This window comes from Mastomys coucha, unplaced genomic scaffold, assembly GCF_008632895.1.
Source record: "Mastomys coucha isolate ucsf_1 unplaced genomic scaffold, UCSF_Mcou_1 pScaffold8, whole genome shotgun sequence".
Lineage (NCBI taxonomy): Eukaryota > Metazoa > Chordata > Mammalia > Rodentia > Muridae > Mastomys > Mastomys coucha.
In genome coordinates, this window is record NW_022196914.1 from 34,905,517 (window position 1) to 34,966,166 (window position 60,650).

At 45.2% G+C, this 60,650-nt stretch overlaps 1 protein-coding gene, 1 long non-coding RNA gene and 1 pseudogene across 2 annotated transcripts in view; 1 reads left to right on the forward strand and 2 right to left on the reverse strand.

Annotated features, from left to right (window-relative positions):
- Positions 1 to 1,369, reverse strand: part of LOC116083123 — a 15,204-nt gene extending 13,835 nt beyond the window's left edge. The window contains exon 1 of the long non-coding RNA XR_004115597.1: positions 1,197 to 1,369. This is a non-coding gene — a long non-coding RNA (uncharacterized LOC116083123). The remainder of the gene's footprint in view (positions 1 to 1,196) is intronic.
- A 7,117-nt stretch (positions 1,370 to 8,486) lies between these two features.
- Slc6a3 (solute carrier family 6 member 3) lies at positions 8,487 to 51,914 on the forward strand. Its single transcript, XM_031359958.1, has 15 exons — positions 8,487 to 8,600; positions 10,092 to 10,420; positions 12,484 to 12,615; positions 16,355 to 16,586; positions 30,358 to 30,496; positions 31,420 to 31,554; positions 34,159 to 34,262; positions 35,560 to 35,684; positions 39,994 to 40,106; positions 41,151 to 41,279; positions 41,828 to 41,927; positions 43,477 to 43,577; positions 44,921 to 45,088; positions 46,115 to 46,186; positions 50,482 to 51,914. Exons 2-15 carry the CDS (start codon positions 10,135 to 10,137, stop codon positions 50,503 to 50,505), a joined length of 1,860 nt encoding a protein of 619 aa, XP_031215818.1. The 5' UTR covers positions 8,487 to 8,600; positions 10,092 to 10,134; the 3' UTR covers positions 50,506 to 51,914.
- On the reverse strand, positions 18,738 to 19,146 carry LOC116083179 (annotated as a pseudogene).
- Positions 51,915 to 60,650: the final 8,736 nt, after the last annotated feature.

Consider the following 60,650-nt stretch of genomic DNA (forward strand, 5'->3'; position numbering starts at 1 on the left):
GAGAGAGAGAGAGAGAGAGAGGGAAAGAGAGAGAGAGGGTGGGGGAGAGAGAGCCTGGCATGGACTCTTGATGACTAATATATGAGCCTATATATAGTGTCTTATTTAAGGTTTCTATCACTGTGAAGAGACACCATGATGATTCCAATGCTTACAAAGGACAACATTTAATTGGGGCTGGCTTACACATCCAGAGGTTCAGTCCAGTCGTTATCATGGTAGGAAGCATGGTAAGCACATAGGCAGACATGGTGACAGAGGAGCCAAAAGTTCTACATCTATCTGGACCAGCAGACAGCAGGAAGAGACAGACACTGGGTCTGGCTTGAGCATTTAAAAACCCAAAGCCGCAGGGCACTAGTGGCACATGTCTTTAATTCCAGCACTTGAGCGGCAGAGGCAGGTGGATTTCTGAGTTCTATGCCAGAGTGAGTTCCAGGACAGCCAGGGCTATACAGAGAAACTCTGTCTAGAAAAACCGAAAAAAAGAGTTTAGAACAAAACAAAACAAAAACCCCCAAAGCCAACCCCCAATGACACACCTCCTCTGAAAGATCACACCCATGCCTAGAAGACCACACTTACAAATCACTGTCAAGTAGCACTACTCTCTGTACCCTGTGAGCCAACTTTCTTTTTTTTTTTAACATTTATTTATTTTATGTATGTGAGTACACTGTAGTTGTCTTTAGACACACCAGAAGAGGGAGTCAGATCAGATTGCAGATGGTTGTGAGCCACCATGTGGTTGCTGGGAATTGAACTCAGCACCTTTGGAAGAGTAGTCAGTGCTCTTAACCACTAAGCTATCCCTCCAGCCCCAAGCCATTTTTCTTCAAACCACCACATAAGCACCACCTGTTTTATCTTTTCCTTTTTCTTCCTTTCTTCTTCCCTGCCTTCCTTCCTTCCTTTTCTTTCCCAACATTGTTCCATTAGAGAAAGTTGATTTTTCCTCCTCCATGGATATAAATGACAGTTCTGTTGTTAATATTTACCCTAGTAGCTAGGTTTACAGTCATTCATTCATTTTTAAAACAAAACAAAACATAAAACAAAATATTAAATCCAAGTCAAACAAAACATACAAACAGAAAGAAAAGAGCCCAAGAGAGGGCATATAAACCCTCTCATTTGTATGCTCAGCAATCCCATAAAAACACTAAACTGGAAACTATGATATATATGGTGCAAACCTGGTGCAATCCTGTGTATGCTGCTTCAATCTCTGTAAGTTCATGGGAGTTTTGTTCATGTTGATTTAGAGAGCCTTGTTTTCTTGGTGTCTACCTTCCCCTTTGGCTCTTAGATTCTTTCCACCTCCTCTTCTGTGGGGTTTCCTGAGCTCTGAAAGAAAGGATTTGTCTTCCTTAGGGTTTCTATTGCTACACTGAAACACCATGAGCAAAAGCAAGTTGGGGAGGAAACTTGCTTACACTTCCACACTGCTGTTCATCACTGAAGGGAGTCAGGACAGGAACTCAAACGTGACAGGAACCTGGAGGCAGGAGCTGATGCAGAGATCATGGAAGGATGCTTCTTTTTTTTTTTTTTTTTTTTTTATTTTAGATATTTTCTTTATTTACATGCGAATTTCTCCTTTCCCAGTTTCCCCTCCAAAAAACAAAAAAACAAACAAAAACAAACCCCTGTTGCCTCCCCCCTCCCCATGCCTGCCACCCCGCCCTCTCCCACTTTCTGGCCCTGGCATTCCCCTACACTGGGGCATAGAACCTTCACAGGGCCAAGGTGGAAGGATGCTTCTTACTGGAGTGCTCCATGGCTTTGCTCAGCTTGCTTTCTTATAGAGCCCAGGACTACCAGCCAAGAGATGGCACCACCCACAATGGGCTGGGCACCCCTACATTGATCACTAAAATGCCTTACAGCTGGATTTCATGGTATTTTCTCAACTGAGGCCCCTCTCTGATGATTCTAGTGTGTGTCAAGTTGACACAAAACCAACCAGTACAACTGGCCCTTTGTCAACTTGACACACAAACACATCCCTATTAAGCCACAAACCTTCCTTTCTTATGCATCCCCAAGATCTCACCTTAAAAACAAAAATAACATAAAAGTCCCACAGTCTTAACAAATTCAAACACATTAAAATTTCAGTCCCTTTATAATAACCAATCTCTTTTAAAATCTAAAGTTGTTTAAAATTCAAAGTCTCTCAATTGTGGGCTCCAGTAAAATACTTTCTTGCTTTAAGATGGAAAAATCAGGGCATAATCACAATCAAATAAAATCAAAACCAAATTTGAGCTATCCAATTTCTGAGATCCACTAGTTATCTTCTGAACCCCTCCAAAAAACTTGGGTCACTTCTCCAGCTCTGCCTTCTGTATCACACATAGCCTTTCTTCTAGGCTCCAACTGGCTCCACTCCGCAGCTGCTTCTGTTCATCCCATAGTACTGGTATTTCCAAAACTGCTTGGTCCCTTGCTGTGACTGGGCTGCATTTTCACCAACAGCCTCTCAAAGCTCTCTTCCTGGTGCCAAGCCTCAGCTGCTCTCTATGCCTCCTTCATGATTTCAAAACCAGTAGCACCTGGGTGAGTTTCATATTACCAAGTCCAGCTGCCAGCATATGGTACAGCCTTGGCTATCTCTGGATCACAGCTTCTCTGTGCTCTCAGAAAACACTTCCCCAGGCGGTGGTGGCACACGCCATTAATCCCAGCACTTGGGAAGCAGAGGCAGGCGGATTTCTGAGTTCGAGGCCAGCCTGATCTACAGAGTGAGTACCAGGACAGCCAGAGCTACACAGAAAAACCCTGTCTCGAAAAACCAAAAAAAAAAAAAAAAAAAAAAAAAAAGAAACAGATGTCACCTCAGTGGAGGTGGTCTCATCTTAATCACACTAAGTTCTTAGCTCCAGCTAACCAGCATCAATTTACTGTCTCTGTAATGCAAAGGTTTCACTTCAGTGGTGCTGGTCTCTTATTAATTGTGGTTGACTCTTCAGCCCCAGCTGACAAGAATGGTAGAATTTTAATTCAAAATGGCAAATGGCCCTAATAGAGTCTAAATTTTCCTTTGAAACTTCACAAGCCAAGCCTCCATCTTCTGTTCTGCTCTCAACATTCTTATCTTCCAAACTCAAAAAGCCAAACAAACAAACAACAACAAAACAGTCCAATGAAGTCCAAAAACTCAATGGCTTTTCTAGCCAAAAGTTCCAAAGTCCTTCCACAACCCTCCCCAAAACATGGTCAAATCTGTCTGTCACAGCACTCCACTCCTGGTTCCAACTTGTCTTGGAAACCCTTGTTAGGGTTTCTATTGGAAAAACAAAAAACAAAACAAAACCATGACCAAGAAGCAAGTTGGGGAGGAAAGGGTTTATTCACCTTACACTTTCACATCAGTTCATCACTGAAGGAAGTCAGGACAGGAACCTGGAGGCAGGAGCTGATGCAGAGGCCACGGAGGGGTGCTGCTTACTGGCTTGCTTCTCCTGGCTTGTGCAGCCTGCTTTCTTAAAGAACCCAGGACTACCAGCTCAGGGATAGAACCACCCACAATGGGATAAGCCCTCCCCCATTAATCACTAATTAAGAAAATATCTTTTTTTTTTTAAGCAATGCATTGCATTTAATAAAAGCTTTCCAGAATCTCTAGTTCAAAACCTATTTATCGGCCCCGCGGTAGTGGTGCACGCCTTTAATCCCAGCACTTGGGAGGCAGAGGCAGGCAGATTTCTGAGTTCGAGGCCAGCCTGGTCTACAGAGTGAGTTCCAGGACAGCCAGGGCTATACTGAGAAACCCTGTCTCAAAAAAACAAAACAAAAAAACCCAAAAAACTATTTATCTGTACATTAGACATGTTACATACCCACTTTCTGAGAAACATTTGATGTGCAGCACATAACTCTTCTTTCTCTACAGAATGGAAAATGTTTAATATTTACTTATATTTGAAGTAGAAAGATAAGATTGTTGAGAAAAGTAGAAGTACTCTCTCCACCCAAACAAGTTATGCACTGTATATATCAAGGTCATGTGTTTTATTGAGTAGTTTCAAAAACCTAAATGTAAAATAATAACAATGTACTCTCATTTATACTGGGTCCATATTAGTCGTATAGTTTTCAAACAAACAAGGTATGTTTATTGATGAATTTACTTTCTTCAATGTTTAATCAGAATGCTAACGATGAATTTACTATAGTCCTTGTTTAAAAGAGTCAGGCTGATGGTAATATGCAAAATCTCTCTAAAGTTCTTGTTATCATGATTCCCTAAAGATAAGCAGGAATAATATGTTATCTACAAATTACTGATATGATTCTTACATTCAGTGATTGCATTGTTTTTTCTACTGATGTAATGTGTTGGCTAGGTCTTTTACCTTAATTGGCTGATATTTACTGAATGTGGCCTATGTAAAAAGCAAAATTTACCTGCACTATTTTGCTAATGTTCTTCCAATATATCAAATACAGTTATGATTATGCTAAATTTTAGAGTTTATCTTTTATTTTTGCTTAATTAGCAACTGATTGTTTTGTATATAGCAGAAATCTATACCCACCCCCACTCTTGTGTATGTATGTATGTGTGTGTATGAAAATATCTTACAGCTGGATTTTTTTTTTTGAAGGCATTTTCTCAGTTAAGAGTTCCTCCTTTCAGATAACTCTAGTGTGTGTCAAGTTGGCATAAGACTAGCCAGCATAGTTGGTTATTCTTACAAGCTTGGTGCTACCATTGCCTTATCATTTCTTGCAGATGGTACACCATGGTAGATAAAGGGTTTGAGGCTGGCCTGGTGTTTACATTTTTCTTTTGCTAGCATGCAGAGTACCTTCCTGTAACAAAGGTCCTGGAACATATGTGGGCACCAGCTTGGTATCTTTATGTTCAATGAGTTGTGTATTATTATGTGTTTTCTTCAAACTGGGGACTTACTCTTACCAGTTTGTGGAAAGCGGCCAAATAGTCTTAGCAACATCCTGGGTTGTTTTTGAATTCCAGTGGAACACCTTTGGCTAACAGTTTAGTCTGATGTAACCTGAACTCAGTACTGGAAGCTTCATTTGATGATAAAAAATCGCCACTTGGGTCTGTCTCCCATTGTTTGTCGATTATACACACACACACACACACACACGTTTTCTTTTATGAGGTTTCTACTATATTATGTTTTCACACTACCCCTCAAATGCTTCTTATTTTTAGCTGTCTCTCCCCTTATTCTCTTTCACTACCTCCCTTTCCATCCCCACTTGATTCTCATATTCCAGAAACCCACCTCCTGTTTTCACCCAATGTTCTGAGTTGACAGCCTCATCAACTATAAGGAACTAAGCTCTACACTTAGCAAAAGTTCTAGTATGCAAAGATCAGCTGTTCAACTAGGGTTGATTAACTCAGAGCCAACCACACTGGATCTACCTGCACAAGCCCAGAAAGTGAGGTAGAGATACACACACTCTTAGCTCTCTGCCATTTGTGGTAAGGCTGAAGGCTTAGTAGCCCTCTCAACTCTTTTCTCTGAGAACACACAAAGTCCCACTGTCCTAGCTGCATGGTTAGGAATCAGGTGTGACAGGAGTCCTGGATATGGAAAGGGCTCCTGGATATGGGACACTGACTAATACAGGCAGCACATGGTCTCTCCCTGTCACTGAGCTTCACAGTCCTGAGCTGGTGTGTTTTGTTTGTATGCCACCTCACTTTATTGCACTTTATTCCTCTCATCATAGGTAATCTAAAGGTCCCATTGTGCAATGGCATTTCTTTCCATTCAATCTGGGTAGTGCAGATCATTCTTTTGTATCCTTGGGGCTCTTCTTGGCTTTTGTCTCTGTTTTATGAGTTGTATGAACCTAAGATCTGCCCCGTGTCTCTGTTCTTAAATGATCCTTTAGCTATTTCCATAGTTTCTTCCTTACTCAGCCATATGGTTTATTTGATGACATCAGCTGTTTTCAGGTGGCTTCAGGAGGCCTACATTGGGCTCACTACTGAACACCATGTTGGTAAAATGCACTAAAAATTACTCCAGAGTCATCAGAATGCTTTGGTGTTGGAAAATTCAGCTCTTCTCCCTGGATTAGCTTGACTGACTAGTGAGCCTAAATCTATGTCTTCCACTTCCCTGAGTCTACCCTGTATCTTCTGTCTGTCCTCAACAAGAGGCTCTGCTCTGTATGTATTGAACAGAACAGAAAGCATGGTATGGGGGATGAGAAATTCTTTACAGAAATCTTCAACAGAGTTTTACATGGTATTGTCACTGATTCTAATTGACCTAGAAATACTCAGTACTAACAATAAAATTTTATCAAGCTATATCCACAGGTTGATTCCAATAACTGTGGTGGATATTTGTTGTTTAAGGTTGCTTCCAGGCCATTACTAATTCAGCAAATGATTACCACACACACACACACACACACACACACACACACACACACACACATGCACAACTCTGGATCAGGGCCATGGGAGAGTCTATAACTTAAGATTAAAGTTATGTATTAGTGTAGGTTGTGAGATGGCACACACTACTTGGGAAACTGAGGCTTGCTTGTTACATTGTTCTCTTAAAGGCAAGTTAAACTTCAAAAGGCTGGTTACACAGTAGGATGGAAGGTTATGTCTTCAATGATCCCAGAGTCTATTAGCCCAGTTGTGAGGTCCAGGAAAGGCCACCCTCTTTGAATGTAAGAGATATTTGCATAGCACTGTTTTGCTACAGAACAGAGGAAAAGAGGTGGCCCTTGGTGTGTTAGGGGCTAGAGGTGGTACCATCATCTCCTCAAGTCCCTGTCATCAGCTGGAATGTCGAGGACATTACTCCCCTACCCTCATCTACATCTGGAAATCATACCCTCTCGTGTCAGAAGCTATTCAGAATCAGGTCTTGGGTTTCACTTGCTCCACTTCAGAAACATTATTTGTGTCTTGTTAAAATGGCCCTGGGGAGCTCTGCTCACCTCTGCCCTAGAGAGAACCTAGAGAACTTCCCATTTGCCATCTGGGAGCAGCCCTCCCTGAATCTTCCCTAGGGGTCTGAGAATTTTAAGCCTTTACAGAAATACATGTTTGCTGACTGACTCCAAGGTTGTAGTGTTTTCCCACAGCAGCTCCAGCTAACCACTGACAGCCGTAGCATTCTGCCCTCCCCATTCTAACCCTACTTGGAAAAACAGCTCTAGGGGCTTCCTGCCAGGCATCAGCCTCATATTTGGAGTCTGACGGGAAACCATAAGGCCATGGGACATTGGCACAGAGAAGTAACCAGGAAGATGAGGACCCAGCCATTTTGGGATCCCAGCTAGAATGAGACACTGCTAGGAACTTGGTTCAGTGGAACCTGCAGGTGAGATACCTCCTCTAGTGTCCCCTCGCTCTGGGCAAACCTCTCAGCTATTCTCAGGGAAAGCAGAAATGGAAAGAAAGGGTGTGAGGAGGTAAGAGTGTGAGGAATGGGGAGGGCATGCAGAAAGAAAACGGGTTCTGAAAAGGGCTTACCCTAGGACCTGCTCACATCTGGGTGTCCTGGACTTCCCTAGGTGGCCGAATGTCACACACATCTGGGCAGGAGGATTCCAGTTCCTAGTCCTTTAGCCCTTGAAACAGGAACACTGGCCACACAGGTTTTATAGGTCCCTCCAGGGAAATCAGTTTCTGAAGCAGGCTGACTGGAAGGAGTCTCCGAGTTTGGATCAGATGGTCTGGATCCGTGTAAGGTCTGGATCCGTGTAAAAAAGAATATGCTCAGAAGAGCACAGAGGCACACACTACAAACATGCACTTGTAACCATGGGATCTGAGAAAGGTGGCAGAGAATCAGGACCCATCAAAGGGGTATTGGAACTTTAGTCCCTAAGGCGCTCACAGAGTGAGGAGTCCCTGAGCAAACAGGCCAGGGCAAGGGCAAGACTTGCTGTGTCCTGCTGGCTAAGAACGCAGGTGGGCAAACCTCCACAGCACCGGGAGATGCGTGCCCCTTGCTTTATCTCCGCGGAACGGGAGTTAGAGAATCTTTCCCGCAGGTTGGTTGTTCAGGACCATGGGAGCAGGGTCGGGACTCAGTCCTACAACATCGAAGGGAGAGCTGGGGAGACCAGGGTAAGCCTTGGGAGCTCTGCACAGATCCACATGCGCTCGCCACTTCACTCTATTCCCAGGATCTGCTTCTGACAACCTTGCTGGAACCAGTTGTTGGGAGACCTGTGCAGGCGCTGGCCGAGGAATGTGAACTGGGACGGAGTAAACTAACTGTCCCTCTGGTCCGCAACGCGTCCAACCTGGAGATACCCTGATCCCACGTGGCCAAGACTCTATAACCTTGAAAAGACACCTGCCAAACTCCTCGCCTGCCCAGGCTCAGTGGCCTCTGGCTCCCTGCAGCTATCCTAGTCCCCAAGTGATGCAGGGGCGCTGCCCAGCCTGTCCTCCGCCCACCCGGGGCGGGACGGAGGCGGAGCCAGTGCCAGTGGGCGCCCCCGACGGCGGGCGGGGCTAGGCGGACCGACCCCGAGGCCGGATAAGAGCTCGAGGCTGAGACCTGCCAGGGCTGTGAAAGTGGGACTGGAGCTCTCAGGACCTCAGATCTGAAGCCTGACGCAGGAGGCAGGTAAGGACCAGGATCGCTTCTTAAGCATCCTGGGCAGTGGCATCTTCCCTGATCTACTGACCATGGACGGCCATCCGGCGGAGAGAGGGGCAGAAACCACAGCCAACAGGGTCCAAGTTGCCAGCAGCCAGGGTTTTGGAGAGCAGTTCCTTCCACACAGAACTAGGAGGTTGTTGCTTCCCAGGGGACATGGCAGTCTGTGGCTGATGCTGAGCATCGCGGACCCTCGGTGACAGACTGACGCCCTTGGGGTTATTTGCTCAACGTGCCAAAAAGCTCCATCTCCGTTCTCCGTTTTGTTTATTTGTTGTGTTGTTTTGTTTTTTGCCTTTTCTGTAAGCTGGGGCTGAACTCAGGTTGTGGACAAAGACAGAGCATCTTGGTTTATGAGCCACCTGTTTCCTGATCCAGCCGGTGAAGAAAGATATTTTCTTAGGGGCCATTTTGCTATCTGTGCCTAAATCTCCCCTCTGAGCAGTAAGTTAAGGAGTAGGGTGGGGCAGACAGGTACCTCTGTACCTGTGTCTTCGAGGGAGCCGGAATGCAGCCTGGGACCAGGTCCTTTGCTCAGCTCCTTGCCTGCTCCCTAGCAGCTGCAACCCTTTAGCCCATTTTTGACACATGTGAGGAATTTGCATTTGGGTTTGTCACCAGGGTAAAGAGGCCACAGAGAAGTGGTGCATAAAATAACTTCTGTCAGGACTTTTTGTTTAGGGATGCAGAGGAAAGTCACCCCATTAGAGCAGCCACCCAGATGTCAGGCTTCCATCAGTGTGCTTGTCTGAGTTCAGTGGAAACAGGCTGTCACTGGGTGAGAGTGCTGCTGCCTCTCTCATGCCCCATGGCCCTGGCTCCGCAGAAGCATAAGGCAGGGTTTCTCTAGGAGTGATGCTAGTGTAGCAGTGGCCTGATCCTTCCCCTGGTGGCATTCTGGTAACTCTCTGTCAGTTCAAAGGCCTGTGAAGCCATGGTCATGGGCAGGGTGGTTTGTACACGCTCTCCTTGGAGAAACCTGTGTCCATTTGTTTTAAACTTTTGGTTACTCTAGCTGATTTTGGTTATATTCATTTTGCTTTTTATTGTACTGCTAAGTATAAAGAAAGCTACACATCCTCACAAAGACTGAAGTGAGTGGCATGCTGTTGGCAGGGTGTAAAGTTGCCCCCTGGGAATGTGGGTGAACAATGCAGGCAGCATCTGAGATTGTTATTAGGAAGCAAATTAGAAGTCACACAAGCCGGCACTAAGGTGGATGAGGGCTTTGGCGGGAAAGAGGCTGTGTCTATTTCTGGTCTCCATAGCCAAACTCTCTCATCTCTGTGAATACCCCCCCCAACCCCCGAACATCCCCTAGCTATCCTTTATCCTGGCCATGGAATTTCAGGTGCTTGGACTACCTCAGGTCTCTGTTCAACCCAAGTATCCTCTAGACATGGCTGCTGAATCTGTGCATTGCTTTATGGTTTTCTGTTTTATTTATGTGGGCTGAAGTGAAAGAAGAAAAAAACAGAGTTCCTCAGGCTCCAGCCTACCCATGAGTAAGAACAAATGCTCCGTGGGACCAATGTCTTCTGTGGTGGCCCCAGCTAAAGAGCCCAATGCTGTGGGTCCCAGAGAGGTGGAGCTCATCCTGGTCAAGGAGCAGAACGGAGTGCAGCTGACCAACTCCACCCTAATCAACCCACCACAGACACCAGTGGAGGCTCAAGAGCGGGAGACCTGGAGCAAGAAAATCGATTTCCTGCTATCAGTCATCGGCTTTGCTGTGGACCTGGCCAATGTCTGGAGGTTTCCCTACCTGTGCTACAAAAATGGTGGAGGTGAGTGTGGCCTGGACTCCTGGGCCTTCTGAGGGTAGGGCCATAGCAGGGGATTCTGGGGTGCAGTGGAGGCCATGGAAGTCATGGTACAGTGGGGGCTATGATCTCAAGAAATGCTCACAGTGAAGGCAGGGGAGACGACTCAGTCAGTAAAGCACTTCTTGCATAAGCACAAAACCTTAGTTTGATCTCCAGAACATATGTACAAAAAGCAGGGCATGGGGCACACACTTGTAATGCTAGTTAGTGCTAGGGAGGAGGGAACAACCCTAGGGATTGGTAGTCAACCAGAGTCAGTCTAGCCTATCCAGGGAGTACCAGGCCAATGACAGACACTATCTCAAAATCAAGGTGTCTGAGGAATGACACCTGAGAATGATGCCTGGCCTCCCAGAGATAGACAAGCATGCTCACAATTGCTCACAATGGGAAATGCTTTCAGTGAGCCAATCCTGACTTCCTATAGGATGGTGGGGCTGCTTCACCAGCAGCATTGGTTTTCAGCCTTTCCAAGCTGTAGAGCTCAGAGAAAATCTGACAGCCAAGGAATATGAAACCCAGAAAGCAGAAAGGAGAAGGGAGTAGGCAGAAGCATTAGGCCCTGACTTCTATTTCCACTAGTATTTTTAATTTGGAAGGAAAATTCTCAAAGGTCAAAATGTGTTTTCAGTCAACTTCAGCAGTGTCTATAAAGTTGTTGAACTTTGTAAAATTTCAAGTTGAACTGAGGAGAGGAGAAGATGCCCCTGAACTGAAATATAACCATCTCGTCTATGGCCATACCACCCTGAACTCACCGGATCTCATCTGAAATATACCCATCTCTGCTACCTCTTCTCTCCCTCCCTTCTCTGCCTTTCCTTCCTTCCTTCCTTCCTTCCTTCCTTCCTTCCTTCCTTCTTTCCTTCCTTCCTCCCTTTCTTCCTCCCTTCCATTCTTTAAATACAGTTATGGGAACTGAACCCATAGCTTCTTACATGCTGACAAGCACTCTACCTCAGAGTCACATCCATTGCCCTCTTGAATTTTTTAGTTGGAGTGAGGGTTTCACTGTTTCCTAGGCAATTCTTGAACTCACGCTGTAGGTCACACAGGCCTTAAACCTATGGTCTTCCTTCCGTCCTTCTTTCCTTTTGCCTCTAGAGTAGTTTGGATTATGGGTCCCTGCCACCAAGCCTGGCTCCCCTGTATGCATCTCAGCTTTAGAGCCATAGCTATGCAGTACAGCTGAAAAGAGGGCAAGGAGCAGAGTTACCAGAGAAACTCAAGTTGAACCCAGAAGGCCTCTGTTTTCATGGCTTGGTCTCTCTGACTGGCTTCAGGGTATGAAGAATTGCTTTGGGAATGAAGGGCTGAAGGAAACCCATGAGCACAGTGGCCCCATTACATGCTCTTGAAATTGAGATGCCCAAGGTCTCAGCAGCTCCAGTAAGTGACCCAAAGACATAGGTGAGAGGGCTCCCAGATTCCTCATCCCAACCCCAGAAGAAAGCTGTGGCCCATCTCTGTCTCAATCACAGTCATATTTCAGGGAACAAGTGGACTTGGGTAGGGGTGGTTTTTGTGCAGACCAAGCCCTGCAGTCCAGTGCCAGGAAACTCCTGGCAGCAGAAACTCACCTCTAGTCCCCAGAAAGGCAGGCTGTAAATTAAATGTCAGGATGGTCACAGATCCTAGGACTATAACCCTCAGGGGCAAACAGGATCAAGACAAAGTGGGACCTGGCATGAAGAGGCAGGCAGTTCTAGGAATTGGGCTGAGACATGGCTCAGGGCCTTGACTGCCTTGCTTCTGGCTGATCTCAGGACATGGAGTCGGGGGACAACCAGAGGCATTAAGGGGAATGTGTCAAACACTGACAGCAGCTGCCACAGGCAAGGTGGTGGGGTTCAACACCAATCCAGGATATCCTCTTGAGTGGTAGCTGTACAGGAGCCTTCCACTCTTGACAGGAAGCTGGGTGACAAGGTCAGACTTGAGGGTGCGACTTCGAGACCCACATGCAGATAATAAAAGCGGCCCCTTCTGTGGCCTCCAAACTGAAGCCGCTATCCTCTGCACAGGTGCCTTCCTGGTGCCCTACCTGCTCTTCATGGTTATTGCCGGGATGCCCCTCTTCTACATGGAGCTGGCTCTCGGGCAGTTCAACAGAGAAGGAGCTGCTGGTGTCTGGAAGATCTGCCCTGTCCTGAAAGGTAATATGCGGGGACGTGCCCCACACAAGACACGGCTGTGTCTCTGGGGGTTCAGAACAAGATGATGACATTATGTGCAGGTTCTGACTTCCTAAACTGTGTGGACATGTGTACATGTTCTTCCACTGTGGGCCATACCTTAAAGACTGGTATGATCAGGAATCTTCTAGAGCACTCCTTGCTCCCAGGCCAGGCTTCCTTGAAGCTAAGTGATGGTATATTTGTCAGGGTGTTAAAATGGTAAGATAAAATATATCTATTAATCTGCCATCTGTCTATCAGCCATCCTCTTACCTATCTATGGTCTAGCCAACAAGGACCATTTTATTTAAAAAAATCTATTATCTATCTATCATCTATCATCCGCCATCTACCTCCATTTATTACTCATTTATCTACTTATCATCTATACACATACTCTCTGTTCACCTATCAATCATCTATCATTCATCCATCCATCTACAAATCGTACATTTATCAATCATGTATCTATCAGTCATCCGCCTAGTTCAGTGAGCCCCGGAATGTTTATATGAGACCTCAGAACTATGAGGCAGAGGTACCTTACACTGAGTCTAGGTAGCCTGATAGACTCCCAGACACTTCAGGAATACTTCCCAGATGTCAACTCCCTTGTCCCAGAAGGTCCCAGCTAGAGAGCACTGTGCCTTCTGCATGGGAGATACTGACACTGAGAACAAGGCTAAGGATCTCTGTGTGATAAAAGCCAGTCCTGGATCCACCCCAGCCCTGTTTACCACCAGCCAGCTTTGGATCACCCTTGTCCTGACCCAATGCCATCCCAAGGAGAAAGAGTTCCAGGAGACGTCAAGACTCTTCTCGGAAGAGACCCGGTGACCTTCCCCTCCAGTAGTTGGCACTTGCTGAGAAAACAACGCTTGAAAGACTAGCATTGGGTTTTCTCAGAAGTATTTGAACAGCGGCTGCATAGAAGAAAGTAGAGCCCCAGTTCCCCTGCGCAGCATCTGTGGGCCTGTGCTTGACACCCCAAACCAGAAGCTGCTGCTCTGCATAGGAGCAGTGAAGAGCTTCTCACAGCTGCTCAGCCCATGCTCTTCATGAACATGCTGCTCTTGCACAGTGGAGATGTGAAATGCAGAGGCTGTTGGGCACAGACAGTAGGCTTCTCGGTTTAGGATTCACAACTGGTAAGTGTTGAGATGGAAGAAAATTTTCCTCTGGCCAAAATGATTCTCTGGTTCACAGAGAAATGAAACGCTAAAGAGGGACCTTATCAAAACCTCCATGCACAACTTTAGAGCCAGACAGATCCTCTGGATATATGTACTGGCACTGGAAGTTCCCCCACTGTGATCAAAATGTAGGATTCAGCACTTAAGAGAACTGCAGGGGACTGTCCAACACCATCATTGGTTTCTAATGGAAAACTACTGTGGCACTTGGGAATCCTGGGACTTTAGGAGATAATTCTTGTGTTGAAGTCCAATTATTATACCAGGTTCGTTGGTCCAAGGTCAATGAGCTTGATCTAAGAGCTCCAGGTGAAAATGACTCTTGTCATGTCCTCCTAGACTATCTAGCAGTGCTAATGTGACCCAGGGAGTACGCACCATTTCTGAGGCTGTGATGGTAGCCACAATGAACTTCAACCAAATCTGGCCTTCGGGTGGCCATTTGGAACTGAATTGGAGACCCAGCCTGCCTGTCCTTGAATAGAGGACATGTCCAGGTTGGTGGCATCCTGTGGCATCCATGTGATGCCAGAATTGAATCTGCTGGACTTTTTGAGGCTCATGCTCCATGACTGTGGAGTGTGACATAGGTTTCCACAGGATACAACCAACGAATGCCTCAGTCCTCACAAGGACTGAAAGGCCAACAGGAAACCAGGAAAAGGGGAAAGATTCTGTGCCCAGGGCTGTGGCCAGCCCAAGAAAGCTAGTTAGCTCAAACATAGACCTACTCAGAGCACAAAGCTCTCTCTCAATAGTTGGATATTAGTGACAGTATACTCAACAATCCCAGCACGAAGGAATCTGAGGCAGGAGGATTGCAAATTCTAGTATAACCCTGGCAGCATAAAAGGCTGTTTGAGAAAAGCTCTTCCACAAAACCACTAAAGCAATTTTTTTCTGTTAGTAAAATATCAGTAAGCCATTTTGAAGAGCTTCACAGTACTACGCAATTCTCATAACTTAGCTTGGAGCACAGCAAATGAACAGGCATTGGTACTGATAGCTTTGTAGAGAACTGAAGACTGTGGCTATATGGCTGGGTAGCTGAGAGAACCTCAAGAATGTGAGCAGAGTCCAGTGAACTGTGCTGTCTTAGTTCCTGGTTATCTTATCCCCACTCCTCGGCAGCTTTCAATCCATTCCCAAGACAAGTCTGTAGGCAGGGATGCTTGAGCAGAAGTAGAGATGTGTAAAGAGCCTGTAGACCCCAGGTGTGGGATCTCAGTCAGAGATGTTCTCACAGCTCTAACCTGAGGCTGGGAAAGCTTCACTCACAGAAGCAAATACCAGCTCTAGTGTATGTATGCCACCATGGAAGGGCTCACCTCTACCTCTCTCTCTCTCTCTCTCTCTCTCTCTCTCTCTCTCTCTCTCTCTCTCTCTCTCTCTCTCTCTCTCTCTCCCTCCCTCCCTCCCTCTCTCTCTCTCTCCACCTTGGCTTGTTCACTGTCACACCAGCTACAATCCGGTCTTTCCTGCTTGTTTTTCTGACCCCCCCTCCTCAGAACACAAGCCTTCTCTTTATCTCTTCAAAAGTCTAAGAAAATTATCTGTATTTTCATGGCTCATAAATTTAAGTTCTACATGGACAATGAAGATGACAGTTAAAATATTGAGCACAACTATGAAATAAAAGACTAAACAGTTCCTCAGGAGAAGTTGGGCTATCCTGTCTCTTGTCTGCCTGAATCTAGACAGTTCTCAGTGGCTGTGAACAAACTAGATGACTATGTTTGCCCTAGATGGTCTTGGAGAAAGGGCATGAGTATGTATCAATGACCATGTCTTGAGAGACTCTGGGTGGTCTTAACAGATGTGGATGGGTATAGATGGTTTGTATGGTCCATATGATTCTGGGTGGCCCTATATCTTCCTGAGTAATCATGGGCAATCTTGTTTACCCTTTGATAGTTTTGGATAAACCTGGATTCTTGTGGATGGCCACAAAATGTCCTAGTTGGCTTTTAATGATTCATGATGGTTCTGGAGCTTTGAATATTTCTGGGTGTCTTTGACTTGGGTGTTTCTGGCGGTCCTTATGGTTGTGGATACTTCTAAAAGTTTGTTGTGGATATAGTGGCCATAGATAACTTTGCTTGGCTTTCCTTAGTGATTCAAGGAAGCTATAGATGACCCTAGATGGGGCCTAAATTACCCTGGCTGCTTTTTGAGTGACTGTAATGGAAACAAATGGCCATAATAATTCTGTGTGGCTGTAGGTGACCCTGGGTGGTCTAGTGTCTCTATAGCTGACCCTTGGGGATACCTGAATGCTCAGAGGGTGGTCTCAGATACTCTTTGATGACCTTTGATAATCCATCTGATTCTCAATGTCTGAGACATACTGTTGTTTCTCTCTAGTACATACAGTTTTGAAAAATGGCAACCCCCTCTCCCTAATCACAGAATCCTTCCTGTGTGTTATGGTGTTGTAGAGTGCAAGGGATGTGAATGCACCAGCTCAGAGTGAGTAGATAATGGGAAGGGGCATGCTGCTGATGCTGGCTCTACTGTCACCACAGGTGTGGGCTTCACTGTCATCCTCATCTCTTTCTACGTGGGCTTCTTCTACAACGTCATCATCGCATGGGCGCTGCACTACTTCTTCTCCTCCTTCACCATGGACCTCCCATGGATCCACTGCAACAACACCTGGAACAGCCCCAACTGCTCTGATGCCCATACCAGCAACTCTAGCGATGGCTTGGGCCTCAATGACACCTTTGGGACCACACCTGCTGCTGAGTACTTTGAGTGAGTGGTCAGTTCTTCCTGTCCTGCCTAGAAAATGGGAGGGTTGGCGGGTCTGTGAACTCAGGAGCAACACAGAGGACACCACCCCACCTTGCTGTTCTCAAAGCTGTGCTGAACAAGTCCCTATCCTTGCCCATAGCTGCTGAGCCCTGTTCTTTATGCAGTATTGTCACATAAGGATACTCCCAGGCATGCTTAGCCAAACTCTAATGATGGGGACCTCAGGAGGGATGGACCCTGGACTGTTGCCCACTTGTTCTATCCTGCCTCTATAGTGGGTAGGAGGAAGCTGCTCAAGACACAGCCGCATTGCTTAGAAGGAAGGGGAGCTCTGGCTTCAGGCTTCCAGAGCCCAAGTCACAAGCACATTCTGTTAGCTCTAGAAACAGAACTCTCTGAGCATCGCTGCCTGGGGGCCTCAGCTTAGGCAGGTTGCTGATAGGTTGTAAGGGCTGTCCCCTTGCCATGAGGTTTTCTTCTTTATAAACATTTCCTCACTTACTTTGCTGTAGCCCTTTCCCGTGCACGGTGCTAGTGTTCCTTCCCCAGTGCCTTCCTGATTTTCTGTCTCCTTGCCAGGCCTGGACTTCCACAATCCTCCTGAAATTTGTTTTCCTGAGTCTTGTCTCCCATCAGCTACAGGCCTCTCCCCCTATTATCTTTTCCCCTTCTCCTCAGAGAAAGGAAAGCACCCCATAGGCACCGATCCTCCCTGGCACATCAAGTTGCAGCAGGACTAAGCACATTCTCTCCCACTGAGGCCAAACAAGGCAGCCCAGCTAAAAGAAGGGGATCCAGAGTCAAAGATAGCCCCCACCCCGCTTCAATTGTTAAAGTACCTACATGAAGACCAAGCTGCACATCTGCTACAAATGTATAGGAGACCTAGGTTCAGCCCCTGCGTGCCCATGGGTTGTTGGTTCAGTCTCTGTGAACCTCCATGGGTCCAGGTTAGCTGACTCTATAGGTCTTGTAGTGTCCTTGATTCATTCGGCTCCCTCAATCCTTTCCCCCACTCCTCCACAAGTCTCCCCAAGCTCCACCTAATATTGGGCTATGAGTCTCTGCATCTGTTTCCTTCAGCTGCTAAGTGAAGCCTCTCAGATGACAGTTGTGCTAGGCTCCTATCTGTAAGCATAACAGAGTATCATTAATAGTGTCAGGGGTTGGCTCTCTCCCATGGGGTAGGCCTCAAGTTGGGCCAGTCATTGGTTGGCCATTCCTTTAATCTCTGCTCTGTCTTTATCCCTGCACATCTTGTGGACCAGACAATTTTTGGGTTGAAGGGTTTGTGAGTGGATTGGGGTCCCCCTCCCTCCACTGGAAGTCCTGCCTGTCTACAGGAGGTGATCACTTCAATCTCCATATTGCTAGCAGCTAGGAGTCTCAGCTGGAGTCACCCCCATAGACTCCTAGGGACCTCCTTTGTCCCAAGTTTCTAACTCATCCCAGATATGTCCCCACATCAATTTCCATTCTGTCTCACAGCCCTCTTCCTGCCACACACCTGATCCCCATGCCTTCTCCCGCCCAGTCCCCTCCCTCCATCTACCTCTGATGTCTATTTTATATTGCATTCTGAATGAGATTCAAGCATCATCCCTTGGGCCTTCCCTGTTACTTAGCTTCTTTGAAATTGTGGGTTATACCATGGTTGTCCTGTACTTTATGGCTAATATCCACTTATAAGTGAATACATACTGTGCATGCCTTTTTGGGTCTGGGTTATCTCACTCATGATGATATTTTCTAGTTCCATCCATTTGCCTACAAATATTCATGATATCTTTGTTTCTAATACCAGAGTAGTAGTATTTTGTTGTATAAATGTACCACATTTTCTTTATCCATTCTTTGGTTGAGGGACATCTAGGTTGTTTTCAGTTTCTGGCTATTACTAATAAAGCTGCTATGAGCATAGTTCAGCAAGGGTCCTTGTCCACCATAGGTGGAGCATCTTTTGAGTATATGCCCAGGAGTGATAGAGCTGGATCTTGAGGTAGAACTATTCCAAATTTTCTTAGAAATCACCAAATTGATTTCCAAAGTGGTTGTACAAGTTTGCACTCCCACCAGCAACAGAGAAGTGTTCCCTTTGCTCCACAACCTCACCAACATGTACTATACTTGAGGGGTTTTTTTTGTTTTTTTAAGTAGAACTTCAATTTTATTTTTCCATGAAGTTTTCCTTCCGTTCTTACAAAACCACCTCTTTACATGGGCTTTGGTGGAGGTCGTGGTGCAGCACCAGCAGGTCTGAATCGTGGTGGGGGTGTCCGGTCCTTCCGGGCTTCCCGGGATCGATTCCTGACGACCTTGCTATGGATGGCACAGCTCACACAGTAATGCAACTTGACATAGATCTTGGGAAGCACATAGGCGTCGAAGATGCTTGCTTCAGATATGTCCCTGACAGCAGCAGCTTCTACAATGTTCTGGATGACAAATTTCTTAATGGCCTTATCCTTGGGCACGCACTGGCACAGTTCGTGCAGCGAATTGGCTGCACATGGCCACGGCCCTTTTTGGCACGACCGTTGTTTCTTCTTTTTTTGGTCATCTTGGAGCCAAGACTCAAAAGAGCTATACTTGAGTTTTTAATCTTAGCTATTCTGACAGATATAAGGTGGAATCTCAGTCATTTTGATTTGCATTTCCCTGATGACCAAGGATGATGAACATTTTTTTAAATGCTTCTTGGCCATTCAGGATCCCTTTGTTGAGAATTCTATGTTTAGTTCTGTATCTTATTTTTTAATTGAGTTATTTGGTTTGTTGGAGTTTAACTTCTTGAGTTCTTTATATATTTTGGATATTATTCCTCTATTGAATTTAGGGTTAATGAAGATCTTTTCCGATTCTGTAGGTGCTGTTTTGTCCTATCAACAGTGTTCTCTGCTTTACAGAAGTTTTACAGTTTCATGAGATCCCATTTATTGATTGTTGACCTTAGTACCTGAGTCACTGGTGTTCTGTTCAGAAAGTTTTCTCCTGTGCCAATGTGATCAAGGCTATTTCCTCACTTTCTCTTCTATTAGATTTAGTGTATCTGGTTTTATGTTGATGTCTCTGATCCACTTCGACTTGAGTTTTGTGCAGGGTGATAAATATGGATCTATTTTCATGCTTCTACATGCCAACATCCAAAAGACCAGCACCATTTGTTGAAAATGCTTTCTTTTTTCCATTGTATGTTTGGCTTCTCTGTCAAAAATCGAATGTTTATAGGTGTGTGAGTTTACTTCAGTGTCTTTGATTTGATTTCATTGATCAACTGTCTGCTTCTATGCCAATACTATGCAGTTTTTATTACTATTGTAGTACAACTTGAGGTCAGGAATGGTGATACCTCCAGAAGCTCTTTTATTGTACAGGATTGTTACCCTGGGGTTTTTGTTTTTCCATTTGAAGTTGAGAATTGCTCTTTCAAGGTCTGTAAAGAACTGAGTTGGAATTTTGATGGGAATTGCACTGAATCTGTAGATTGGTTTTGGTAAGATTTTTACTATGTTAATCCTATTGACCCATGAGCATGGATAGTCTTTCCATCTTCTGATATCTTCTTCAATTTCTTTCTTCAGAAACTTGAAGTTCTTGTCATACATATCTTTTACTTCCTCAGACAGAATTTCATAGAGGTATTTTATATTATTTGTGGTTATTGTAAAGGGTGTTATTTCCCTATTTCTTTCTCTTTCCATTTACCATTTGTCTAAAGGACAACTATTGTTTTTTTTTATGTTCTTTTATTTGACTTTATTTTGACTTGTAAACGTCATACCTATATTTGCCCATATCAGTTGTTTCCTTTTTAATGTCTATTTTTTTTTATTTTTGGTTTTTCAAGACAGGGTTTCTCTGTGTAGCCTTGGCTGTCCTGGAACTCACTCTGTAGACCAGTCTGGCCTCGAACTCAGAAATCTGCCTGCCTCTGCCTCCCAAGTGCTGGGATTAAAGGCGTGCACCACTACCACCCGGCTTAATGTCTATTTTTTTATTATATTCAACACAATATATTTTTATACCAATCATAAAAATTGTGGACATGTTATTAAATGAACATAAATAGATAAAGTCTTTTTATTTGTTTGTTTGGTTGGTTGGTTTTAGTAGAGCTTTAAAAATCTTGGCTTTTACTGTTGTACAAATCCAAAATGAGAACAGTTTTTTTTGTTTGGTTGGTTTGGTTTGGTTTTGGTTTTTCAAGACAGGGTTTCTCTGTATAGCTCTGGCTGTCCTGGAACTCACTCTATAGACCAGGCTGGCCTCATACTCAGAAATCCACCTGCCTCTGCCTCCCAAGTGCTGGGATTAAAGGCGTATACCACCACCGCCTGGCGAGAACAGTTTTTAAACTTTGGAGATTGTTGTAATAAGGCTGTACTTCAATGTCCCTCCCATCACCAAAGGATTTTACCTCTGCCATAGCTAACCTAAGAGTTGACAGTTCTGCTGTACCAAGGAATGAATTGTTTATTCACGATTATTTGGATACATATTTCCTGCTATGGTCACAGCTATTTGACTTGAGTGATTGTCATCATTCTCAGCCCACAGGGAACAGGTTACATTCATTTAAGAAATGGTGTGTGTATTAAGATGGTCTATCCATGAAGTCATTCATTAACTGTTTCAATGAACAATGGTTCTGCTTGGAGGGTGGCACAGACATTATGTGAGGGTAAGAATCTGGTTTATTGGCTGTGATGATTTTGAAAAGCATTCATCTCAGAAAAAGAGTAACTTATTAAGTTCCTCTTCTTCAAAACTGATACAGTAATTATAAATATCAAGCAAAGTATTCAGTCTCACTCTTTGTTGTTCTCTTACAAGCCACCTCCCAAATTAATTATCTACATTTCTTTTGGATGTATAGATAATTTTGAAATATGTAGGCTGTTCTGGAAACCATAGTATAGTATAAGAATATCAAATAAACAATCCTACTAATAGAGAGACTGAGATAGGAGAAGTATGATTTCAAGAACATTATTTGGTACACTGCAAGATACTGTCACATACAAATAAGCAGAAAGCGTATATGGAATGTACAGTATTCGACCTATTACCAAATTAGAGAGGCCACTGGATGACAGCCAACAAATTTCTAATTTCTCATATTTTTGAATTTCAATTGATTAGGATATGTTAGTAATATTAATTTTTGTATTAAGAGATATTAAGGAAAAGTGGTTGTTACTTCCTGCTATTTTTGTTGTTAGAGGTAGAATTAGGATTGTGTGGGTTTTTTGAAACATTACTTTCTTGTAGCTTCACTCCTTGTGTTGGTCTTTTCCATCTATTATCCTTTGTAGGGCTGGATTTGTGGAAAGATATTGTGTAAATTTGGTTTTGTCATGGAATATCTTGTTTTCTCCATCTATGGTAATGGAGAGTTTTGCTGGGTATAGTAGCCTGGGCTGGCATTTGTGTTCTTGTAGGGTCTGTATGACATCTGCCCAGGATCTTCTAGCTTTCATAGTCTCTCATAGGTGAGAAATGTGGTGTAATTCTAATAGGCCTGCCTTTATATGTTACTTGACCTTTTCTCCTTACTGCTTTTAAAATTCTTTCTTTGTTTAATGCATTTGGTGTTCTGATTATCATGTGATGGGAGGAATTTCTTTTCTGGTCCAGTCTATTTGGAGTTCTGTAGGCTTCTTGTATGATCATGGGCATCTCTTTCTTTAGGTTAGAGAAGTTTTCTTCTATAATTTTGTTGAAGATATTTACTGGCCCTTTAAGTTGGGAATCTTCACTCTCTTCTATACCTATTATCCTTAGGTTTGGTCTTCTCATTGTGTGCTGGGTTACCTGGATGTTTTGGGTTAGGAGCTTTTTGCTTTTTGAGTTTTCTTTCACTGTTATGTCAATGTTTTCTATGGTATCTTCTGCCCCTGAGATTCTCTCTTCTATCTCTTGTATTCTGTTGGTGATGCTTGCATCTATGACTCCTAATCTCTTTCCTAGGTTATCTAACTCCAGGGCTGTCTCCATTTGTGATTTCTTTATTGTCTCTATTTCCATTTTTAGATCCTGAATGGTTTTGTTCATTTCCTTCACCTGTTTGATTGTGTTTTCCTGTAATTCTTTAAGGAATTTGTGTTTCCTCTTTAAGAGCTTCTAGCTGTTTACCTGTGTTCTCCTGTATTTCTTTAAGGGAATTATTTATGTCCTTCTTAAAGTCCTTTATCATCATCATGAAAAGTTATTTTAGATCTGAATCTTGCTTTTCTGGTGTGATGGTGTGTTCAGGACTTGCTATGGTGGGAGAATTGGGTTCTGATGATGCCAATTAACCTTGGTTTCTCTTGCTTATATTCTTATGCTTACCTCCGGCCATCTGGTTATCTCTAGTGCTACCTGCCCTTGCTATATCTGTCTGGAGCTCATCCTTCCTGTGATCCTGGTTGTGTCAGAACTCCTCAGAGTCAAGCTGTCTCTGTGATTCTGTGATTCTGAGATCCTGTGATTCTGAGATCCTGGGTATGTCAGAGCTCCTGGGAGTCAAGCTGTCTTTGGGACCCTGAGATCCTGGTGTGACTAAGCTCCTGGGATCCTAGGATCCTTAGCGTGTTAGAGTGCCTAGGAGTGGAGCTTCCTCTGGGTGTTGTGGGACTGGCTGTGGAGTTTGCACCCAAGGTCTGCTCAGGGCACTAGCCCAGACCAGAAGGAACCTGTGCCAATGGTCTGGTGGAGTTCTTGTGTACCTGGGTCCTGCTGGTCCCAGTAACTCCCTGTGTTGGGGAGGACTATTGTTTTGAGATAATTTTGTTTCCAGCTACTTTGCTGGAAGGGTTCTCTGGCAGAATTTTTGAGGTTACAGATATATATATATATATATATATATATATATATATGCATATATATATATATCAAAAATGTATATATATATTTATATCATATCATCTGTGAATAGCGATACTTTGACTTCTTCCTTTCTGTTTTGTTTCACCTTAGTCTCCTTTTTAGTTGTCTTATTCCTCTGACTAGGACTTCAAGTACTATATTGAAGACAGAGAGAGAGTGGACAGCCTTATCTCATCCCTAACTTTAGTGGAAGTGCTTTAAACTCCATTTAATTTGATGTTGGCTATTGGCTTGCTGTATATTGCCTTTATTGTGTTTAGGTATGTGCCTTGTATCCCTGACCTCTTCAAGACTTTTAACACAAAGGAGTGTTAGATTTTGTCAAAGACTTTTACAGCATCTGATGAGATAATCATGTGATTTTTGTTTTTTAGTTTGTTTATATGGTGGATTATTTTGCTGGATTTTCATATATTGAACCATCCCTGCATCCCTGGGATAAAGCCTACTTGATCATGGTAGCTGATGTTTTTGATGTTTGCAAGTATTTTATTGAGTATTTTTGTATCAATGTTCCTAAGGTAAATTGGTCTGAAATTCTCTTTCTTTGTTGAGTCTTTGTGTGGTTTAGATATCAGTGACTGTGGCTTCACAGAAAGAGTTTGGCAGTGTTCCTTCTGGTTTTATTTTGTGGAATAGTTTGAGGAGTATAGGTATTCATTCTTCTTTGAAAATCTGCTAAAATTCTGCACCAAAACCATCTGACCCCAGACTCCCCTCACTCTCCCCTCAATTGGGAGACTTTTTAGGGGGGAGGGGACCCTGAGATCCTGGTGTGACAGGTTTTCTCTATTTAGCCCTAGGTGTCCTGGAACTCACTCTGTAGTCCAGGCTGGCTTTAAACTCAGAAATCCACCTGCCTCTGCCTCCCAAGTGCTGGGATTAAAGGTGTGTGCCACCACCACCTGGCGGGAGACTTTTAATAACTGCTTCTATTTTCTTAAAGGTTATAGAACTGTTTAGATAGTTTGCCTGACCTTAACTTAACTTTAGTAAGTGGTATCTATCAAGAAACTTGTCCATTTGATTTAGATTTTCCAATTTTGTGGAATACAGGCTTTTGAAGTAATACCTAATGATTCTTAGGATTCCTTAGTGTCTTTTGTTATGTCTTTTCATTTCTGATTCGGCTAATTTGGATACTGTCTCTCTGCCTTTTTAGTTAGTTTGGTTTAGTTTTTTTTAAGTCCTGTTCACTATTACAGTTCCCTTACTGGATACTCTAAGGAGAAAAAAGTCCCAAACCTTATACACATGTATAACATATAATGTGTAAGGCTGTCATGTGTCCCTATCTGTGGGAGCAGTATCAGACCTAAGTAAGGGGATCAGCAAGGCTGTGGGGAAAGCAGTGTCCAAGGACCCCAGCTTCAGAGTTTGTTTGAGAGACCCATCACTACCACTAAAGAAAGCTAAGAGTCAAGTCAGGCTTGAGTTGGGGTTAGCTTATACACAGAGAAAAGGATGAGTAGGATTGCGAGCTCATATGTCTTTCACAACTGCCGGATGGACTGAAATGTGGTTAAAGCACTTACAAAGAGCGAAGATATCAGCATGGGTGAGGAGTCTGGGGAACTGCCTGGTTTCTCTTTAGAAGATGGGAGCACTGATTTCTCTGTGTGATTTTCAGATAAGGAAATTAGAGGGAAAGTATAATTAGTCTATGTATTTATGGTAAATGCTGAAGAAAAGAATGTTATCTTTTAAAAATTAGGCTGTTGCCGGGCGGTGGTGGCGCATGCCTTTAATCCCAGCACTTGGGAGGCAGAGGCAGGCGGATTTCTGAGTTCAAGGCCAGCCTGGTCTACAGAGTGAGTTACAGGTCAGCCAGGGCTACACAGAGAAACCCTGTCTCAAACAAACAAACAAACAAACAAAATAGGCTGTAGAAGTCTGGAAAAAAGGCTGCAGAGCAGAAGTCTCCAACTCAGTACTCCATGAGGGCTTGTAGCCCTGGCCAGACACTGAGCTGTTACTAATGTTGACTGGGACAGAGGTGGGGACAAATAGACAGTGTAGATCTCCCTATGAAGTGTGTAAAGACAAAGCTAGAGATTGACAAGAAAGCTGTGTCCTGTAACACAGGCATCCATGGGGAGTAGTCTTACCCTTCCTGTACAAATGTGTGATGTCACATCCTGGACTTGACAGCTAAAACAGTGATAGGAATGGGTGTGAAAAGGTCAGTACAAAAAAAGAAAGAAAGAAAGAAAGAAAGAAAGAGAGAGAGAGAGAGAGAGAGAGAGAGAGAGAAAGAAAGAAAGAAAGAAAGGAAGGAAGGAAGGAAGGAAGGAAGGAAGGAAGGAAGGAAGGAAGGAAGGAAGAAAGAAAGAAGAGGTCAGTACAAGTGTTTAATGCATCCCTGGAGAACAGCAGCCAGGCTTTGGTGGGACACCCAACACTGGTCATGTTGGGCTCTCTAGGCTCTGACTCTATAGCCCAGCTGTTCAGGATGAGGTATGCTCCTCAGGCCAGCCCTATATGAAGAACTGGTTATTGTGCCTATAAGCAGGCTTAGTCCTTACTCCAAGCACAAAAATAAAAGGGATGTCATGGAGACATGTCCCAGTCAGCCATCTCTTCCAGCAATTTCCCATCTGGGCAGCAGCCACTAGATAAAATTGATAGAAACTACTTCAGGAGAAAAATGAAAGGATGTGTCCTCATGAGAGTGTGTAGTCTAGAGAGTGTCAACTGACCAATTCACAAAGTTACTTTTATTTTACTGACTTTTAAACCATTTATCTCTTTGTTTTTTAGGGGTCTTGAACCCAGACCCATGAATATGCTAGACAAAGAATCTACTATAAAATTACATCTTGTACTAGATAGTTTTAGGTCAATTTGACAAAGCTAAAGTAATCCAAAAGGAGGGAATGCTTCCATAAGACTGGGCTGTGGACAAACCTGTAGGGTTGTTCTGTATACATCCAACCATGCATGCAAGGTGCATCCTTGTGGTCCCAGAACTTGGGGGTCTAAGGTGGAAAGGTCACTTGAGCTTAGGAGTTTAAGGCTAGTCTGGGCAACATATAGCATTATATAAATGTCAGCTATGCATTTTGAGATTGATGTTCAGGTCTTATTGATTTTTTTTAATTGTTTAATAAGTTACTGAGAATGGTCTTTGAAATCTCGATTATAATTGTGATTTTGTCTCTTATTCTTTATAGCACTAATGGTTATTGCTTCATCTGAAGCTCTAGTCTTTGTTCTATTACATCTTATTAATTTTTTATTTGTATTTATTCTCTTAGTGTGTGTGTGTGTGTGTGTGTGTGTGTGTGTGTATGTGTGTGTGTATGGACACATGCTCCAGTATGCACAAGAGCATTTCCAACACTGTAGCCTGCATGTGGAGGTCAGAGGACAACTTGTGAGAGTCAGTTCTCTCCTTGGTGGCAAACATCTTTACTCACTGAGCTCTCTCTCCCTGGCCCTGATGATTGGGTGACCTGAAGTATACATGTTCACAAATATTAAGCCTTCATTTTATTCCTTTAGCACCAGGAAATGTTCCTCTTGATTGTATGCCTCCTTGTGAATTCACCTTGTCTAGTTATAAGCTTGTCTGCCCCTTTTTATAATTAGTAGTTGCCTGGTAAGTCTGTTTCATCCTTTTGATTTTAACCTCAGTGTGTCACATTCAAAGTGAGTGACTGGGAAGCAGCGTAAAGATGGTATAACAATCTCGGTCTTTTAACCGGAATTTCTGTCCAGTAGTTGCCAGTAGGGGTGAGTCTAGATCCCCTCTCTTGGTGTTTTCTATTTATTTATTTATTTATTTATTTGTTTATTTATTTATTTATTTATTTATTGTTTTATCTCTTCATCTGGTCTTAGTTTCCTGCAGATGCCATCCTGGTGTTCAGTGAGGACTTCATTTCTAGAAGGGTTTGTCTTTCCAAGACTCTGCCCTGCAATGTGCAGTTTCTTGGGCTCGCAGAGCTCCAGTCCATTCTCTATACTCAGCAAGACCCAGAACTGATCTCAGAACCCTGCCCTATTCTGGCAGGATGCGGCCTCCTGAGGTGAAAGTGGGCACTGGCTGGATTCATCCCCATGTGCCTCCCCCTCAAATCTCAGTCCTGGGTTTCCTCCAGTTCAGTATCTGGTGCCCCTTCCTGAAGAGCTAGGGTCCAGGCTATGTATAGCCTCACTTCTCTGTTATAGCATGCTTCTGTGGGCAAGGCTATAGTCTTGCTTCATCTGTCTATTGCATCATGCTCCCATGGGCAAATCCAGGAGCTGGAGGTAGAAATTTGGGCCCAGATCCTAACTTTACTATTTGTTGGCAGAGCTGAGTTTCTCTATGCCTTGGTTCCTCTATCTGTAAAATGGAGAGAAGGGACCCAGAGAGACTGTATACATGATGCTCCTGGTACAGATTCCAGTCAGGGCAAAAGGCACATAGTTGAGATCTCAGCTTGGAAGAAAACACAAAAGAACTGGTACTGTGGAGCCTTTGTCAGTGCTCATGAGTATGCCAAGCTAGCCATGGCTGGCCCTTCATATCACATAAAGTTCAGAGATTTCTTCACATCATCCCTAAATCACCTTCCTTGTTGACTACAGGTCCCACTCTCAAGATCAGTGTCCCTGCTGCCCAATGTGGGGCTTTCTGTGGCTATTGGTGGGGCTGGTTCTCATGTTATAGCTAGCTGGAAAGGTGAATAGTAGGGGGGCGAGGCTGGACTTTCCTCTGAATTGTCCATGAGATCTTGTTTGTGTATGCCATGCACTTCTGTATGTATAATGATGAGCATGTTTGTGTGGATGTTTACACATATACATGTAGGTGCTTATGCGTGCATATTTATATAGATATGAACATTTGCTTTTGTAGATATGCATACATGTGCAAATACATGTAGAATTCATGTATGTGCATGTCTGTGTTGAGGACAGAGATCAACTCTGGCTGTCTTCTCTAATTACTTTCCATTTTATTAGATGGACTTATATGTTGTAGGTACATATTGATGTGGGTCCATGCTCACATATATGTATGTGTGTGTGTATGTGTGTGTGTGTGTGTGTGTGTGTGTACATACATGGAGTTTAGACTGCAATTGGGTGTCTTCCTCGATCACTCTTTGCCTTATTTCTGAGACAGGGTCTCCCCTGAACCTGGAGCTCATTGATTTGGCTAAGCTCACTGGCAAATGAGTTACAGGGATCCTCCGGCCTCCCGTATTGCACTCTAGCACTGGGGTTATAAATGTGCACCAGCAAACCTGCCTTCTAATGCAGATGCTGGAAATTCAAACTCAATTCCTAATGTTTAAACCACAGGTATATTGCCTACTTGCCATCTCCCCAGCTTTCAGACTATGAGTTCTTAAACACTCCAAAGCAACAAGACTTTTTATTACATAAATAAAAATGAAGGCAAAGCAGTGAATTCCAACTCATGTTCAATAGTGACTTGGCATGGTCCTTGGTAAAGCCTTGTGGGGCAGTAGCTTCAGGAGCCAGACCTTTTGTGGCCATAATCTTCCTGAGTACCACCTTCTTCCTTTGGGAAGAGCTGAACAGTTGTGGCATGTAGGGTTATATGCCTGCCTTCATCCCCTATCCCTTGTCCCTGGGCCCAGGTAGTGCTGGAAACTATAAGAAATGAGGTCCCACTGGGACAGCAAAGCAAGGAGCACTGCACAGCATCCCAGGGCAAGGGTAGGGGACTTAAGAATCCCCACTACCAGATATAGCTAATAACACTACCAGATGGTGCACTGCTTGTCTCCTTTAGCACAGGTAATTCTTGCTGCATGCCCACATTCTGAGCTTGCACAGTACCCTTAGTAGGCAGGATGCTGAGCAAGCAACTTATACTCTGTAAGAAGGGAATGAAGGTGAAGGTCTCATGTCACAACTCTCTGTCCCCCTACCCTTACCAGACTGGGACCCCTGTCTGGGTTCCTTAGCCCTAACTGCTATTGGAGTATGTTTGGAAAGTTGAGCTGGCTTTTCAGTGCTGCACTGTTTCTGATGGCAACAGTTAGCACCCCAGGTGTGTTTCTAGACTTTGAGGGTCAAAGTTCTCCAACTTGGTGCCACGATGCCTGTTTCTGATGAAAATCTCCAGAAAGTTGGGGTTACTTGTGCTCCATTATGAGGCCGGGTATTAACTTCCTGGGAAACCTCATCTGGCCCACAGTAAAAAAAAAAAATCTGGGCTGTGGTGGCTACCTCCACTCAGCAGTCCTCTGCTTCCTTAGGCAGAAGCAGCATTAGAATAACTAGGGGCTCAAAGCCTCTGTCTGTGAAGGTGATATGGCCACCCCACCCTACATTGCCATGTTCATCGGAAGCAAGTGTACCTTCCACGCATTTGCCTTCGAATGGCTTCCCTCAAAGATGAGTGCAGCTGCACCTCACTTCCAACTAGATCATTCCTTAGGGAGCCTGCTTAGAGAGCCAGGAACTATGCAAGCAAGGGCAAGATAAAATGCACAGGAACATACTGACTAGAGCCTTTCTGGTTTTGTCCCTGCAAAATGGACTGTTGCAAGACAGCAGCGCATGGTAGCTTTACTCAGTACCTTTTAGTTTCTCAGATCTCCATTTCTCTGTAGACCCAAGCTGCCAATTACCTCCCAACTCCAAAAATCAGATCTGATGACAGAGCAGGGTAGTGCTGACCTCCTTCAGGTTTCCTGGCAAGGCATCCAGCTTCTCTGTCCATCTTAAAGAAATTTTGTAACACAGTGGATAACCTTTGGTCTTTCACAGCAGGAAGGATGATCTGACTATATTTATATTTATAAATATAGTCAGATCATATCAGGTACTTTCTATATAACAAAGAAGAGGACGATAGGGACTAGCTCAGCTGTCCCATTCCTATCCTGAGAGGCAGTTGCTTCCTCCAAAATCACTTGTTGCCTCTCTCCTCCAGGCGTGGTGTGCTGCACCTCCACCAGAGCCGTGGCATTGATGACCTGGGCCCTCCACGGTGGCAGCTCACAGCCTGCCTGGTGCTGGTCATTGTTCTGCTCTACTTCAGCCTGTGGAAGGGAGTAAAGACCTCAGGGAAGGTGAGGTACTAGCCAAGAGGACCTGAGAACACATAGTTGTGGGTGGGTAGGTGGATAAACATATGGTCTTTGTAGGTAGACTCATGGCCATAGTTGGGTAGAGTAACGTGGTTATGTTTGTATGGGTGTATACATTGCCATGGTTGAGTGATTGGACACATGGTGGGTAAGTGGCCATGTGGCCATGTTGAGTGAGTGAACTTGTGGCCATGGTTGATAGGTGACATGTGGCTAAGGCTGGTAAATGGACATGTAGCCATGGGTAAGTGAATGAACACATGGCAGTGGTCAGTGGATGATGTGTGGCTGTGATTGTTGTATGGACATGTGGCCATTACTGGATGGATGGTCATGAGACCATGGTTGGTTAAATTGTCATGTAGCCTTGACTGGGTTTATAGACATGTGGATATGGTTGGGTAGGTAGACATAAGGTGATGCTTGGTGGCTGGGAACATGATCATGGTTGAGTGGAAAGTAGACAGGTGATCATGGTTGAGTTGAGAGTAGATCATAGTTGGTTTGGCTATGGATACATGGCCATTTCTAGGTGAGGAGGGGCGGTGTGGTTATGGTTGAATGAGACTAAATGTGACCATGACTTAGTGGGAGCAGGGGACACATAATCATGAAGGATGAGGGTAGACATTAGGTTTGGGGTAGAGCATGGAGAAGAACACTGTTCATAATGGTGTGTCCAGCATGAACTTAAAATATCTTCTTACTGGTTAAAATACTTGGTAGTTATAATGGTATGGGTACATATGGCAATTTTAAAATGATCCTGTGATAATACATGTGCCAACACATGAAACCCTCCAACAATAGCAGCTATCTCCTTCCCTGCCCTCATACTTCAAATCACCTGCAAAGTCCCACTGCAGGTGACTCATGCTCCCTAAGGATACTGTCTTCTCTTCCAGGTGGTATGGATCACAGCTACCATGCCTTATGTGGTCCTCACAGCCCTGCTCCTGCGTGGAGTCACCCTCCCTGGGGCCATGGATGGCATCAGAGCATACCTCAGTGTGGACTTCTACCGTCTCTGTGAGGCATCTGTGAGTGCAGCCCCCAGTCATGGTTGGCAGTCCTTTGGCCTAGTGGAGCTTTGTGATAGGGCTCCTGCATATGGTTCAGAGGCTCAGTCTGTGGCCCTGCAGCAATTCCTTCCTATCCTTTGAGGTCAGCAAATGCAGGCCAGCCTATATATCTATCTCTTTCACTGGCAGGTTTAGTGGAGGAGGGGTCATAAGATACTTCAGGAAGCTAAAAGAATCTTAATCTGTCATACTAGGAATTGTGTGTGTGTGTGTGTGAGTGTGTGTGTGTGTGTGTGTGTGTGTGTGTGTGTGTGTCTAAGTTGGCACCAAAAGCCAGCCACCAAGATCTATAGCTCTGTGTTAGTTATCTGCAGGGCTGAGCTGCCTCAAGGCCCTATGAACCAAGGTCTATCTTTGGGAGTCCCAAGTTCTCATAGGCTGAAGGTTTCTTAAGTAGAGGAAGTCTAGGTTAAAAGATATGGAGGAGGCATCATAGGAGATGAGCTCTTCCAGGCTATGGGAGATGATCCTGAGAGATGAAAAGAGCAGCACCATCTTTGGAAAAGATGGACAGAAGGCATTTTAGAGAAGTAGTTGTGATAGAATTCCATGAGGAGTTGTTGGAAACCATGTGGGCTGAGTTGGGACAGGTGATAGACCCCAAAGGTAGCAGAGCAAAGCTCAGACACTGTGGTAGTCCTGCTGGAAGGGTGTAGATTTCTACTGAGACTGGGGCTAGGGCTGGAGGTATGAAGGCCTCACTATGGCTGGAGCTTGAGCTGGCTAGGTGTATGGTTCTCCAATGGAGAGAGCAGGAGGGTTGGGAGGCAGGAGGGCTGTGGATCTGTACTGGGGCCGAGTCACGAGGTCTTTTGGAAGTGTGCTGCCTTATACAAACCTGAGGTAGAAGCAGATAGGATGAGATGATCAGGATAAGGAAGCTCAATGGGGGACTAAGAGTGTCCTTGGTAAAGTCTGTATGAAGGCAGAGGCAAGGCCTGAGAGCATGCACACATCCCACCGAGGGAAGGAAGAGCCAGGGGAAAGCAAAAAGGATCTGTGGAACCAGAACCAGGAGGACTATGGACATCATCCTTGTGGGAACCTGGAAAAGCCAGGATCAGGGAGGACATGTTTAAGAATTCAAGAGAAAAAAAAGTGAAGGTTATTGGAGTCTCAGCAAGCAGATGTGCAGTCCACAAAATAAAGCAGAGAGACACTGCATGTGAGAAGGTGCTTAAAAACTCAAAGCAAATCACAAAGATGACAGGTTGTGAGAAATTAAGATGACAGTAATATTGGATGGATAGATGATACGTGGCCAATAGGTAGACAGATGCTAGATAGTGCTGGATATTGGTAGATTTGATTGTCAATAGATGGCTGAGTAATATGTGATAGAAAGAGGTACCTAGATAATCAAATATATAAACACAAAGAACCAGCCAAGAAAGAAAAAAGGAAGGAAACTGTTTCTAGTACCTCAGGGGAAAGTGGACCAGGTAAGGTCATCCAGGCTTCTGAACAGGGGCCAGGGAGGCATTGAGTGGAGTGTGACAGCAACCCAAGCAACGAGCATGCTGTGAGCCCAGTGAAGAGCACACACAAAGTTCTGCAGTGGAAATGACTTGGGCGAGCACTAGGAGAAGTGGGAAACAAGAAGTCCTTGGTGATAATGTTCCAACCTGAGCCATCTTGATGGCTGATGTAAGGGCCACACAGGACAGTAGGACCACTCCACTGACTACTCACTTGCTCAACTACTCTGGACTTGGACTCTCTACCATGCTGATGTCCTAGTCATCTCTGCAACCGTAACCTTCTGGCTGGCCAGCTATACTCAAACACACAGTCCCCAACACTGGTGTAGCCCAAAGCTCTGGACATTGCTACCCAGAACAGGGATACCAGATCCCTTGTTGTCTGGGCTCCCACACCCCAGGGCTCCAGCCTCTGATATTGTCTCAGTCTCTACGCCCCTGGGTTACTCTGGACCACCTGGGCTATGGACATTCAGAAACAATTCCTGGTACTGTCCAGCCCCTAAATACTTAAGGTGGTAGGCCCAGATCCCTGGGAGAGGACTTCATCAGCTCCTCCTTAGCCTTCCCAGCAAAGCTACACAGGAGCAATTGAGGCCTGGTTCCCTAGGTAGTCTTAGCATACCCCTAACTCAAGCGGCTATACTTGACTTTATCATTTTGGTGTAACTATCAGCTCTTGCATCCTTCTTTTCACATTCAGAGAAATGAGCCTGCTGTCTGCTGGGCGTCCATTTCTGGCCTTAGTTGGCCTGGGGCTCCATCCATGTGCCTCCTGAAACCACAACTGATACACAAAACACTGCCTCCCTTTTGCCATGTCCTTTCATATGAGGGATGCAGAAGGGCTTGTTTCCTGGGACAGCAGGTACCTACTGCCACCAAGCTGAGAACTTTTGCAGCCTCAGCTGGAGGTGAACACAGTGCAGATAGGATGCCTACACTGCGTGGTGACAGCTCTCTATGCTGTCATTTGGAAGATTGTGTGGTCACAGCTCCTACTCTCCCCTCGGGTGGAACTAACAACCCACAATTCTCTCTAATCATCTGCCTCATGTTCTCCCACCTCTGGCTGTGACAGGTGTGGATCGATGCTGCCACCCAGGTGTGCTTCTCCCTCGGCGTTGGGTTTGGGGTGCTGATTGCCTTCTCCAGTTACAATAAGTTCACCAATAACTGCTATAGGTAAGCCCTGAGGTACTATTGCTGGGAGTCAGTCTGAAAAACTGAGTCCGTGTCGCTGATCCTGGGGTCTGCCTCTTGGAAATGAAGCATTCCTGGAGGAAAATCACAAGGCCTCTGAGCCACACATTTCCTTGTGTCAGAAATAGAGTCTCATGCTACAGCCTAAGTCATCCTGAATCATTGTATAGCCCAGGCTGGCCTTGATTTTATGGCCCCTCCTCCTGCATTAGCCTTGTAAATACAAGTTACAGGTGTGAATCACCATGTTTGGCTTCACACAGCAGCTTCCAACAAAGTCTTGCTTGTCACTTTAAAGAAGACACGGAGACACATAGTGGTATGTGGCACCTTCTGAGAAGAGCCAGACTCCTCAGGATAGCAGGCTAGCCTGTCCTCTGCATATATGCCTGTGCCTCTCTTTCATTCCCTTCTCCATCCTCTCTTCCCCAGCCATCCTCCATGGTTTTTCCCTCTCTTGCTCAGGGTCCAGTTTTACCTAAGACCTTTACTCAGGGCATTTGATTACAGCCCTCATAGGCTAAGGGATCCTGGGCTTGGCAGGATGTCCCTGGTTCTGAGAAGATTGGCCTGCTTCACCTGCAACTACATGGTGGACCCCAATCCTCCTAAAAGCAGATGCAGTTGATGGTGAGGCTTGTTCTCTGAGCTCAGTGGGCATAAGTTTGCTTACTCATTCTAAGGAAATGAGCACTAAAAATACAGAATAAACACAGGAAAATGGTTCTAAGGCACTGAGGGAAGTTGCATGGAGGGAAATAAAGTGGAGGGTAGGGGTGAACCACAGTCTTGAGGCAAGCCCTAGCTCATGTGTGTACCTGAGAAGGCACACCACAGCAAAGTGTTGGGTCCTCCACAGTAGACTGGCTGCAGGGGAGAACCCTGACCCTCCCAGTGTTCTCTAGACTTGCCTCTATCCCTTATTAATGCTTAGAGTAGATTCACCAGACCAGCCACTCTAGCACTGCTATGTGTACATGAAAACTTTGTTTCACCAGCCCCCAAACCCATGCATGCTGAGGTTCCTGGACTCACATGAGGTAGCCCAGTGCTATCATGACCCAGTGAGTAGACACAGAGCGGTCATCTTTTCCACCACCCCAAGCCCAGAAGTCCAGACAGATTCTCCCAGATATAGGTGTTTTGATGGTGCTCCTCTTAGAAGCTTCCCTCCAAGCCTACCGACTGCCTCCCCAGATGCTGAAAATGTGTCATAACAGTTGGCATTCCCACAGTCACTGCTTGGCTGGTGTCAGGACAGTCTGTCTTGTTTCTACAGAGATGCAATCATCACCACCTCCATTAACTCCCTGACGAGCTTCTCCTCTGGCTTCGTCGTCTTCTCCTTCCTGGGGTACATGGCACAGAAGCACAATGTGCCCATCAGGGATGTGGCCACAGATGGTGAGTCCTTACCCCTACACCCTTATACCCTTTCCTCTCTGGAAAAGGTCCAGAGGGACATGGCCAGGATCCAAAGGATGTTGGGTTTAAGAACTGCTGACTCAAATGACAGCAATCAGCCTATGTTCATGTGGCTTACCAGCCCCAGTCCAATCCCTGTTCTTCCTGCCCTGCTTCCTCCATAGCTTCTATGCTTGGGCTCACATGAAGCCAAGTGGTTCAGCCAACACCTCATCTCTCAGCCTGTTGCCTGTAAACACTGTATGGAGGTCTGGGTAGACATTGTCAGATGTCATTTTAGTCTCCTAGGAATTGCCATGACAGTGTGGCATATATAAAGCTCAGAGGAAGTGAAAACTGGGCTGTTCTAGTCACATTGTGTCAGGACAGGAAGGTTCTAGGTTTCAACAAGGCTTGACAAAATGAACATTAGATATCAATGTTTCCTAGTAAGTGTCCAGAAATCATGACTGGCTTGGATGAGATTTGGATCTATTAGGAAAGTCCTTGAGTCTTTGGAACATGATGGAACATGATGTCCTTTTCTTCTCATTTGGTTGATTTTTGGGCACTGAGTGTGTCTACACACCTGGAACTTGGGACTAAGAATGGGAAAGGTGGAGGGGAAGGTTCAGTGTGTCAGATGATGTCATATTTTATGTCATATTTTAGTCTATTTTTTGTTGCTTATGACAAAATGCCTGATGCTAGATGACTTTACAAAGAAATGTTAATTTAGTTCACAGAGGTCTAGGAGCATGGTGCACCCATGAGTGTGTCCTTGGTGGGGACCACCAGATGGAGGGAGAGAAAGGAATCAGCCCAGTACAGTGGGTGAAGCACATAGGCTCACTTTAGAAGTGCCACTCTCTTTATGTTTAATTCCACTAGTCAGCCTTTGGTCACTGTGATAAAATACATAAGAAAATCAGTTAAAAAGAGGAAAGGCTTGTTCGAGCTCAGTTTTAGAGAGCTGTGCCCAGCATACCTTGGTTGTCACTTTGGGCATGTGACACGACAGAAAACCATGATGGGGTCAGCATAGTAAGACAAGCTGCTGAACTCCTGGTGACTAAGAAGCCAAGGGAGAAGGATTGGGAATACCCCACATGATCTTCTCCCCACCTAGGTCCCCATATACAAGGGCCCATATTGTATGAACTCATACATTGATGATGTCCCCAAGACCCAACCATCTCCCAACAAACCACAAGCTATGAACTAGGTCTTCAACATCCAAAATGTGATGGCAGTGCAGTCCCAAGAGACCCACTTCTGAGAGCCCTAACTCAATCTCTATAAAAAAAAAACTTCTCTGTGAGGGTAGTGCCCCCATAACCCAACACTTCTCAGAGGCCCTACAACCTCACTATCAATCCATCTTCAATTAAATTTCAACATGGGAGACTGGGAAGATGGCTCAGTTGGTAAACTCTTTGTCATGTAAGCATGAGGGTCTGAGTTCAGTCTCCAGAACCCTCATTAAAACCTGTATTCACTGGTACAAGTTTGTAATCCCAGTGCTGAGGAAGCAGAGACCAGAAGATCCCTGTGGATTGCTGGCTTAGACTAATTGATAACTTATGTACACACACATCCACATATAAAAACTCCATTTAGGCAGTAAGTCACCCACCAGTGTGATACGCAAGCAGAAGACCACAAGGGCATACAAGTATGCAGCGGAAGGGAAGGGCTTCTGGGCATTGAAGAAATCTGCCTGGCTATGGAGGAGGCTCAGCAGCCCCTAAGTTGGGTCAGCTCAGAACCACAGTTCTCCAAAGGTGATTTGGGGTCTGTTAGCTGGGACCTCTCCCCTGCCTTCAGGCTTATCCTGTGGTCCATCATTGGTAAGAAGGACATTATTTCTCTCTACAGACTGATCTACTAAGTTGGGGGTTGTGCATCCTGTGTTTCCATCTGGCACCCCCCCCTGGGGTTCTCTTCTACTGGGTTGCTACCCTTAGAATCAGGGATATCTTGCCAAGGCTAACATCACCCACCACTGGCCGATCATTTCTGAGTATCAGGTACAAGGAGGGGAACATAGAGATCAATGGGCTGTATCACCTGTGCCCTGAGGACCAAGCTGAGGTCCACTTCAATCATTCCCTTGATTCTTGGAGAAGAGAGTATCAGGCCCCCAGATTACAAGTAAGAAGCAGGTTGGAGTAAAAGGGAGGTTCTGGGCCTGAAGGAAGACAGTAAAGTGGCCAGAATGTCTTCACCCATGTTTCACCAAGCACGGCTGAGATTGGAAAGGAAATGTAATGCAGGGAAACACAGCCAAGAGTTTGCTCACCTCCACACTCAGAGTCCTCCCTCCCATTTATCTTCACAAGCAGCTCTAGCTGGTAAAACCTGACTCCTAAAAGTAAAGTGGACAACCTCTGTCCCTTTTCTGACAAGGAAAGCAAATTAGTCATTTACAACTAATTCTCAGGCCACAGGTGAAAGAACTAATATAGAAAAAGAAGGGCATCCATCCTCAGCAGAACTGAAGGATCATTTCTCAGGTTCAGGGTCTGGAGCATTTAAACTTGAGTATTGTCCCATGTTGAATGAACACTGTGTCCTGTCCCTTAGGGCACCTTGATAACTACCTGGAGTCAAGGCCTGCCCTGTAAACTTCCTTGGTCTTTGACTCTATGAAGATTGTCAAATGTTGAGTCCTTTAGAGTAAAGCAGAGTTTGCGCTGCTGAAGGGGGAGAGAAGAGACCAGAAGCAACCAGTTCCAAGTCTATCTATAGAAATGCAGGGTCTAGCCTATCATGAAGGGCCCTGTATCCAAGTCGAATCTCAAAAATGGCCAACTCTGGGTTGCATAAGGGGGAGTATTTTTTGCTTAGGGATCATCCAAAATTAGATTGCATTTGTATTGGTGCCTGTTGTGTGCTTATCCCTGCCCACACTACATTGTCACTGATGGCAGTAAGGAAGGAGTGCCCCCAACAAGCGATGTGATAGACACCTCTTTGGTCTGTAAGTGTCACCTTGATCTGGTGTACCCTTGTAGTTGCTGAAGAAACAAGGTAACAAAATTATGTTAGAGATCCTCCAGCCTCAGTCCCTATGTCAGACACGACTGTGGATTGTGCTCCAGTGACCAGCATCTTAGTACCTTAAGGCTGAAGCTGTTTCTTGCTTTCTTTCTGAGTCCTCTGGGAATTGATGGTATGCTCTACCCTTCTGAACTCCTCAGGACCCCAGTGGATGAATTCTCAACTAAATATCCAGGCTCCCTGATGCAGGATCAATGGGTGACAATGGGTGATCAAATAAGTCCCACTTATTTACAAAAGAATCACTTGAAGGTGGTACTGTATGCTAAATTGCATAGTCAGACAAGCCACTTCAACTTCAGAGGGATGTCTGCCAACAACTTGAGAGAGAAGGGAAGGATCTTGTCATATTCTGGGAGGGTAGAAGTCAGGAGATGACCCTAAATGCAATGCTTCATGTAAAAGAAAATCAACTTGAGAAAGTGTGAATTTGAGTGAATACTTGTGCATATATATGCCATTGCTGTGTGTTCCTGCCTGTATGGTATGTCTATGCATGTGGGTATAAGTATTTATACATATACTTGTGTGTCCTGCATGTGTGTGTGTGTGTGTGTGTGTGTGTGTGTGTGTGTGTGTGTTAGTGCATGTGTGGGGTATGTATGATCTGTACAGAAAAACTAACTGGAAAGACATCAAGACTGTCTGAGGCAGAAGTACCTGCTGCTGATCCCTTTCTCTGATTCATCATTCAATTTTATTCTTCCCATTCCCATGGGCATAAGTGAGTCAGGAAACAAGGGTGCAAGCTGGCTGAGCAGCTCTCTCTCAGGTGACCATCTTCTAAGTGCTCCTGGGGCACCTCAGCCAGTGGCTGCTAAATTCTCAGGACGGAGGACCCTTGAAGAAAAACAGGAGGAAATCAGTTGTGGGGGGGGGGGAGGAGTGTTTCCAAGTGATCTGAGCGTGCTAGCATTGTCCTGGCTGACTGGTGGTGGGGCAGCAATGAAAAGGAAACCATGACGCGTGACTGCAGCTGTCTTCTGACACACACCAGAAGAGTGCATCGGATCCCATGACACCCTGTGGTTGCTGGGAATTGAACTCAGGACCTCTGGAAGAACATCAGTGCTCTTAACCGCCTAGCCATCTCCCCAGCCCTTCACAATCTTTATTTTATTAAACATTCAACATGAAGTAGAATGGGGAACTGGGAAGCAAGCTTGTGGCAGTGGTGAGCTCCTGGTTTGCCAACTGGGGAAGCAAGGAGCAAGCTTGTGGCAGTGATGAGGGTTTCTGCCTGTAGGACCTGGCTTGATCTTCATCATCTACCCTGAGGCAATCGCCACACTCCCACTGTCTTCTGCCTGGGCCGCTGTCTTCTTCCTCATGCTGCTCACTCTGGGTATCGACAGTGCTGTGAGTAATGCATGTCCCAAGGCTCCATAGCTATGCCTTGCTGTTGGCCTGTTCCTATGGGGGTAGGTATGGCCCCAAACAGTCCCTCAAAGTTCATGTGCTTATCACAGAGCCTGTAAATCAGGTTTAAACATGCCCATGAGCACTGGAGACCCTCTCTGGACCTAAGTGTTAGTTACTGGAATGTAACTTAACCTTTTTTTTCCTAATCCAATATAAGGGTCTGAACACACACACACAGAGCAGAGCCCCAGTAGCCAAAGGTTTGGCTCAGCATGACAGACCCCAGGGGTCCACAAAAAAGGCTTTTCCTGATGTCTGGACTCCCTTAGGATAGATGGAAGCTTGCAGTGGCCTGGGCTGGGCCTTGGAAACTGTTTACATCCCCCTGGTGTCCAACCCTAAAGAGGCTGGAATCAAGAGCTTTCTTAGACTCTTTCTGCCCCATCAATTGCTCAAGATTATTTACTGAGCCCTAATATCAGAATTGGCTGGTGGCACCTTTTGGCTGCTCCATGCTATTTACCTACCCTGACACAGCTCAGCTATTGTAAGCTTTGTGGAAAGCCTGAACCAAGAATCCCTTTCCCAAGAACACAGACAGACGTCATATCACAGCCCCACCTTCATCTTCCACCCAGCTGGTAGCTAATGGGTTTCTTATATTGCATCCAAGAGGGCATATCTCATGAGCATTGCTTCCAGAGCACAGGTCTTACCTGGCTAGCCTCATTGTAATGCAACTTGGGGACATATCCAATGCCCAGCCTGGGGCTGTGCTCATGGGACAGACATTTTGCTTTGGTCATGCACTCTCTATCAATCTCATAAGACTTTCATAAGTGCCACGTGACACTTCATAGGCTCAGTGACTTTGAGGTGACTGTAGTCACCATCCCTGGACCCTTCCTGAGGCTTCTGTCACTAGGGCTCCTAGTCAGCAAGAGCTCCTTCCTCATCTTACCCCAAGTGTGCTGTACACTCAGTAAATGAGAAGTCAGGCCTGGGAGGGTAGTGTCAACCACCATTCTCTGTGTCCCACAGATGGGGGGCATGGAGTCTGTGATCACTGGGCTTGTCGATGAGTTCCAGCTGCTACATCGGCATCGAGAGCTCTTCACTCTTGGCATTGTGCTGGCTACTTTCCTGCTTTCTCTCTTCTGTGTCACCAACGTATGTAGTTTCCTGCTCTTGTCATATGTTAGCCCTGGTGCCTAGCAGCACAGCTGGTGCCATGGGAACAGACACACTGCATCATTTCTAAGAAACCTCATCCACTCCCACATGCAAACCTACTTGCCTGTAGTCCCAAGAAGGGCAGCCACAGGTCTGGAACCTAGCCCCAGATGTAATTCAGCACACAGGCATCGTTTGCCTTCCTGGGTATGAAGAGGGTCTGGAAAGTGGCAGAGTCCTGTTTGTGGGGTCTTGGCCACTTCTTCACGGGAGACTCCACTGAGTTTGGTATTTGAGTGTTTCTGACCCTTATTATCTGGAGCCTGGAAAAAGAAAGGAGGGGAGAAGTGGTTTCTATTTTTAGTGTAATGGATGTGTCTCTAAAGAAGCTGTGTGTGAATCCATGACTCAAAGCAAACTGTATAAAGGTAAATATGATGCATCTCCAAGTGAACCCACAGACTGGATTACCTTTTAGGGAAGATACTTTGATGATGTGTTTGCTGCAGCTGTCTCCAAGCTCATTAAGATCCCCTCTCTTCCAGGGTGGCATCTATGTCTTCACACTGCTGGATCACTTTGCAGCTGGCACATCTATCCTCTTTGGCGTGCTCATTGAAGCCATTGGGGTGGCCTGGTTCTACGGTAAGTCTTGGTGGTCAGACCAGTACTGTGGCATCAGTGTGATACCTGGGCTAGTGTCTTCCTGCTTGCTTTCTGGCAAAACCACTTTTAAAAGAGGCATTTGTACTCCAGAGGTTTAAGTTATGTCTCTCATGGCAACACAGGGTGTGTGATCAGCACCTGTCTACTGGGTTGAGAAGGACAGTCAAGGAAGCCAGGCTGTGGTCAGAGAGGCTGTGTTGGTGGGAGAACAAGGCTGGTTGGGGTGTTAGACCCTTTACAGCCACTGGCAAAAGGTAAATGCTCCATCCAGCTAGCCAGAACCCTATTAACAAGCACAGAATAGTTTCAGCTCTATCTGGGCAGAGGATTGTCTACCTCTCATTTATAGGGACCTTGATCAGATAACTCAGTTGGTCTGTGAGAGGGATGTCAAAGCATGACTGCTTCCCACAGGTGTGCCTCACATGTACTTTCTGGACAAGACCAGCCAAGTTGCTTGTGCATAAGTTAGAATGATAGGTTTGTCTGTGAGAAAAGCCCATTTATGTGATAAATGTCCCTGGGGGTCTGAAGCTGATCACAGGCCTCTTAGGAGTTAGATGGAGGTAGGAGCTAAGCTGCAGGATCCTGGGGACCTCATGAGCTTGGCTGAGGTATACAGCTCTAACCAGGGGACCTCAATCAGAACTCTAGTCAGAGACTTTCTGATAAGACCATGGAGCTCTTCCAAGCTTTCCAAAGCTTGACATCCCACTGCAGTCCCACAAGCCAGAGACCAGGTCAGAAGTGGGTGAAGGGAGTCCCCATTAAGAAGGTCTCATTACCAATTCCTGAATAAGAAAAGCTGAATGATACTGCTGAAAGAAAGATTTTTCTTAAGTAAATTGCTAAAAGAAAGTTCTAGTTATTAAGTATCAGCGATAGCTTTAAATTAACCTCTCTCTCTCTCTCTCTCTCTCTCTCTCTCTCTCTCTCTCTCTCTCTCTCTCTCACACACACACACACACACACACACACACACACACACTGGAATATTCAGCCTTTAAAATGAAAAGACATGCTCTAAGATGGATGTATATGCTAACTGAAGCAAGCAAGTCCCCAAAGGACATATACTGTGATACCACCTATATATGATCCCTCAAGGGTCCAAGTCCCTAAAGACAGAGAGTGGAATGCTAAGGGTTGGAGTGGGAGTTGGAGTTGAATGGATAGAGTCTCAGTTGCTGAAGATGAGAAAACCCTGGAGATGGGAGGTACTGATGCAGCCACTGGGCTGACCCGCAAAATAGTAAGCTTCTTGTTAGATGTGCTTGACACAGTGTTTCACAAGTTGGAAATTACTGCTTGCAGAAAGAGATATGGAGAAGCAGGGTAGGGTTGGAGTATTGTTGGGCCCTCAATTCATCCAGCAGATCACCAGCCTCTCTGAAGCATCACCAGAGCCAATCAATGCATGGCTAAGTAGAATCGGGGTTATGGGCTCTGAGGAATGAGGGATGGCTCAAGAAGGACTTACATGTCCAGTTATATGACCAGTCCCACAGCCACTTCTCCCCCACCCCAGGTGTTCAGCAATTCAGTGATGACATCAAGCAGATGACAGGGCAGCGACCCAACTTGTACTGGCGGCTATGCTGGAAGCTGGTCAGCCCCTGCTTCCTCCTGGTAAGGACCATGGACCCTAAAACTTTCTGCCTCTGCCTTTGAATCCATCCCAATGTCTTGAGACCACTGAGAAGAATGCCTGAGAGCTCACCTGGCTCCATGCAGTAGAGAGCAGTGGCTTAGATCCAGCTGATATGTGTAGCTACACAAGCCAGCTTACAGCCCTCTGCAGCCTGAGGGACACTCTGGCACTCAGTGGTCATATATAGAATACAGTCAGTATCCACGGCCAGGGAGACCTGCCTGGGAAACTACAGCACTGGTCTCTCATCTCTGAATAAAACAATTGATCCATTAAAAAAAAAAAAACTATCTCATCTCTGTCTTCTCCCTGTTGACAAGCTCCCTCCCCAGCATGAAAGAGCTGACATTGACCTTAGGAGATGTGACAAAGTCTTGGAGCTTCATTATACATTGCTTTGCAGAGTATTAAATAAAACCTTGAAATTATGCTACCCAGTTCGTTCATTCCACCAATTTCATGGAAGCATAATTTATGCATTTAAGCCTAATTTTTAAACCCATCCCATGTGTAGCAGAAAAAAAAAAAAAGATGTTACTTCATGTTTCTCTAGGTCACTGTATTACCATCTTACCACAGCAGACAAGTGAACACTGCAGGCATGTTATTATGTGACTTCTGCAACACATAACCCTCCCAAACAAACTGACCAGATCGAATGAAATCAATTTACATGTAAGAGTGTAGCTGTGGCAGGCTCAGTGCTTTCTAAGAAGTGTGTCATCTATTGAAACCAAAAACAAGTATGAGACAAGTATGTGTTTCCAAGTGTATTTTCCAAGACAATGTGTTTGGACAGTAAACTTTGCTGACCCTGAGAAATATATGTAGCAGTTGAGGATTTGCACCTGAAAATACATCCTAACCCACATCCACTAGACTTCCTATGTTTAGGAAGGGCTGCAGTACTCAGATACAGAGAACATGTGTAGATAATTCAGTTCATGCCAATCATGTGCAAATCACATGTAGTATGAGGCATATGTTTAGGTACACTGTACACACACAAGCATAGAATGTAAATACATACTGCATGTATTGGTGCAATATAGGCATGAGCAGTCTGGTAGGCATACATGTGAGAACACTTATGTGTGGGTGTGAAACACATGTGTAGTTATACAGCATGTGTGTAGATATGCCATTGGTGCCTCAGGAAGATATTGTATTGCTTGGACCAAGCCCGGGTGGTCTGGCTGGGGTTGGCATTTGTGACTTGTGTGGTAAGGAGACCTTCTTCTGTAAAAAGTTTGCTGATTTTCTGCTCTGTCTTCATACCTACCAGCAAAAGCTGCCTGACCTCTGTACCCATTTATTTCAGTATGTGGTTGTGGTCAGCATTGTGACCTTCAGACCCCCACACTATGGAGCCTACATCTTCCCAGACTGGGCCAATGCCCTGGGCTGGATTATTGCCACATCCTCCATGGCCATGGTGCCCATTTATGCCACCTATAAGTTCTGCAGCCTGCCAGGGTCCTTCCGAGAGGTGGGTATTTCAAGGGGCTCATCATTCTAATGGTTCAGGGGGTGTCCCCACCCCTGGACCATATCAGCCAGCAGGAGACTTGATCTGGGATCATGATGGGATGATGGGATGATTCAATGGAAAGAAGGGGTACATATGTGTGTGCCATGTTTGTGTTTTATATGCTGGTGTGTCCACACATGTCTGTGTGTATGTGTGACTATGAATGCCCATTTGTCTCTGTGTGCTCAGGTATGCCATTATCTCTATGAATTGCCTCTCTGCACCCATGTGTCTATGTGATACCAGTCTATACCCACATGTCCTGTTTGACCCATCTTTCAGGGTTAGGGTTAGGGTTAGTGTTAAAGTTAGAAATCAGAACTTTTGTGAATGGGATTGTGAGTAGAATGATTCCCAGATGCAATCCCATACTCGATTCCCAGGGGCTCCATAAAGCAGTTTCATTGGATTGTGCTGCAAATCGTATTGTACTTATGGGGCCCAAGGACTCTTCCTTGGAGCCACACTGTCCCTTAGTGTTGGAGACTGCAGCAGGTCCCTTACTTCTCAGGCTGTCACTCAGAGGTTCCCCTGTTGGTCAGGCCAGACTAGGTCTAGAACAGGCATCATAGTTTGTAGCCAGGTCAAACTCTTAGAAATGGGACTACCACTATGTCCAAATGAGAACCAAGGACAATTCTGACACCTGACGTCTATTCTGGAAGCCAGGTTAACATCTGGGCTCCAAGAACAAATTAATAGGAGGAAGCAACATTTCCTACAGGGGGCAAGTGACAGGCCCTCAGGGGCCTGCATGCATCTGCTGAGGGATAGAGACCTCAGCCAGCATTACACACTCTGTATATCAGAGCATCGATGGTTTGCTCTCAGGAAAGAAACTTGAGGCTATGGCTCCTGAGCCTGACTCATTCTGGCTAAGTCCTAGTTATTTAGACAGACAGACATAACATAGTAATAGTGGGTGGTGACTTGTCTGTGCCAACCCAAGTCCTATGCTATACCAACAACCCCGTTCTCTCTTAGAAACTGGCCTACGCCATCACACCTGAGAAAGACCGCCAGCTAGTGGACAGAGGGGAGGTGCGCCAATTCACGGTGAGTCTGACACCCTATTCAACCTTTAAGGAGGGAATTCAGAAAGGTTTGAATCGTATCCTCACCCTATAGCTACTCTAAGAGCCCCCAGAAGACCAAGAAGCTGTGTACATAAAAGCATTTGCCACACAAGCAGATAGTTGGTGCTAGCCAGAGCCACCCAGAAGCCCTAGATTGTGGGCAGGACAGCCAGTAAGTAGAAAAAACCCATTCAGATGAGCAGCCAAGGTGACATGAGAGATGCCTGCATAAGGGGAAGAGCCCTGTGGGGACAGATGTGAGAGTCCCTAGGATCGAAACTCTTCATTCTTGGAGACAAGAAAAGTATCATGAGACAGGGGGACTCCAGAAATAAAACCAGGCGGGCGAGTTAGTCAGCTGTCCATCAGGGTGGTACTTGAGGGCAGGGAGGCCCAAATGAGTGAGTGCAGTCCAGCCTGGTCAGATGTCTATGGAGGAAGCAGTCAGGCTGGGGAGGCTCCAATGAGAATAGGGTCCCACGGGCCCCTGGTATCCCTCCTTTCCTCTCTCCTCTGAGAGCCAAGTGAGTTCCTGTGTCACACAGGCAGGTGACAGTGTATGTGACCTGTTGAGAGGCTTCTCCCCTTGCCCCCTCCCCCAACAATGTTTTTTAATCTGAGGATCCCCTTTGATGGTGACTGTAGCTGTGTGAAACCAACCCTCTCACCCCCTCAGTGGCCCTAAGACTTAGACTGTGGAGGCTGAGGAACACCCTAGGGTATTCTGGATGTCGTCCTCAGTAGTAGTTTTCAAAGTAGAATATATACATATAAATATACACATACATGTACATACCTACATACATACATACATCCCTTTCATGTTGCCTGTTTCTCTGAAAGCTCCCTAACCCCTAGTTCTAAGGAATCTTCACAGATTTTAAAAATTAAAACACAGTTTTAAAAACACAGAATTTAAAAATTCCCTTCTACAGTGGGCAGTAGTGGTACACATCTTTAATTCCAGCACTTGGGAGGCAGAGTCAGGTGGATCTCTGTGAGTTTGAAGCCAGCCTTGTATACAGAGTTAGTTCTAGGATGGTCAAGTCTACAGAAAGAAACCTCTCCTCAAAACAAAGAAAGTGCAGCTGGTCCTTTGCTCTCCTGAATTGCCTCTGGGCTCTAGAGTATGTCTGGGTCCTTTGGCACTCTTATCTACACCTTGAAGGTTTTATTTGTTTATTTGTTTTTGTTTTTTGAGACAAAGTTTCTCTGTATAGCCCTGGCTGTCCTGGAACTCACTCTGGAGACCAGGCTGGCCTTAAACTCAGAAATCCGCCTGCCTCTGCCTCCCAAATGCTGGGATTAAAGGCATGCGCCACCACCACCCGGCATCACCTTGAAGATTTTTAAATTTGGACTTCAGGGACCTCGCTACACAGTGACTCTGATCCCTGTCTGTACATCACCTGCTCCCTCCCTGCATTCCTGGTATATATATCCTTTGGATGCTTTCTGATGCATTTCCTAGCCCATGCTTCTGTGCTTACTGAATCAATGGGAACTTCCTTTGCCCTTATTGATCCATCCATTCATTTTTAAGTCAATCAATGTTTTTCTGTGAGCCTGTATAGAGAGTATTTACCCTTTTGCCTGTCACAGTTTCTTCTTCTGAGGTCCATTTTGAGTCTTCTTGTATCTTCTATGTCTCCTCTTAACTCTTTGAACAAACACAGTGAAGTCATCTGAGAACCTTTATGTCGGTTGGGGGTCAATGTTAGGTGACTGGCTTTGCTCACTGGGGCTTTGTTTTAAATCTTGCATTTTGTGTCTGGTAAAGCCTAATCATAGCCAAAGCTCGTGGCTTTTTTCCCTTATTGTATTCTGGATATTTTTTAACATCTGCATGTGCATGTTGGAGTGGGAAGCAGTGCATGTATGTCTGTGTGCATGCCTGTGTGTCTGCATGACTGTGGAGGCTAGAGGAACAGTATTCTTGTCCTCAGTAGTAGTTTTTACAGAAGTAGAATGGCATCTACTTCATTTGAGACAGGGTCTCTCTTTAACCTGAAACTCACTGACTAGGCTAGGTTTGCTAATGCAAACCCCAGGGATCTATCTGGTTCTCCCTCACTAACATTAAGATTATACACACAAGCCACCATGATTTCCACACAAATTTCCTAGGGTTGAACTCAGGTCCTCATGTTATCAAAGCAACCACTTTACCAGCCAGGCACTCTCCTAGCCCCTAGATATTGGATATTTTTTTAGATAGGGTTTCACTATGTAACTCTGGCTGGTCTGGAACTTACTATGCAAACAAGGCTAGCCTCTAACTCACAGACACACACCTGCTTCAGCCTTCAGAGTGTTGGTATTTAAAGAATATGTCACCATACCTGGCTGGATTTTTTTTTAGTACCTTTAAATATTCTTCAAGCTTCTTGGATCTTTTTAGATTTGTTGGGTGGGTCCCAAGAGGCATTGCCATAAATCTGTCTCTCTGTTGTAGTTTGAGTAAGGAGGGTTTCCAACAGGGGCAGGCACTGTTCCAGCCCACAGGTCCCTCGGTGCCACTTCCCATACCCTGTCTGTTGCAAAGCTGTCCTTGGTGTCATGCATGCTCCTCAAGACTCAGCCCAACTCTGCAGCTGTTCTCTTCTGCTCTGTCCTACAAGCTACATGTGTCCTTGCATCCCAGGGATTTCTCTGGGCTCTCACCCCACTCCAAAATCCAGAGGCCCTCAAAGCAGCAGGCTGGGTGGCTGCTTTATTCATTCTTCTTGAGGTATCACTTAACCATGACCACCTGGTGTCCAATGTCTTGCAAACCCCATGGACACACATAGAGTTTACTTGGGGCTGTTTCAGATGGTAGAGTAAATTCAGCCTTGTTATTCCCCTTTGATCAAAAATATGGGTGTGCCTGTAGTCCATCCATTTTGCCTGCTCAGTAATATTATGTCAATAGCCCATAATTTATCCCCATCTCCCTAATCATGTCCACTCCTCAAGTAGCTACATTTCAAGCCTCATTTTGTCCACTAAAACACACGTCACACATGTCTAGACTCACACTGTCACTTTTTCTAGCATCCCACATGTATCTGTGTTATACTGCACCAATTGCAACATCTCTGGTCTTAGACTCTAAACTCTAGGCTCTGGGTTCTAGGTTCTAGTTCTTGATAATCCTTGCTCAGAGCTCCATGTTCCCAGTTTTTGAAATGTAAGTTACCCTGCAGACTTAATCATCTGCTTCTATTGGTGACAAGGACAGAGCAGGTAAGGCTGTCCTCATTGCTGCTGCAATTGGACAGTATTCTAGATTCTGTCCCTCCTCTGTATACCTTCAACCATAATTCTGCTTCTTCCCTGGGCCCCATGTCATACTTGGCCAGTGCCTGTGATAGCCTTACCTACAGACTGCCTTAGACTATGCCCACCCTAGGCCATGCTGTGGCACATCTTAGCCCCAAAGAGCCACTTGTGAGGAAACCAAATAGAGTCATGTGGAGGCAATGGCTGTGGCCTCTTTTCTATCTCTAGTTCAATGTTTGAACCAGACAATAGTATTGAGTATCGTTTTGAAGATGTTTAAGAGCACAGATCTCACCAGTCAGTGTCAACAAATGCCTCGTGATCAGAAATAAGCAAGCAAGCAGCAGAACAGCAGGCTGCTGCTCTCCATCCCTGAGCCACCCAGGTGCTGTCTCGACTTGCACCTGGATCACACCTGGCAAAACAGGCTTCATAGTCCAGCACTCCTGGGGAGGGACCCAAGACAGAAGAGACACTTCTGGATCACTCACAAATCAGTAGGAGGATAACAGGGAGCCAACCCTGGATCTAAAGATGTTCTGCATATCTCACCTCAGCTACTGATCACAAATATGCTGGCCAGAAAGAACTCTGGCCTTCTAAGCAACTGAGCTCCACAAGTGTTGGTTATTTGTAGCTATGTTGGTTCTGATTTGTTTTGCTTTATTCTCCCTATTTTTTTTTTTGAGACAGAATTACTGTAGTCCAGGCTGGCCTCAGACCCATAGCAATCCTCCTGCTAGCCTCCTGAGCACTGTGATTACAGACATTAGCCACTGCACCTAGTTTACAAGTCCCTTCTTTATCAGGTGATTCAAGTACTTAAAAGTCTCCATCAGGTCACTAGCCCTTGGTACTTCTCAAGAGTGGTATCCATCACCAGTAAGCTCCCCCATGGGCAAGTAGTGCCACCTGCTGAGTCAATCCTGATTTCATCATAGAGTCAGTGACCCATAGCCATGATTCTAAGGTCTGCTCCTCACTTGTAAATAAATGATGCTTTCTTTTCAGCTGCGCCACTGGCTGTTGGTGTAAAGTGGAAGGAGACAGCTGCCAGCTGGGCCATCTCACAACAGCAAGGACAGGGAGATCACAAAGGAAACCCACGTGTCAAGAAAAGAAGGAGGGCCACTTCCACACTTCCCCTTTGCCATATGGAAAAATGATCCAAGCACAGGCTTCAATCTTTGACTGTTCATACCCAATCCATACCACAAAGAAAACTCTGTCTGTGTGTGGCTATAAAAACACACATTTCTACACAGTGAGATCAACCATGTCCCTGTCCCTAATGGGTGGGAAACCCCTAGCTGGTATCTTGTCCCTGCAAAGCTGACCCATACCCATCTGTGGTCACCCTGGGAGAACAGGTCATACTGATCCCTGCATTCTAGGAGAGGGACCTTGGTACCTGTATATATACTGTGCCAGAATCCTGTGCTCACAGTAGTTGCCTAGATCATTTCTTTTGCTTAAATTTACAATGTCAAGTATCCTATTTTGCTATGGATAGAAAAGACAGTTAATACATGCCAAACCCTTTCCTGGTGCTTGGCTCCGAACAGACACCATGACCTTAGCATCCTGCCCACACATTATACACACACAGGGTCTGTTCTGGGTCACGGAGGACAAGGGACTTGGTACAGATGACCAGAGATTGTCTTTTTTCTTTTATAGCTGAGATAAATAAAATTCATGAAATAAGGTTAGGAGACAAGCCCTACTCCTGGCCCCTGGAAGGCCTGGTCAGCTTGCAGCCACTTTAGTATGGATTCGTAGGCCACAGAGAAAGTGCATTCCTCATAGCCAGTATGTCCCTGCCTCCTGGACACCTTCTCTGCACAGAGTCTCAGTGCAACCTGAAGATCATATTCTTGGGCTGGAGTCCTGCCTGGTCTTCAGGGAAAGACACCCACTCTTCGGTTTGATTTCCCACTGGCTCCTGTCATATCCATGGACATTATCCATGTTACAAATGGCTTTTTAGGACCATATTTACGTGTGAATCAAAATTATTCTCAAAATGTAAGGTTAGTTTGTTCAAGTCCATTTGCTGAAGAGTAGCATAAGAAGAAGGTATGCCAACAATCACCTTCCCCTGGAGCACTGGCTTTAGCCTCTGCAGTGAAATGTGGATGTCATGATTTTCCTTGAGCTAATAAATGTGAACTGTGGCCTGTCCTGTGTCTGTCTGAGAGAGCCAACCTTAGGTATTCTCTGCAAGTAGACATTGGCACAAGGATCGAATGTGCTACCAGGGTGGAAGTGCAGACCTGTTGGCTCTGAGACTGTAATGTGGCTGAGAAGGATCAGGTTTGCCATCTCCTCTCAGAGGAGTGGCTCCATGTAGAAATCCAGGTGTTGTCAGCATCTGTTTTTTGTGTCTATAGCCAGTACCTTGTGTGGGTCCTTATAAACAATAAAGGAAATATATGTTGGAATCAGGCTTATCCTTGCTGCCATGTGTTTCTCTGCTCTGTTATCATGTACAACATCCAACTCTCCAGCTCATACATGGTGAAAGGGTTAGACTCCCCTAAAAATAATTCTTTCCTTCATCAGCCTCTCAGCCTGACCCCTACCACACTCTACATCCCCCATGCATCTCTATACCTGCTTCTCCTGGATCAAGTTCATCCTTGGAACTTCCTTGTCGGTGTGAGAGTACTGACCCTGCTCCAGGTCCATATGCCTGTGATATGTATGGCTCTCACTTTGTATTATACTTTCTCATTTTAGCAGGGCCTAATGCCCACCTGCTCATCTTCCTCCAGTCCTCCTCTTCCCAACAGCATCCTATCTGCTCCCTCTACAACCAGACTCAGGCTCTCAGCCCAACCACCATCATAGCTGACTGAGATCTCCTTCCAGAGACACACTCCAAGATCTTCTGAGTGGGCCTCTAGGCTTTCTATTCTACTTTGTGATTGGTGGACATTGGTAAGACCAAGCCACAATTAAAGGAAACCTCCATTGGTCTACTTATACTTGGTTTAGTGCAGTGGTTCTCAAATTCCTAATGCTGCAAACATTTATTATAGTTCCTTATGTTGTGGTGACCCCCCCCAACCATAAAATTATCTCATTGTTACTTCATAACTGTAATTTTGTTATTGTTATGAATCATGATGTAAATATCTGATAGTCAGTATATCTGACATGTGACCCCTGTGAAGGAAGGGGTTGTTTGACCCCCAACAGGGTCACGACCCACAGGTTGAGAACTGCTGGTTTAGAGCAATATTGTTAGTGTGGCCTATGCTTAGTCATGTAGTCGTCAACATCATGACAATACAACAATCTTCCTATATATAACCCATGATAGAACTGGACCCCCATCCACATGATGGCCACTGCCAGGTCTCAACAACCTCACTTTCTTCAGGTCTTGGCCCTCTGAAAAATTATTGGAGAATCCACCTGGACTTCAAATCTACATAATGAGCAAAAGTCATTCTGCCGGGGCCCACTGCCTGTGAGTTCCAGGATGGTGACCATAGCAACATTGTACACTGATGTCCCTATGCATAGTGCACACCATGTCCCTACTTCAGCTTCCTATTGATTGCAGCTACTTTCTAGTCCAGGCCACTCTGCAGCTGTACATACAGCTGTGCTTGCTCAGGGGCTTGGGAGTGGGGTGCACTAGCCAATGCCTGTGGCTCGAGACATACACAGGGCTAGGGCTACTTGCCATTCCACCCTTCCCAGCCTTTAGCTTTTGACTGTTCATACTAAGCCTTACACAGCACAAGAGGAGGAGAAGATATGAGGGCTAAGTGAGAGTCAAAGCTCTCAGAGCTGAGTGCTATGGACAAGTACCTTGAAAAAACCCAGGGGACCCAGTGTAGATGATGCCTCCAGTGAGATAACCACCACACCATGTTCCTACAACCATTAGCTGCTCTCCCAAGCTTTACAGGCATCCAGACTTAGGAGCTATGCAGAACATCTGTGGCCAGAGACTTGTCTAGTGCTCACTACATGTGACTCAGAAAATATCCTAGGGAGCAGGGCATGGGAGGTATATTCCCTGAACATGTAAAGAGCTCTCACAAGTCAATAAAATGATTGTTCTTTGACAAAAATCATGGGCAGGTACTGAGTTATTCATCTTCTCTTACCATAACACATACCTGAGAGAACCATAAAGAGAAAGGGTTGTTTTTACTCATGGTTTTGGAGAGTCCCAGTCCATGACTGGTTGGTCCTATTGTCTTGGGGCAGAGCAGCTTCAATCATCATGACAATGATGAGTAGCTAAGTGGATCCTTCATGGGATGAGACATGAAAGAGAGGTGTTATAAGCTGTTATAGTACTACAGTCTGGCACTGGGGTTTTTGTGAGTTTGTGGTTCTTGTGAGGAGCATTGTCCATCCACATGGCTTAACTTCCTTTAGAGTGTGTGTGTGTGTGTGTGTAATTTTAGGTAAATATACAATAATATGATTCTTTAAGGCTTTATTAAACAACCTTAGTGTTATTTGTTCCTTATCTTGCATTCTTCTACTGTACTGACCTCCTTTACTCCTCCCACTTGAGACTCCCTCCCTATTATTCCATTTCCCATGTCATCATTTGTATTCTTCAACTTCCCTGCTAAGGCCTCCCACCTATTCCTACTTTATAAAACTCCTGACTGCCTAGAAAAGGGACCCCTCTTTTTAGTTTTCCAGTGTAGAGTGGTCAGCTTTAAAAGCATAGACGCACAGAAAACAAACTCAGGCTCAGTAGTGTGTGTGTGTGTGTGTGTGTGTGTGTGTGTGTGTGTGTGTGTGTGTAACAAATCTAACCAATGAAAAACAGTCTATCAATTTCACAGTGCAGACCATTCAAGGGAAGGTAACTGGGAGGGGCTGGAGAGAGTAGAGCAGGGAAAATGATACAATTCTATTTCAATTAAAGTGTTTAAAAAGAAAAATTTGAGAAAGAAATTTTAAAAGGGTCTAATGTCTTCACTAATCCATAGGTACAAAAGTAGGAATTATTTAGAAGAAAATTGGATGCTATGTCCATTTAGCAAAGTAACACTTAGTAGATTCGCCCGTGGGGCCTATCAACTCCTAAAACATAGGTTGTTGGCCAGATTTAAAATACCAGGCATACACTTCATCCTGTGGAGTAGACCCTAAATCCAGTCAGAGAGTGATTAGTTAGTACCATAACACTGTGCAGCTGCTGTATACATGCATCTCTTGTCACTCTGTACCATAACACTGTGTCACTGTTGCATTCATGGGCATTTCTTGTCATTCTGTACCATAACACTGTGGCACTGTTGTATTCATGCATTTCTTGTCACTCTGTACCATAACACTGTGGCACTGTTAAATTCATGACCATCTCTTGTCACTCTGAACCATAACACTGTGACACTGCTGCATTCATGGTCATCCCTTGTCACTCTGTACCATAACACTGTGGCACTGTTGTATTCATGGCTATCTCCTGTCACTCCATACCATAACAAGTTGAGGGAAAGAAAACCACAGCTTCTGGCACGGGGCTTTTGTTAGTGGCTTATCAGTGTGATACCATATATCTTTTAGTAGTAAATCATTTTACACCCAATTAATGTACTATGGTATAGTCCAATTTTTTATTTTTGTTAATATTATTCATTTATTTATATCCCAAATGCTCCCCCTCCCTCCTGGTCCCCCCTTGCAGAGTTCCTCCCCCATATCCCCTCTCCTTTGCCTCTGATAGGGTAGCCCTCCTGGGTATCCCCCCACCTGGTTGCATCAAGTCTCTGCAGGATTAGAAGCATCCTGTCCTACCTGAGGCCAGACAAGGCAGCCCTTTGGTACATATGTCCTGGGGGGCTCAAATAAGTCCATGTATGTGCTTTGATTGGTGGCTTAGTCTCTGGGAGCTCCCAGGAGTCCAGGTTAGATGACAGTCTTTCTGTAGGGTTGCCAACTTTTTGAAGGCCTTCAATCCTTTCCCCTAAGTCTTCCATAGGGGTTCCCAATCTCTGCCCAATGTTTGCTTGTGGGTATCTGCGTCTATCTCAGTCAGCTGCTGGGTAGAGCCTCTCAGAGGACAGCCATACTAAGCTCCTGTCTGCAAGCACAGCATAGCATCATTACTAGGGTGAGAGATTGGTGCCTGTCTGCGGGATGGATCTCAGAACAGGCTGGCCACTGGTTAGCCATTCCTTCATCTCTGCTCCATCTTTGTCCATGTATTTCTTTTAGACAGGATCAATTCTGTTAATATTTCTAACCTGCATAATTCTTCTGGGAGTTTTTCCAAATTTTTCAAGTCTTCAAGATCTCCATGTTAAGTAGATATGTATTGGTAGAAGAACCAACACAGGAGCCCCAGAAAGCCCCAGGGTGTGGGTTTACAGGTGCTGAAGAAATCAAGTCACCAGAGCAAGAATCTGGAGCCTGAGGCACAAAGCCATATGGGACTTTTTCAGCCTCACACGCCTTGCCCTATGCTACCCACTTGGCCCCTCCACTTGAAAAAAAAATGTTTCTTCCAACCCCACTTACCACACTCCAACCTCCTCCTCAGCCCAGGTTCCTTTGGCTATCACTCCTAGAAGTCAGACTGAGCCAGGATTCTAGGATCTGACCCACCATTCTCCTCAGGCTCTCCAGCGGGCATCATTTTGTATAATGCTTGCCCTTCTTCTTCCTTCCAGGATGGTCTGGGAGCAGATGCTGACTTGTTCTCCTTCATTTACAATGGTCTCTCGAATAGACCTGTCACACGATAGCTAGTGACACTGAACATGCTCATATATGTACGGGGAAATGTATAAGTGGGTGAGTGGCTAGATGGATAGGTGGATGGATGTATGGGTGGGTAGGTGAATGGACTGGGGAATGTGATGGTCTGATGAGTAGATAGGTAGAAGAGAGATAGGCGGGTGAGTAGATATGTGGATGGGTGGGTAGATTGGTGAGTGGAGAAATTATGGATAGATGAGCTGGGTTGATAGGTGGGTGGGTGTGTAGATGGACAGGTGTATAGATTGATGGGTATATGGACAAACTAGTGTATAGATGGGTGGGTTGATGAATAGGTGGTCTTGTATTAAACCCACAATAATCCATTTCTAATCCATGGTCTAATCCATTTCTCCTGTAGGAATGGACATGTAGATGCTATATCTGGCATTGGTTCTCTAAAGAGAGCCTGGACTGTTGTGTTAATCTGGAAATATTTTAAGTAGAATTCTCTTCTTGCAGTAAGTGGGTGGTGAAGTGGAGCTCTCAGAGGGGAGGGCCCCTGGACTGCTTTTTTATGCTCATAGGGCCTTACCACCACTTCTGCTCTTTACCATTGGATTTGAGCTCTTTGCCGACTGACCTTTAGACACAAAGTCTGAGTATTCAAGCCCAGAAAAGCCACGTGATTCCTCTGAGAGAAGCATTTTAATAAAGGCTCTGCAACAGTGAAATACCTGGCTTAAAGGGTAAACAGATTCCTGTTTGGCTTTTTTCCCTGCGATCCTCCTTCAGTCTCTGTAGATTTGTCTGACTAGCCCTGCCCAAAGGTCACAGCATCTACCTACTCCCTGATTACTGACTGCAGAAAAATGGTTCCATCTTTGAAAAAAATGGGTAATTAGCAAGTCTTGTTTGTGTTCCTGGAGAACACAGAACACCTGACCTCAGTTGGGCCCATTTGCTTTCCCACTTCCCAGGGTACCAGATCACAATCACAGCCAATCTGACACTGCAGCTATATCCGACTGATTCTCAGGGTTGGGGGTTTAAATGCCTCAGGTTCTCCCAGAAGACCCTACACCAAGTTACCAGGGAGTCAAAAAAATAGAAATAAAATGGACTCCCTACCTTCTATAGCCTGTTTCTTACTGGCCAGGTGTGTGTAGGGCCAGGGCCCAATCTGTAGCTTCCTTCTGTGACACAATTCACACAGAAAACAGTTCAGAGGTCATTACTCAAGATGCAAATGTCAGCTTGTGCTGATAGTAGGGCATATCCTCCTGTGAACCCTTGTGGGTGGCAGGGTGATGAAGAGAGAGACTGCCTAAGAAGTTCACAGTGCCAAAATAAGACTCAAAGCTTGTTTGCCCTCACCCAGATGGGGTGACCAGCTATGCCCAGGCCATCCTCAATGTATTACTAACACCCTGGGGCTATTGACAATTGTTAGCTGCTGAGAGAGGAAGAGAGAGTTTTCTACTCCTGATAGGCTGACCACACTCCAGAGAAAGGACACATATCCAAGAATATTTGGGAAGCACAAGTTGGTCTTGATGGTTATTTTTAAATGGACACAAGGGCTGGAGAGATGGCTCAGCGGGTAAGGGCACTGACTGCTCTTCTGATGGTCCTGAGTTCAAATCCCAGCAACCACATGGTGGCTCACAACCACCCGTAATGTGATCTGACACCCTCTTCTGGTGCATCTGAAGACAGCTACAGTGTACTTATGTATAATAATAAACAAATCTTTGGGCTGGAGCGAGAGCAGGGTTGACTAGAGCGAGCAGATGTCCTAAATTCAATTCCCAACAACCATATGAAGGCTCACAACCATTTATACAGACACAGTGTACTCACATACATAAAATAAATAAATAAGTCTTTAAAAAAATAAAAAATAAAAACAAAAAGTTGCCTAAAACTTTAAAAATAATAAAGTGGACACAAATTTGGGTGGATGGACAGAGTTGGAGTAGGAGTGTATATAATCAAAACCCATTGTATGAAATCTTCAAACTAATAAGTGAGAAACAAAGACATTGCATATGTATCCCACAGGATCTCACACCAACTTCAGGCTCACCCCCATGTGTGACTGAAGCAGCAAGCATGCTTCTGCTCTTTCCTGTCTGGCCTCGAAGGGCTAAAATAATAGAGGATAAGTCACCATGCTCTGAGAAAGTATACCCCAAGTCCCTGGGTGGGCACAGCATGTCCTGAGAGCCCATCCCTTAGAGCTGCTAGCTCAGGAGGTCCCAAAGATGGGTGTCAGACACCAGAGGAGAAATGGTATGCAAGAAAAAAATCTCCAAACTGCACTTGCTTTAAGATGCTGTTCTCCTGAGCAAATACAAAAGATTCCACTCATAACTAAACTTCATACATAGAATCAATGTTGAATGTATCAAACACCAAGGGTGTTTGTCTAGAATTTAAATAATTTTACTTATTCCAGAAGCTAAGCTCCTTTTTCCTTGGAGTTATTTGCCATATAGACGAAGGCTTCCATCAGACAGGATATTTTATTTGATTACATTTGGATGGTGTACATATTTACACAGTATCAGTGAGGCAGAAATGCCCTTTTAAAATCATGCTTTTGGCCTCAATGGGCCCGTCAGCTGTACACTGCATCAACCAAGTCCTGTAGGTCCATGCTTAAGCCCATGTCTGGCTCTGGGCTTGAGGTTGACATTTGGACTGTGGTCATCAGCCCCTGGGTATGCAGATATCCTGGAAGCTTTGTGGACTCAGAGATATAAAATCTAAAATCTTAAAAAGTTCTATCATTCCAAAAGTACTAATTTTAAAGCTTAGTGAGAGAGGGGAAAATCAACCACTTATGAGCCATGACCAAGGGCAGCAAACAGCACCTTGCTCTAGACCATTCCCACTTCTTGGTTCCCCTGCAAGATTGTTCTTCTTGGGATACCAGGAAGGAAGCAAGCAGGACTTGTGGCCATACAGCCCAAGTAAGTACTCCTTTCTCCCTAAACAAGGTTCCAAACTGCTGAGCCTGTTCTCATCTGTTCATGGAGTGCCTGGGATGCAACCTGGTTGGTTGTTGAAAGGACTGGAGGCATTAAATGGTGCAAGTGCTCACAAGGGACCACAGTGTCTTGAATCTGTGTGACCCTAGATTACCGCTGACTGTCAGTTCTCACAGACTGTCTGGTGACTCTGCAGCCTCTTTGGAGGCTGGGGAGAGGCCAAAGCTATCTTGACTTCTAGTGCAGTATTGGTGGTAAGAGCAGCTGGAGCACATACTTGTGTGCAAATGCCAATGTAGGCTAGGTAGCAAAGCTCAGAAAAGCCACTGTCCTTTTGTCTGGCCCTGCCCAGACACACTAGGCTCCAGAAGCCATTTCTGTTGTCTTTGTTCTCAAAGGGTAAGGGAAGATCAGTGTGGACCCCAGTAGACTCATCAGAAATAACACACTAGAGAAGTTAACCTTGTCATTTGTCACTCAAAGGAGCCAACCCTGGACTCAGAGGCATGTCCACAGAGCAGACCAGATGCAGCACCAAGCCTTGAGAGGTGTGATGGTTGTATATGCTTGTCCCAGAGAGTGGCACTATTAGAAGGTGTGCCCCTGTTAGAGTGGGTATGGGCTATACTGTGGGTGTGGGCTATAAGTGACATACCCACGTTAAGTAACCTCACCCTAGCTGCCTGGAAGTCAGTCTCCCACTAGCAGCCTTCAGATGAAGATGTAGAACTCTCAGCTCCTCCTGTACCATGCCTACCTGGATGCTGCCATGCTCCCCCACCTTGATGATACTGGACTGAACCTCTGAACCTATAAGGCAGCCCCCAATTAAATGTTGTCCTTATAAGACTTGCCTTGGTCATGCTGTCTGTTCACAGCAGTAAAACGCTAAGACAAGAAGGGTATGTCTGCTAGCCTCTTTCTGACAAGTACCCTCATAAAACTGACCACACTGCATGTTCTCATATATCATCCCTTTCAGACTGGCTGCCAGGAGGCTCAGGAGTACTTGGGTTCTATAACTGAGTGGGTTAGACCTCTGTTCTTATACTTTGAATGCAAGCTGCACACAACATGCTCCTATACTGGAGCAATTGCACCCCAGATGATAGTGCCGTTTTAGGAGGCTGTGAAACCTCTAGGAGGTAGAGGCCTTTAGGAGGAAGTGGGTCACAGGAAGGCCCTGGGTGGTCACAGGCCTTGCCCTGCTTCTGGATCCAGCCCCACCACCTCTGTTTCTTGGCCTTCTAAGATAAGCAAGCAGCCTCATGTTCCTGCCATTGTAGTTATGCCACTTTAACCACCATGCTTTCTCCATCATTATGGGTACCCTCAAACCATGATCCAAAATAAATCCTTTCTTTCTAAGTTGTTTCTTGTCAGGTATTTGGTCATAGCAATGGGAAAGTAAATTAATGCACCTGAAAAATCTACTGTCACAATCAGGAGAGGATTGCAGGCAGGGATGTCAGACACTCCCACCTCGAGCTCATACAT

Coding starts and splice junctions, on each gene's coding strand:
- Slc6a3 (XM_031359958.1), top strand. CDS start 10,135: ATGAGTAAGAACAAATGCTCCGTGGGACCAATGTCTTCTGTGGTGGCC. Junction 30,497..31,419: donor GAGTAAAGACCTCAGGGAAG/GTGAGGTACTAG, acceptor CTTCTCTTCCAG/GTGGTATGGATCACAGCTAC. Junction 34,263..35,559: donor TTCACCAATAACTGCTATAG/GTAAGCCCTGAG, acceptor TTGTTTCTACAG/AGATGCAATCATCACCACCT.